The sequence below is a fragment of the Chaetodon trifascialis genome, chromosome 13, assembly GCF_039877785.1.
Source record: "Chaetodon trifascialis isolate fChaTrf1 chromosome 13, fChaTrf1.hap1, whole genome shotgun sequence".
NCBI classification, from domain to species: Eukaryota; Metazoa; Chordata; class Actinopteri; order Chaetodontiformes; family Chaetodontidae; genus Chaetodon; species Chaetodon trifascialis.
Window position 1 is genome coordinate 17,963,078 of NC_092068.1, and position 72,089 is coordinate 18,035,166.

Genomic DNA, 72,089 nt, shown 5'->3' on the forward strand with positions numbered 1-72,089 from the left:
TATTAAAATTTGAAGGATAATGCTTAAACTAGATCACAATGAGTTTGCGACAGCATGAAATTCATAATTTTCAGAGTATCGGTTTTAGTTGCAGGCGAAGTTGAAGAGAATACAGGCAAAGGTTGTGCTTGCAAGTGATGTTCATGTGCCTCATCAATAAAAGACATTAAGTCAAGAATTGATTATGTAAGTCATTTCAGCTGGTATGCTGATGAGTTACAAGTGCCTCAACAAGCCATTAGCCTGCAGTTCACAGTATTGCAGTTGTAACTGTTCTAAATGTTCTTATTCTTGTACATTTGTATTTGAATGTACTCAGAATCTACTCGTCCCCCACGCTCGGAAGAAGCCAAGATAATTTCAAAACACAGGTGGCATCTGAATATGAATGTTTACCTATTCGCTCTGTTGCAATTCCCAGCACGAGCTGTATTTCTGAAACAAATGAAACAGCTCCTAATGTGAGGATTGAGCAGTGCTGTGTTTCATAGCGATAAGGTTGCCTGAAATAAAGGAGAAATGAATGGAATAACTTGTTGAAATTAGACAGCAAATGAGTGTGTTTTGGCTGGACTGGCCAAATGTGGTATAATGCTCAGACAGCACACTAAAAGATAAAGGGTTGTGATATTCAGCAGAGACTTGCCTGGCCTTGGCCTATGAGCTGCTGAGATCTGTAACTCTGTGCATTTCCACTGAGACTGTGCTGTGTATCGACCCCATACACTGGCTCTGAACACACCCATGACTGAGTCTTGCTTGCTTATTTCCCCCACTAAACATTAAACACTCCATGCTTGGCTGCATCTACATTTACAGGATGCAGCAAATTATTTACTGATATTCCAAAATGAAACTGGACCTCTTCATCTCATATGCCTGAAACATTTTTTCAGCTGACCCATGCATTATTTGCTTCATAAACATGATTTTGTTGTCGTAATAATGCCCCTGACGGCAAACCAGAATCGTGTCTGTCCTGTTTTTATATTCAGACAAGAACACAGACAGCAGACCGCAGTTTTTTTTTTTTTTGCTTTTAATTTAGATGAAGGTTCCTCAGATTCTCTGTTGCTAACAGGAAATCCAACATTTCCAACATTATTCTGGTGAAGTCATAAGTGATTTCACTCATTATGCAGAGCAGCGGAAGTATTCAATTTATGCACCCAGGGTTTGCAGTGAGTGGGTTGTGCAGTCTCCCCTGAAATCCCGTTGTTGGCTTTGCTTGCCGGATGTTTATTTCAACCCACTTGTAAATCTATATGGACATTCTGGGGTTTACTTTATCACTCGATAACTGCAGGAGGCTTGCCTCCCCTCAGGGTCCGACTCCTCTCTGTGTTCTTGTTACATAATGTCCAACACATCCTGTCTTTTCTAATGGCAACGTGTCTGTGCTGAGATATGATACATCCTATGGAGCATCATACCTCAATACAAATTTGTCTGAAAATAAGATGAGCACCAGCACCAGCCTGATTCCAAATTGTAATTCTACATTTTTGTGTGTGTGCCACAAGATTTCGAAGAAAACCAGCTTCATTTTGACATGACTAAATAGCCGCTACACTTGGGGTGTCCCATTATAAACTATAAGGAAATGTTTTTCCTCACTCTGACATTTTCCAAGCAAACCTGATCTGTATAACCCTTGTCTGATATCCAAGCAAAAACATGCTTGAAAACAGAGGCAGTTAAATACGTGTCACCTTTGGCTTGCCCAATTATTATTAAAGATGGCAGCCGACTCCTCTCCTGGGCTTCTTTCGAACCATTTTGGAGAATGTTGGTTGCACAAGTAAAGGGCACAAAGGAAGAGTTGATCGCTATTTTTGGTCCACTTGAAACAAAGTTCAACTAGCTAAAAAAAAAAAAAAAAAGAGTTTCTCTCATCCAGCATCCAAACACTGCATAATTATGGGCCACTTGCCCTGTAACAGTGCTAATAGTTTCCTGCCAGACTATTTTTATCATTTAAAAGGTATTTTTAAACTTCAGCACGACTTATACATTGTCATGGCAAAAACATTTAGCAAATGTAAGAAGCCTGCTGAACCTCAGGGCATGTTTAAATATGAACGAACCAGTAAAAGCTGAAAAGTATTTCATCTGTATATTATGACCTGTTCATAGAATGTATGACAGCTAAAGAGGCCAATGGGATAATATCAGTGATGAATAGATAATTATTTAAATGTAGAATATGTTAGCAGCAGCAGGTTTGTCACTATTTACCAGCAAAAACATTGGAGGCAAAAACTGTGAAAAATTTTTATGCTATAATTTCATTGAAATTTCTCTTAAATCTCCAACTGCATCTGGCAGTAGTCGGCTCCCTTAGCAGAAATTTGATAAAAGTGGGCCTTTAATTGTTTTTTTATGACTAGTGCCCATGCTCCTGCCCTTTGACCCCCAGCTGGACGTGTGTGACTCTCTGCAGTATTGATAAAAGGTGTGTTGAGACCTGTACGTTTTAGCACCTGAAGTGTCCACACCCAGAAGTGTAGACAAAAGAAGTGGCAGTGGAAATGGAAAGTAATGGATTTGCAATGGGAAGAAGCACATCATGTAGGATTTTTTTTTTTTTTAAACTGCAAGCTCTGACTTCAGCAACCTGCACTCTCTCTCATCTGAGCCATCGTTGGTCTGCGTGACCTGAGCCCCACTCACCATTCATTATCTCTGCCGCTCACTCTCTGTTTCACTGTCAGTTCTGAACTGGCCTCCCTCTTAATATCCCCTTACCCTCTAAAAGAAAAAGAAGAGGTACGGACCAGAGAAGATGAACAATATGAATGATGGGCAAGTGAAGCTCAAATAAACAGGAAGACTAATCACATAATTCACTAATTATGACATTAATCCTGATGTCTTTGCTCAGAGGAAATATTACATTACAAACTGTAATTAAGTCATTATGACATAAGCATAATATGTGTATAATTTGTTTAAGTTTCATTGATCTTGTCTTTTTAACTTTTAACTTTTTAACTCATAACGTTATCTGTGAGGCCCGAGCAGTAACACAAGGTTTATGTGATTTGTGCAAAAAGTTTGCTGCATTGATGGAGAGTGAAATCACAACATGTTGCCAATATTTAGCCGGATGATCTGGAAACCCTCAGACTGAACTGCACATTTCAGCTATCTTCAGAGTCTGTTAGTATAGCTAAAATGATTCACAGACTAATTTAGATTTAGATTTTATGAGTAAGGTGTTATCTAATGTGTCATTGGTCAAACATGATATTTTAACGCCAACCAGTTTAATCATTGAAAAGCAAAAAGTACTGACCTCCACTCGACTAGATTTCAGAGTGAAATATTGTGTTTTACACTGCATTACATTTACTATATCTTACAAGTTAAGTTACACTTTTCAGATGAAGATAAACCATGAAAAATGCATATCAAAATTTGATATTGGAAGCTGCTTTCAGCATGATCGATCACTTTCTCCTCCTGCACCATCAACAAACCTGGGAACCGCTTTGCATCTTCACTCCTTTCCAATAGAACCGTCTACGCTGTTATAACAAATGCACTGTTCCTCTGTTGCTCATTGTAATTGTGGCATTCCTCAGGGCTCCTACAGTGTGACCATCTCCAATCCAGCCTGCCTCATTGACATTAAATGTTTCTAAAATGATGATGATGATGATGATGATGATGATAAATCTGAATTCTACAACCCTGTTTCGCAGCATGTTTGGTTCCCTGAGTAAAAATATTAAGCCAGTTGCTGGAAGTAATTTTTGATGCAGATCTCTGTTTTTAGTTCCAAGCGAAGAATGTTGCCCAGTCTTCCTTTCAGCTTGAGAAAATCTCCCAAATCTAGTCTGTCTTGTCTCCTGCTGATTTACATAAGGTCATACATGCATTCTTTTCACACCTGGACTTCTGTAATGGGCTTCAAGCTGGTGTCAGTCAGTACTTCCTTTGACTCCAACTGGTGCAGAACACTACTGCACAAATTTTAACAAGCACCAAGATGTATGACTGCATGACTCTGTTGCTGGCCAGCTTGTATTGGCTGCCTGTTATGTTCCATATTGAAATTCAGATTCTACTGATCACTTTTAAAGCATTAAATGATCTTGCTCCAAATCATATCAGGGGCTTGTTGGCTTACTATGTGGGCTGGTTACTCCTGGATGCTGCCTTCTGACCAAAGGTGACCCAGCTTTTCCTCTCGGAGCGCCCAGACTGTGGAACACTTCTGCCTATTAAGATCAGACAGGCCACATCATTAGTCTCTTTCAAATTTCTTCTTAAAACTTTCTTTTACAGGAAAGAATGTATGAATATTTAATATGCTGCTGAATTTTATCATCCTACTCATTTTACATCATTTTAACTTTATTTTATGTCCCAGTATTCTATGATGTCTTTGTTTTTCTTTTTGTCTGGTGGTTTATTTTTATTTTTGTTTTTTTTGTTTTGTGACCTTGTTAAGAAAAATGCTACATAATTAAAGTCATTAGTTATGACAATTATTATGAAATACTATATATAAAGCAGGGGTTCGCAGCCTTTTTGGCTAGTAACAGTAGCAGACATTTCCCCTCAAACCTCACACGGCGTCATTTGAATTAAATTGTTTCATTCAAATGTGTGTTTGAGGATCAAAGAGGTCAAACTATCCTTTCAAAAAAGAAAAAGATTAGAGTGAAATTTTAAAAATTAGAGCAAGTTTGTCTGGCAGCATTTTGTCTTTTCTTCTTTTCCATCCAATTAATCATCCCATGGCTACTCAAATGTATCTTCTGACCCTCTGGAGGGGTCTGACCCCATAGGTTGGGAACCACTGCACTAAACTACTGAATAGAATATAAAGTAGTTAGAATTTGCTCCACCTTGACCTGGTACAACAGTAAAATTCTACTTATGCATTAATGCATCAGTATTAAAGAGGGGTTTTTTTGTCCTTGTTGAGCTGTATGTCCTTTTTCCCTTTGCAAGTACAATGAGTGCAATGTTGAGTCACATTCCTTGTGTGTGCACACACAACAATCTGACTGTTGTAACATTCACAACTGCAAAATCATTACGTTTGCTTTTGATACTTTAAGTATCTGATATACATACAGAAACTCTCATCAGACAACGTTAGATTATGAGGTGAACAGATCCCAGTTTTTCCACTTCATTCATGACAAAAGCATAAAGCTTTGCATTTCAAAGAGAAAGATAAACCAGATTTTTAAATAATTCCGTTGATGAAACACTTGTTTAACATATCCATGGCTACAGATGTTGACAGATTAGTAGCACTTCATAACGGAGCAACATACTTCATCTGTGTCACCCAGTGATTGCAGCCGTACCTGTCCGACTCTTTGAAGCCCCTCATTCATTCACACGAGAACACGCTGTATAATTCATCAGCTGTGTTCTTGATGGGGAAGTTACAATGAGTGATGAATTGTAATACTATCTCTGGGTCTTGTCAAATGCTTTAATGTATTACTTGAGTCGGTTCACTAAACAGCTGTTTGAGAAGTCTTCCTGTCATTCCTTTGGTGTGTCAACAGGAGAGGAATTCATCGGTACAACGTGCAATTTTTCCATTTTTCTACTTGCAATCATTTTTACACGCCCTTTTTCTCATTCAACATACAAACACGTAGTTTCACGCTGCTATCGATGCCGCCTGTAACACCTTAATTTTCAAATTTTCAGAGAATTATGCCACTCGCATCAACCCCCAAGGCCGATCATCCGTGTCACACCTCCTCTCCATCGCCTCCTCCGTCCCATCCCTCCACAATTACGTCACGCTCGACAAAGCATGTAAGATGGAGCAAAAACTGTGGCACCAATTCCTATCGCCTTCTACGACAATCACGTCACCAAGCAAGAAAACATGCAGCTGTTCTTACTCGCTTTCTTCGGCTTCCTACGCTGTTCCGAATTCACTGCCACTACTCTAGATTACCTACCATGCCGGCACGCAGCCATCTCGGATATTTCCATTCTCTTGTCTGACAGTCTTGTCTTCCATCTCAAACACAGTAAGACCAACCAGTCAACCCATTCACTTTTTCCAATGAAATTCATTTCTATGTCCACGCAAACCCACCCGCAACCGCCTAAGCTTTAGAATAACCAATCGAGCTTTGCCCCGAGATCCTTTGTTTATCTCAGAAACGGGTCATCGTCTCTGCTTTTCGCGGATGATGTTGTCTTGTTGGCTCCCATGAGCCAGGACCTTCAGCATGCACTGGGGCGGTTCGCAGCCGAATGTGAAGCAGCTGGGATGAGAGTCAGCACCTCCAAGTCCGAGGCCGTAGTTCTCGACCGGAAAAAGGTGGCTTGCTCCCTTCAGGTTGGGGGAGAGTTCCTGCCTCAAGTGGAGGAGTTTAAGTATCTTGGGATCCTGTTCACGAGTGAGGGAAGGATGGAGCGTGAGATTGACGGCGGATCGGTGCAGCGGCCGCAGTAATGCGGTCGCTGTACCGGTCTATCGTGGTGAAGAAGGAGCTGAGCTGAAAGGCGAAGCTCTCGATTTACTGGTCAATCTACGTTCCTACCCTCACCTATGGTCATGAACTTTGGGTCATGACCGAAAGAACGAGGTCCCAGATACAAGCAGCTGAAATGAGTTTCCTCCGCTGGGTGGCAGGGCGCTCCCTTAGAGATAGGGTGAGGAGCTCTGTCACCCGGGAGGAGCTCAGAGTAGAGTCGCTGCTCCTCCACATCGAGAGGAATCAGCTGGGGTGGCTCGGGCATCTTTATCGGATGCCCCCTGGACGCCTCCCTAGGGAGGTGTTCCAGGCATGTCCCACCGGGAGGAGGCCCCGGGGAAGACCCAGGACACGCTGGAGTGACTATGTCACTCAGCTGGCCTGGGAATGCTTCGGGATCCCCCGGAAGAGCTGGGGGAAGTGTCCGGGGAGAGGGAAGTTTGGGCGACCCTGCTCAGACTGCTCCCCCCACGACCCGGCCCCGGATGAAGCGGGAGAAAATGGATGGATGGATGGATGGATGGATGGATGGATGGATGGATGGATGGATGGATGGATGGATGGATGGATGGATGGAATTCAAACTGAACTGTACTCAAGTCACTCATTTCGCATCAGTGCCACCTTTACCGCATTCCAGCAGGGAATTCCCAACCACATCCCTCTCTACCCCTTCACCCCTCCACCCTTCCATCCCTCAACCTTCACCCTCTCCACCCCTCACTCCTCCACCCCCAACGTTCACCCCCTTGACCTTTCACCCCTCCGCCCCTCCACCTTTCACCCCCACATACTACTGCATCCTTCTTCATCATCCCCGCTCTCCTTCACCCCCAGACATATTAAACAATTGTAAATCTGTATCTTTGTGGCGTGGACTTTGTTAGTGAACAAATATGTCAACAAGGTACCCAGTCCCTGCAGTGATGTAGCTGGCCCTGAATTTTAGTACTTTTGTGTACCTTCTCTTGGACGACAGTGCTCGCCCTTTGTCACATTAGCCCGACAAATGAAGAAACAGTCTTGTTCTGATCACTCGAATGCAGTGTCTGTGTGTGGGTGAGTGTGTGTGCATGTGCTGTATATGACTGCCTGACTGAACAGTGAGGCACCTTGCAGCCAAGAAGAGGAGCCGCAGTGTTGCTTTCTGCTAAGCTCCGCTTTTGTTGGACTCAGAGAGAGCGTGCCTGGCTTAGGAGAGGGATCAGGCTGTTGTGCAATTGATCTCTTTGACTGGATATCTAAAGCTGCAACATCAACAGTAAAAAAGAGTCATAAAAGAATGGAGCAGTGCATTCTTGGACAGAAAACAAAAATCATTCTGCTAAAATGCTTAGAACGGGTAGTATACTACTATAACATAATAGAAAAAGAAAATAAAGACAGCATCACATGAACAAGTCAAACTGAGGTTGTGGAGCATCAACTATGACAGCAGTTAAATGCAATGTATATTTGTTTTGCAACACTTGTTCCAGACTTTTCTTTCAAGAAGCCATCAGTGGATCTCGGATTTGGAAGCAAAGCTGGTGAAGGGGGGACAAATATTCTGTCGGACATTTCAAAACACAGATTATCACAAGCACAGAGTTGTGCAGTGTGAAATTGCCGGGTGGTGTAGTGTGAACGATTCAGCAGCTGAAAAGACCCTCACCATTAAATCACTCGCCTCCTTCTCTTATCCAGCCTGTGGAAATAAAACGTCTGTAGTTGCTTTGGATGATAAAAGTGTTGAAGTTCTAAGAGATACCAAACAGCAGTGAAGTGCAACAGTAAACACAAATTTTAAAACTCAACGCCAACGTCTGTTTCACTCGTCCACAGTTGCTGCCCCCCCCCCCCCCCCCCCCCTCCCCCCCCATGGGAGGTCATGCACAGGACTCACCAGAAAAGATTTTAAAAAACGTCTCCATCTCTCCACCATCTCTTGGGAGTCTAGAATCAAAACAGGATCTCAGCAATTCAAAATCACAGCCATGCAAAACCAAAAACGTAATAGCCCCGAACACAATCAGCACTTACACGCTTCACTGAATGTTTCCCTCTGCAACTGCATCACAATATAAGAATGCGGAGCCCTCTTTGTTAAATGTTTGTTATTCTCTTGCTTGATTATTCACTCAAAAACATCAGAAAAAGATGAGTTTGATGAAATGTAACAACCAACCAAAAGCAATTGTTCCAGTAAGGTCAACTTTCAAATGAAGACACTGAACTGGCACCTGCTCAGCTACCAGAACTCGTTCACTTCATTTTCTCCCTGCATTTTCAGATACACACCTGTCTCAATAAGAGTGATATCAATGCGCTTGGCACAGTGAAAGAGAGTAAACTTTAGCATAATTTCCATACTTCCACATCCCACTGTCTTCTCTCTCCTTTTCTTCCCTCTCTACAATACTTTGAATGTTCAATTTACTGCCTGTCTGCATTTGACAAAAAAGCCAGCCTTGAACTGCAAAGATAAAGGGACAAATCTGATCTCCTATTGTTATGCCAGCAGAGTGTGTAAAACATTGGCACTTCTGAAGTAAAACACTCTCGGGCTGCCACGGTTTTTGAAGTCTTTTGAGTAAAGAGTCAGTTCTTTGGGAGATCGTACATATGCACCTCCTGTTGCTGGGACCTCCATGTCACAGACAAACAGGTAAATGCTCTTCCATCAGGCTATGCATGTGTTTAGTGATAAAGTCACACTTGTATAAACTGACTGATTGATTTCCCTGGTGAGGCCTAAGTTGAACTCCATCAAAGTCCATTGTTTGAAACTTTATTTTCAGCACAACCACAACAGGTTTGGCCATCTGAGCAACCGCTGCATAATCTACCAAAAGCTAAGAATGAAAAAAAGCATGTCCTTTCACGGTCTTAGTTCATACGAACTGCTGGTTCCTCCATGGCATTTGACAGAATCCGACACCCTGGGTTGTCGCAGCCAGCAGCAGAACCTCAAAGACAAAGGTCACAACGTCTAAATGAATTCACATTGCTAAAATCTACCAATCCACAACTGACGTTCAGAAGCCCTCGCTTCAGAGAGATAACCTTTATCTAGTGTTACTGATTCAATGTCACACTTGATACTGTGTGTTTTTCTTGAGATTGTGTCTTTGGCTTCAGGCCAGTTCAGAAGCTATAAACCACCAACCTGCATGGCAGAGGCAGCATCTGTGAGCTGCCAGAGAGGGATGTTTAAAACTAGCCACTGTGGAATCTGTGCTATTATAAATACAGTCTGCAGCAAAAACAGCTTTAAAAAAGACTGATGACACATGCATCTTTTAAATGGTCAAGACTGCCACGTAGATTTTGAAGAGAGGTTGTTTTTCTTCTTTCACTGGTTGTCTATACTCAAGTTTCAATCCAAATGTTGTGGAAATTTTCACAGAATTTCCCAGAAAATCTGCAAAAGAGAATTTATTTCATCCATGACTCCATCCTCTACTGTTATGCTAATATTAGGAGTTGAGGGCATTAAGATAAACAGTTTGGTGCTGCTAATTCTCCACTCAAGTGCCATTAAACTCTTGCAGAAGAAGAGGGCGCAGTGAGTAATTAAAAGAGTGCTGGAATGATGGAAAACACGATAGAAATGTGACATTTCTGTCTGTTTCATGTATTATTTTGAGGAATGTTTCCATAAGTATGTTTCCGTTGCACTTTTCCTATTTTGTTTTCATCAATACACAAAGTTTTCCACCTCGAGAAGTGTAAAAACTTTGCGGCACAACCCTGCAGTCAGGGGTTAGGAGGCATCTGTATGGATAGTAAATACATTTCGTAACTTTTTTATTTTGTTCCTGTCCTGAATTTGTGAGGTTGTAGCAGAAGGACAACTTATATTACAAATTTATGCTTCTTATAAAACATGTTACTGGCCTCACATGAATTGATCTCTGGCCTCAAGACAGTTACACATAAGCACAAATACAAATACACACACTCAGTCACACATTTACCTTCATTTAATTACAAACCAAACATGAAATGCAAGGCTCGGTTTCAGTTTGTCCTTCTTGCCAGTGGTTGTGTGAGCATGTGCCTACACTCCTAGCCAAGAGAAAGCCTATTTATCAGGCAGCTATTTATCAGGCTGCTAATCAACCTGATAACCTGCAGCTGTGCCTGCTGCCTGGATGAGCCACCCTTCACTCTTCACCCACAGCCAGTGTTAAACCACAGCCCTCTGCTTTACTCTCATATATCTCTCTCTCCCAACTACACAGTAAATCCTTGAACAACCTCAAAGACTTTTGATATAATACCCAATTGTGAAAGACAGATTTAAGCCTGACTCTCTGCACAGAAAAGAGCTATGTGTTCATTAAGCATCTCAAACTACAGGATAACCTTCAGATTTGTTTAACATCAGAACAAGTTCCTGCTTGACTGTACAGGCAGAGATTTGAGTTCAGATCCTAATGACCGTGTTAGCTGTCTCTTGTGAACCAACTAGTTTGTACAGAATCCCTGAGATCCAGAAAACTATGCATAAGTAGGGAAAACACTGCATTTAACTCACCAGTGAGACATTTCTGGGGGTATTCACACCTGTCCAGTTGCCAATGGTAAAAGCCACCTGACTTATATCACTTATATAGTTAGTCTGAGCTGTTTTTGTGCAGAATTACATTTTAAGGAGTGGTTTGAACTTATGAAAGTGCACAGACAGAACAGGCTCTATAGTCAGGCTGAACAGGCTCTGCAAACCCACACAGGTGTTTTCAGTTATTCTGGTTGATTAGAGTGTTACTCGGGTTATAGACAGCAGCATGATGAGATGAAGCTTTTTCACAACAGACATTTTGGCCTTGTTTAAACTGCCAGCCCAAATCCATTTTATGGCTCACCCAGATTGTTTCCAGATTGATATTAGAAAGTCTGGATGGCAAAAAAAAAAAAAAAAACACATGATGATGCAAATTAGCTTCAAGCTGTTTGTAATGTGATTCCAATCAGATTTCTACAGATGCCTTTCAGTCAGGATTTCAAAGCATCACTCGCAACACAACACACTGTGTTTCCGTCTATTCTCAAGCAAATTTTAAAAGAAAAAACAAAGAAAATCTGAATTAGGCACATTTCTATAAACTTTCTATACACAAAGCATGGTTTCACCAGAACTTGGTGTGTAAGCTACATTATGCATGGCTATAATAAACATAGTAGAAGTTATGTTCACTATGTCGCAACTTATTTGGCAAAAGTGTTTCCATCTTCACTCAACGCACTAACACTTTCTCAAAAAAGGCAAAACCCACCACAAGTGTATGTAAAAGCTTTTCTGCAAAACTGACAAGGTTTTTATGAATTTTTAAGATTTTTGGATCTCCATGTTTAATGCTTTCTGCACTGGAAAGCCTTGTCGTTGGTTACTGACGCCTACGTCTTACCACAGCAGCCCATGCGGATGCATTAGTGATGAACAAACAAATGTGATGCGATGACTTGCAAAAAACTGTCTTTAAGATCTGATTTGAGAAACAAATCTGATTTGCCTGCAGGCTGAACAGAGCCTTTGACTTATCATAGTGGGAAGTGCACGCATCTTACCAATAACACTAAAGATGGCTCTGTTCTATGTGACCCAGTAAACTGTTGTTAGTGGGATCAGTGAGCCAGCACAATTGCAGGACCTCGAAACAGAAGCAGCTCAATGAAATTCAGCAATCATTCTTTTTGTTATTTGCACCTGTTCTTTTCCTGCAGCGACAAAAAAAGCCCAATTACATGAAGTTACTAAACTCAATGCACCAATAACCAAAAATAAAGGTTTAGTTGTCCCACTTCAACAGGTGCAGCAACAGTGGGGAAGATGTCAGTTAAAGGTGCCCTGTGGAGTTCTCCTGTAAACAAACAAGTTCTGTTTAGAGTCAGTGTTACTCACTAAAACACAGTGTGGGAAAGGAGAATGTAGCAAAGAATAATAGACTTGAATTTCATTAGCGGCTTCAACAATGCACTGAACAATTTAATGGACACAAACACAATTAACCCTGTGCTATCCATACAGTTCACTTCATTACAGAGTTGCTAATTGAGAATCAGACCAAGAGAGCTTTTATCACACACTGTTTAATTAATCTCTATAGTTGTAGACTAGAAGCAAAAGTCATCAGGAGAAGGCAAATTAAGTCAGACAAAATCCTCTTTGAGGGATTTATTAGGGTTTTATTGTTGTATGAGTATAGCATGATGTGTGTAGTTGTGCATGAGTGCACTGTCACAAAACAGTGTGGCGCCATTCAGTATTCATAAGAGCTGTTGCATTGGTGGGTAAATGGCTTTTTTTGAGTGTGTTGCATGTTGCAGGCTGTACGTGTAATCTTACTATTGTGCTTCTTTAATGCATCCAAGAACAGGAGAACACACAGCAATTGTTTCCAATTAATATTCAAGGAGACCTCTTTTGCACACACACATCCATCATTGTCCATATGCGGGCATTTTGCTGAAGTCCCTATAGATTCATCTTCCTTGAAGTACCCTTGGGTGCAGTCAAAAACAATACAGCAATCATCAATTCTGCATTAGCATTCTGATACCACGAAACATATTTGAGTGGTTGCATTCATACCAGTATACACCATCTGGTGCTTTACATAGAAGACGCATCAAACAATCAGTCCATCAACACACTCATAGCACCCATTGGCCAGTATAATGGCACTACACAGAACATGAGGCAAATAAACCAACTGGGACTTGATAAAAGCGAAGTAAGCAGAGCTGCTGTTGTCTAAGTAAAAAGTCAGAATTTTGTCAAACATCCAATCTCCATCTCCGATATCTGAGCCCATTGCTCATCTTAAGAAACATTAAAGAGTTGATTACATGACATTGTACGGTAATAGAATTCACCACACATAAAAGATTAATTTACTCTGTCTTAATGTATATCATAATGGAATAGCAAATGGGATGCGTTAAAAGAAGTGGTTGTGCCATTCTGTAATATCAAAGACTAAGATGCATGATTAATGTCTTTCAGAATAAAGTACTCTCAGAAAAGGACGGTTTAATACAGTCAGCTTGGCGGTCCAACCTTCTCCGTGTTTGTGTGGAGGCCATATTATGAAGGAGATCATAATATGCTTCTTGTGATGAATGGGATTAAAAGCTTTGATACAAAAAAAGACAAATAGATTGATGTTACTTTGAAAGGTCAAAACAATAAACGAATCAGCGTAGCATTATCCAAGGAGCACAATGTGGTACTGTATGTAATAAGTGTAAACATTGATTTTTATTTAATTTTTTTAGCTCTGAATAATGAAAACTCAGGAAAAAAGCCATGATGGCTTACATTATTACAGCTCATGTGTCAGAGTATTAAACAGGTTAATATAATATGGAATATCTGTCAAATCTTATTTATGCACATTCCATTACATTGTTATATACAGTGTAGTCATGGTATGGACTGCACTGCCTTTTTAGAATTTAAGATAAAAGTACGTAATTATCTTTAATAGCTCAATAAGCAGCTTTTGTCCTAAGTGTGTCTTTGCTCAGTCTCCAAGAAAAGTATCTCAGGCCTTTATGACGGTCAGAAATGCTATTAGCGTTAATCCATTAAAAAGAAAATATGTAAATACCTTTCAGGGTGGGTTATGAAAGGAGCCTGATAATACCTCCACTACTCTGGAGAGACCCCAGAGCTCCACTCTTAATGCTACCACTCAACACCTTGTCCTCATTCTTTAATTATCCGGATTTAATCATGTTAAATAATATTTCAGTATTTTTCTTGTATCAAATTTTAAAACAAATTGCATCATTGATGTTTGAGACTAAGTCTTGTGTGGAGTTGTTTTCCTTTAATTTTGCAGTTAGTTTTAGCCGAACCCTGCGCCGACCCACTGCGACATCAGCACAGGCATCCAATGGCTTTCTCCACAATTGGCTCAAATAGACTCGAAATGGAGTCATTTAGCTCCCTTTGGCTGTCCAAGCAGATGCCTGTCTCCAGGAGATGGCTTGAGGGGATGTTTAAGTCTCTCTCCCATTTGGCATGTAACAATAAAAAGTGGGCTCAATTTTGTTGCAACTTAAAAAAAAAAAAACACATTGAAAAGGGAAGCTGTAATGAGGAGAGTGGCAGATAGGGTAATCCATCCTGGTTGTCCAAACAAAAAAAAGGTTAATAGCATCAGTGTTTGGAGCTCTTAACAGGCAAAAAAAACAAAAAAACAACGGACCTGCCACCAACTGTCCGGGGCAACCCACAGTCAAACTTAATTTCCTGGCTGCTGATCAGGAAGGGATTGGATCAACTTTACTTGATGTAGGTCAAGACAATGGCAATCTGGAGCCAGTGATGGGTCACGACATTATTAGACCCCACCTATACTGTTGGTGCATGCCCCTGAAATTCAGCTGTTTGGATCTTCTCATTCCATCCAATTACTGTTTTGAATTAGATAGAAATCACTGATCTGTGATATTCCTGCTTTTCGTTTGCAGCCAGTAAGTCTGCAGAAAGCCCCTGAGTATAGTGGTCAAAATGATCTTATTCACATAGATATTCAGAGCGAGCAAGAGAAGAACTGATGATGTCCTGCTGAACTTTGACCCTTCTTTAAACTTAGACACGGCAGCAAAACTGTAAAAGAGACATCTGGTTCTCAGTGATTACTCGATCTATCATCATCTGCTGTTCTTATTTTATCTTTCTTGGCAAGTTTCATCATAACCAAGGACATGATGAAATTAAAACTTCTTACATATGTTTTGGCTGAAACATCCACAGAAAAGAAATAAGTAATACCACGTCACGGCAAATTGTGCTCCTATGACATCACAGCATACAGCAGGCCAACAAACAAGTGAAGGATCAAATCATATCATCGTACTCTCAAAGGGTTAAAGTTTGTTTTCTACTCACTTGTACTCCGCGTACATAGACGCTGTTTGGATGCTCTATTTGTACGTTAAGGAAGTTTCATGCGAGATACTTCTAAAAACATTCTCTGCAAATCAGTGGAAATGTTTTTGGCATGACTACCACTGAGAGATATTTACAAAAAAAAAGTTCCACCCCCTGTAAGCAATATTACTCCCTTCTATTTGATAGCGTTGCGCCTAATAGGATTATGCAAGAGGAGGCTGCGTGTGATGGAGAGGAGGGGAGACTTCCATGATTTACAAGCCTGACAGGAACAATTAGGAGGGCACGCTCAGTGGGCTATTACTCAGCACAGACTAAATGAAAAGCATGCCTTTCATTTATATCAATGCAGCCATGAGGGGAGCAAGTGGAAGTGTGGCTGAAAGGAGATACTCTTTGTTTCCGATGAGGGAGAACTATGAAAAGCTAAAATGGCCATTGCATTTATAGTTCGCACGACACAGTCAAGTATTTTTGGCTCATGCTCCTCTGGCTCCTCTTTCTTTGAGTGCAACCCTGATGGAGGACTCCTGACACTTACAAAAGACATGCTATCATTATAAAAAGCCGCATGTTCATTATTGTATGAATGTGTGTCTTTGCCATGTGGTACTGTGCACTAAAACTGGTGGAATGATAGATAACGTGACACTGTAGAGGACTGCATTTTCTCTTACTCTCTTCAGAGTCAGTAATTGAGGGAGAGTTTAGGCTTTTTCTATGGAATCTAAATCAATGGGATGAATAGGCTGGACTTTAAAAGACTAAAAAGAAGATGTGAGGATGCTGCAGCTACAGAATGATTATGAGTTTAAGATGATCCTGTATCCGCATCCATTATCATCCTTTCTATACAATTCTGGCAGCATTTACTTTCAAATGAGTGAGTGCAGGTAGATGAAAGTCTACAAACAGGACAGCACAGTGAGAGGCAATTAGAGCAGCTGCAGTATTTCTAGTCTGGCCTAATGGGTCACGTGTGAATGCAGCAGCCAGGGACTTCCAGCAGCTCCCGTCCCCACATCTGCTGTATAAATGAAGAGATCTCTCCAAAAAGCACAATGTTCGTTGACAGCTGATCACAGGAGGGGGGAGGATGTGTGTATATGAGTGTGTGCGTGCTTTTTGAATGGTAAAGAGGAGTAGCATACTGATCACTGATGATCAGGAGTCTGTGCACACAATCATTTGTGTCATACAGTAAGTAGAGGAGACAGAGGTTTAAGCAGGATTGTTTTTATTTAATCCCACTCCCACCTGCTCCTGCAGGCTTTTGGACTATTACCACCTGCTCCTGCAAAAGCACCATCCCATTCGCCCATGTTCCTGCTGAGATTCTGATCACTGCCGCCCTCAACAAAGTTTTATGCTGAAAATCTGTCTCCCACATTAAAGCTACATAAAGCATATGTATCTTTTATGGATTTTTCTAATCTAAAGAAATGATGCAGCAATTCAGCTACGCAGATGTGCAACACCTTTAGACGAGCTTTAGCACAGGAAATGAAAAGTGGATTAAAAGATTGAGATTATGCATCAACCCATAAATTGTAAAACCAGAACAAACCATTTGTTTTTGTACGGATTAAAGAAACAACATATAACCTTAACTAGCAACTGCTGGATAGATTTTGACATTCGTGGTGCCCAGAGGATGCATCCTTAACAGATCTCTTTTCTCTAGCTCCACCAACAGGAGGAGATTTTCAGTTTTCCAGTGAAATATCTCAACATCTACTGGATGGATTGGTACATGTTGTACAGGCGTTCAGAGAGAAGATGTAGAAAGTGACAAAATAACACCAGGAGAGTGTCATTTCAGCCAGAAGTGATAAATATATTAGACAAGAAGAGGAAGAGGAAGGTGATGATGACAGAAACTGGCAGATCAACTGCTGAATTAATTTGTTTGTGTGTTGGTTATTACATTTTATTACATTCACATATGCCGAACATCACTTCACAAAGGACATCAGTATTCATGATAGAAGTACAGATAAAAAAAAAACAATAAAACTTTCAATAAAACATGTTTTTTCCTCCAGGTTCTGGAGCTTCTTCAGATGCTCTTAGCCCACTACAAGTGGGCGGGAGCCACTAATTAAACTATGATCAGTTCTAAGATCTTGGCCTTAAGAGGACCACATTTGGATAAAGGGTATACATTTGAAAGGTGTAAAATGATACTGATACTCAAAGAGAAGGAAGAAATGCAACTTTAACTGATGCCTTTTTTGGAGGCATATTCCAAACAGAGGAAGGCAATTTATTTAGATTCATTGATGACAAATAATGCAGACTGTCTATCCATCCGCTCTAAACACCGACAGGAAATCATTCATTCTCTCGTGCTTCACCTGTATGGAGGATCATCCAAGGCCTGGATGAAACACCACTGTATGAGATATCTACTAAGGGAATATCACTTACTCGCATGCAAACAAGCATTGTTAAAGAGTTAGGAACAACTGACATCTCGCTGCATGGCATATAGTAGTCCAAAGTTTTTAGTGGCGCAAGTGCAGATTATTAATAATATATTAGTGGCTTTTGTTTTTATGTGCCTTGAGTGGTATGTCTAAAATATGTGCCCCATCATCGTCATTGTTTTGAGGCAACCAGGGTTCCCTAAAACCAAAGCAGTGTTTTTCTAAAGGAAAACAAGGCCAATCAGATGGAAACTCTCTGGATCTGCATACACAATGATCATACTCACAGGTTAGAAAAATACTTTTGATAACAACAACAACCAGTTTTTAAAGAGAATGTCCCTGGGCGTCTTGTACACAGTAGTTTCAACAGTTCTTTTTAATTTTGTTTTCATCAGAGAAACATCCATTTTTAATTTGTGATGTTTAAACTCTCACGTTGCAGTCATTACACTTGCAGTATTTTACTGTTGTTCACTTGAACGAACATCCACAAAGTATGCTTCTCAAACTGCAGCACATAATGAACTCTTCCACTAAACTATATGTTTATGTCTAAAAAGTAAAAAGTTTGACAGCAGAGATGCTAAAACACCGATTCCAAAGGTGGGACACTGTAAAAAATAAATAAAACTAAACTTGCTCATCCTTTTTTTGACTTATGCATAACTGAAAACAGTCCGAAGACAATATATTTTACCTCATCAGCTTCATTGATTTTTGTAAATATATGGTTACTATGAATTTGATGCAGCAACACATTTCAAACAAGTTGGGACAGGAGCAACTAAAGACTGGGAAAGATGTGGAATGAGGCTCCGGCCCCCCCGCGACCCCGAAAGGGATAAGCGGCATAGAAAATGGATGGATGGAAGATGTGGAACGCTCCAAAAACACCTGTTTGGATCATTCCACAGGTAAACAGGTTCATTGGTAACAGGTGATAGTATCGTGATTGGATATGAAAGGGGCATCCTGGAAAAGTTCAGTCATTCACAAGCAAGGATGGAGGGAGGTTCACCACTTTGTGAACACGTGACTGTACGAAGGATTTTACTACATGAGCTCAGGAACACTTTATAAAACCACTGTCGTAAACACATTTTGTTGCTGCATCTGCAAATGCAGCTTAAGACTCTGCCATGCAACGTGAAAGAAGCCATGTGTCAACAACATCCAGAAACACTGCCGACTGGACCTGAACTTTTTTTTTTTTTTATATCATGGACATCCTGTCCTCCAGGCTGAAGAGGGAAAGGACATCCAGATTGTTCAAGCGTAAAGTTCAAAAGCCAGCATCTGTGATGGTAAGGAGGTGAGTTAGTGCAAATCAGTGCATTCTGTTTTTATTTACGTTCTACACGGCATCCCAACTTTTTTGAAATCAAGGTTGTATAATTTTACAACCCATAACCTTGCTGCTGTTTGCATATAGAAGTGTCTGTAGAGCTATCATTGCTGAAGCACAACTCTGAAGAACTCACACTGCCTCTCCCTAACACTCAGATAACATTAGTATGCAGGCTGAACCTCACATCTCCCTGGTTTATATCTCTGTTAGACCACCTGAAGCACCTTTTAGCAAGTCTCTGATCCATGATGTTTGTGCTTCTCCAAATTGATTTCTCACTACTCAGGTAAACCATAAACCTGTGAACTGTGTTTACTGTATTCCTTTTCTCTTTTTTGATCTATATTCTTTGACACACAATGTCTAAAGTCCCTTATATAAGGCCTAATTGTAATTACATTGTACCCTGTATGTAGGGGCAGAAGAAAGAGGCAAAGGCTGGGAAAAACACTACTTTTATAGATACATAATTGGAAACCTCCTGCCTCTCTTGCCGGAATAACCAATTTGCCTGCAACCTGTGTCACACAGCTGTAATTACCTCCATCCAATTAGAGACATATCTTTAGCTCAGCCTACAGCCGGTACCTTGAATTTCCTTTGCCAGGAATATTCCCTTTTGATTTCAGATTTCTTTTCATCAGGATTGTGCCTTCCATCCAAATCATGGTCCCTGCCCTCAAAAAATAAATTGGTGAGCATTCTGCTGAGTCACAGCAGCTCGAAGAAAAATGTGAACGTGTACGTACGTCTGTCTGGATTGCAAGAGAGAGAGAAGCTAAAGAACGACTGATTTTATTCTGTTTGTTACTGTCAGATGCACGTTTACAGTATGCTGCATTTTCTCTGTGCAAACATACCACATACAGTAAGACAACCAAAGCTACCATGTAATACATATTTTGGAAAGAGGTCAATGGGCTTTGGATGCTGCACAGAAATATTCAATAAGCAGTAAACGTCCGGTCTGTAGAGAGATCAGCAATGGGTGTTCAAAAGTGCCCTGTGTAAACCCAGTGATGAGTAAGCACTTCCACTATTGCTCTTGACAGATCTGACAGCTTCTCTCCAGTAATACCGAGCTGCAGCTCCATCTCTTGGGTGTATGAATTGAGACAGATTATTTGGGGAGTGATTCAGAACTGTCATTATTAAGTCCTCAATGCAATCTGCTGCTATTTGATGGCGCCGCCTCGAACAGTGGTTCCGCGAGACAAAGTCTGAAAACCATTCCGGCTAATGTTGCCGCGCAAGCAGCATTTCCGATGATAACCAATGTTCCACTACACGTGGTACGGCACGACAGCGTGTTGTGACTGTGTACAAGGAAAGTGAAGAATGCAGAAAAATGGAAGATAAAAAAAATAAAAAGAGTTAAGAAATGGCTGAGTTAGAAAGGTGGTGGGGAAGTGGTTTCAACCCCTGAGCAGCTGATATATTCATGCATCACCGTGATTAGAATTTCTATTCTGCTGCTGCAGTCCTAACAGAAAAGTCTTCTGTTCCAGGTAATGTGTGTTTGCAGCGTTTCAGTCATTGACTGCAAATCATATGATATTAAATACAGTATGTGATGTGAATGTGGATCTGTTCCTGTGATATGTGTGCGTGCCTAATGCTCGCTGTGTCTTACTGGCTGGCTGGCTACAGGTCATCACACATTATATTAAGTTTCTAGTTGAAACAGACTGCCATGTGATGAGCTCAATATTATGATGATTACTATGGAGATGTCATATAATTAGTTTTGCTTCTATGCAGATTAGAATATATATATATATGTGTGTGTGTGTGTGTGTGTGTGTGTGTGTGTGTGTATATATATATATATATATATATATATATATATATATATATATATATATATATATATATATATATATATATATATATATATATATATATATATATATATATATATATATATATATATATATATACATATATGTAGCATGTTTTCATTAATTTGTGCAGTATTTTTGAGCACCAGCTGCTTCAGAGAATGTTTCACCAGCCCACACACACTCCATTGACTTTAGCTGTTTCCTATTTCACAAGAGACAATAGAGAAGCTAAGAAAACTTCCCTACCAGTGTAATTTGGCTCCAAAACAATTGGCACTCTACGTCGGTGAGTAGCAGAGCAGTAATGGCGATTTGGAACAAGATTTTGAGGGGCTTACCACATATCACATTTTATGGGCAGGCAACTGTATGGTGATATCGATGATACGGTATGGTTCAGTCGCCAATTGTAATAACATTAAATGTAAAAAAAGCCATCACGAAAGGTATCACTTTGCTGTTTCACCAAAAGCAAGTGAAGAGCAGTTGGCCACATTGTAAGATTATAGTTGAAACAATTGGCACTATCTTAAAAATAATAAAAATAATAATAAAGTTTAAAGAAAAACATCAAATTAATCTTTTAAATTGGCAGATTTCATTGTTTTAAAGCTGTTAGAAAGAAAACTGCATGAACTTTGAGGTTTCAAAGTTCACTTTCTGAAACCTATTTATTACATATGCAATACAGAGCTCAGAGCATGAATGGAAAATGCCTACATGCTTGCATGGTCTTGAGTGACATACCAAATCTAATTTCAACACTCACCCATGTTGATGCGGCCCACAAGGTTAAAGACACTGAGAGTTATGTGGGAATCATGAAATATTGCATTCCTTGGTAATAAAGTATCATAAATCTTGGCTGAAAGATGCTGTGTCAAGGGTTAATCCCCTGATACTCCAGCAGCACAGTCTGAATGTCTGCTTCACTAAATGGCCAGTGGAGTTAGTTACCGCTGAGATAGCATATGAGCTCAAATGGAAAATCTGATGAGTAACAGTGATTTAATTTGGATGAGCAGAGATGACATCTTCACGCATGAGTAAACTTCAAAGCCATATCTGGTGAGTCACAAATGATGGTCCCCTGAGAGCGGTGTTCTGGACTTTTTTTATTAGCCAAGAAGATATATCAAAGCCATATTGAATAGTGTTCGAACTGCGTCTCTTTTACATAGCAGCTCACAGTCCATAACTTTTTACTAATTCCACGTAATATCTTCTTTTCTTCTGAGCTATTCTGAGAGGCTTGCTTTTTCTTTTTCTTTTTTTTTTTTGGACAAGATAAAACGACTGCAAAATTAATATCTGAAATATCTGAGTAGTCACAACAATATGGGCTGCCATGGAAACAAACATCTTCCAGTGTGGAGTAGTGTGTGTGAAGAGAAATGGGAACAGAGCACATCCAGCATCACTGGGGCTCAGAGATCATTTCTCACTTTGAAGTGTGTTGTCGACCAGAGACTGCAGTTGGTGTTGACACAGACTGGGAGCAAACAAAATCTGGGCCATTATGTATTTAATGATGGAAGAGGAGGTACAGCCACCCCCTCTCCACCCACCCAGCCCCCTCCCCAAACTGTTACTCTTGAGATTCTGCGGGCAGCATGTCAGCACTACTGCAGACACTTAAAAATAATTTGACAATTTCAAAACCATTATTTGCATAATGTGCAAATATTGAAGTGGCTGCCATGCAGTCTGATTGAAAACCATCAACCAAGGATGAAGACTGGGTGCTTGGGCTGCAACACAAAGCGTTTCTTTGTTTTTGTTCTTCCAATGCTGTGATTGGAACTAAGTGTTTTTAAATTGTTTGGCTCACTGAGATTATTTTTGAGCATGTTCTGAAAGGGTATCGTGCTCACAAAAACACAAATCATATGGACAAAGGAAATAAACGGTGATGTTCCTCATCAAATCAAAATGCTGGTTTACAAGAGAAGTAAAAATTACAAAATGAAATCTTAAAGGTGAATCAAAGGAGAAGTAAACACTGTGAATCTGTGCTAATCTTTAGCCACACTCCTGGCAATGTCAGTCTGTTTGTCAGTCAACACTTGGCTCAGACTGAAATATCTCAACAGCTCTCATGTGGATTTATATCAAGTTTTGTGCAGATATTCATGGTCCTCAGAGACTCTACCTCTAGCACCACCATGAGGTTGACATCTGTGGTTCAGAGTGAAATATCACAGCATCTACAAGATGGACTGCCAAAGAGTTCAGGGTCCCTAGTTGATGATTTCTAAAGACTTCATAAATTCTCTTAGGTTGTTTGTTTATCTTTAGCAAGTCAAAGTTTTCACTGAATGTTTTCACGCAGTGAATCCGACTTTGGACTTTGGTGTTCTCGACTTTTCCTCTAGTGCCTCCTTAAGGTTGACATTTTTTAATTATCTCAACAAAAACTGGAAGGATGTGCTATTTGGTGCAGAGAGTCATGGTCATTAGTCATTAGTTTGACTAATATTTTAGTTAGCATTAGTTAGCAGTTTACGTTAGCATTTAGCTCAAAGCACAGCCTCATAGAACCTCTTGCATGGCTACAGACTCTTACTCTCATTTATGCTTATCATCAATGAGTCAAATGACAATCGTAATTTGTGGTTTGTCAAGCCCCAAGTGTTACTATTCCTGTCAATATTTCTCCTGAAAACACCTGAGAGTCTTAAAGTAAAGAACAGTCTTGTAATCTATTATTCAAATCCACTTAGCTGGTGTGTAAACATTAAAACTGTCTGAGGTTCAATGTTCCAATAAAGTCAATTGTCCCAACTGAGAGAAGAACATTGAAAAAAAAAAAACACATGATGCCTCATTCCCTGTCTGTCGTTTGTTGATCTAGTGAAAGCATGCTGCTCTGAGTCCCCAACGCCAGATTAGTTGTGTTTGACTGTGGTCTCAGGAGGACTGGGCACACAGTGCATATGCAAATAGATTTACAGACAACCAATTACACTGAAAACTCTTCAAACAAAAGGAGACCACAGAGGAGAAACCTGCCATCTCTGGATGGAGAGGGCAAAGAGAGCAAAAAGTCAAACGCTGACGGAGAGTTTGAGACACTGAGAGAAGAAGTTTTGTTAATAATGTGTTGAGTTAGTTGCATAAATTAGATTATATTCTGACTGAGTGATGACTCTGAGATAGCACTTCAAAACACAACTATATTATGACTGATTTGTCATTGTGTTTATACACCATAATAAATAGTTACCCAGTAATTTCCTGCAGCCAACAGGGAAATTATGTGTTATGTAAGAATTCTATATTACATTGATTATTTGTTTCGTGTTTACGTGCCTGTGTTGTATAATGGAAATGAGTTAGACGGCATTAGTGTTGGCTTCTCTGTGGGAGTTTTTACAGATAGTTAAGCCAATTTTCCAGAGACATTAATAGTGATTAATGGTGCTGTGTTTTTAATGCTGTTTGTTGGGATAAAACTCGAGTGGCGGTTTGGTGAAAAGACTCCTAAAATGAAGCAGGAGTCAATGCATTAAGACCTGTTATCTCCTTAACAAGGACAATATCCTTTAACACCATGGCAGTTTGGAGAATGACCACCATCTGTGTTCAACAAGGCATGCAGTTTGTGTGTGTGTGCGTGTGTGTGTGCATGTCTGTGTGTGTGGACATGTAGTACTCACACTGTGGGGACATAAATTTGTTAACACAGTCACATTGTGGGGACTTGTCTTCCCTATGAGGACAAAAGGCAAGTTTGCATAACATAAATCATTAAATTTAGGATGAAAATGATGTCCCCAAAAGTGATGGAAACACAAAAGTGTGTGTGCGAGTGCTGTTTTAGGAGTGGGAGGAGGATGATGATGTGTGTGTGTTTGTGAGTCCATAACTGCCTCTGTTGTAAATTCCCAAATAATACTTTTGCTCAGGATTGTATTGAGTGCTCAGGAGATATGGATCACCTGGAAGGAAGACTAATGGTGTCTTCACACAAGAGAAGTGAGTTTGATTACAAATTCAATGCAAAGACGATTATTTAGCCACCATGCTTTGAGCTAATAGCTAACATCGGCAGGCTAACATTCAATGACAGCGTCAACACTTTTGATGTTCTTCATTTAATATGTATCATGGTCACCACTTTAGCGTAACAGTTGCTGATTAGCTTTAAAGACAACGTACAGCTGAGGTTGATGGGAATGGCATTAGTTTTGCAGGTATTAGTCAGAAACAAAGATTTTGACAAATTCAGATTTTGACTTGATGCTGGGTCTACGTGAAAAGTTATGGTATCGCAAATGTTATTGTGATTTATTATGAGAGGAAACATCCTGGGATCGCCAAGCTCATTACGATGCATCATCTGGCAACCATGCATATCCAGTAAACGCTGGGACATTTCACAAGATAACTTTCAATCTGCTCAGGGTGGCCCAAGATGCAGCAGTACAAGCATCCTCCACTGTACCAATGTCCAGGAAATAGCCTTGTTTTTAACAGAGCATGAGTAAGCAAAGGTGATAGCCTCCATTATCCAGTTTGACAAACACTCTTCAGACAGGGCTTTGCCTGCTATCTGGGATCCATAACAAACAAACAATTGATTAGAGCATCGTACAGTAATAGCCTGTTCCACCCCACATAGATGGAGAGGGCACAAACTTGACACAAGCTTTGTAACCTCTCATATTCCCCTCAATGAAAAAGAGGAGAGCAAAATACCAATAAGTCAATAATAGTGCACTATTATCATGGAAGAACTTAAGGCAAAACTGATGCACAGACAAAGCAGCCAAATTTCCCACCGATTTTGCGAAACTATCGACACTTTTTATTGCTGAAAGTTTTACTCCCGCGTCTTGGAGAGGCCAAAATCGTGCCCTTGCCTTAGCACCCTTCTCCGACTGAGATAGGATCACCTGCCTGAGAGTTAGCACTGCATGGTCTGAATCTATCAGTTGTAATGCCAACAAACCCTAGTGTTGGTCGACTGAACTGCGAGGCATAACCCTTCTTCTGGGTACACATGCGCTCTTCCACTGGTTGACTCATGCAGGCAAACATGGAGCATGTTTATATAAATCAAGCCCGCTGTTGGTAAAGTCCACTGCGTAAGAGACACAGTTTGGGATATTGTCAGGAAAAGCCCTGGCCTGATTCAAGGCTCCCAGCTCATATTTTTCTTTTTGACTCTGATGGTCACTTGTGGGACTGGGCAGGGTGCCTCAGCTACAACACATTTTGACTTGTTAGTCAGTGTTTTGGGCTCATTATGCCTGATGCCATGGTGCTTGTATCGATGAAGCAAAGATGTATGATGATAAACTGTGTGGAATAAATTTTTTCATTTTTTTGCCATGCAGTGGTGTCCCTCACCATCTCAACCACTTGTAGGCTTCTAAGCAGTCTACAAAGGTCCAGGAAGCAGGCCGAATAAGCCCACCTGATGTCAAATTATGCGAGAGGGAGTATCATATAGTGTATTCAGAGGATGGGGTGTGACAGGGCTGCTTCTGCATGTCTCTGCCCCAGGCAACAAACACAGTGGGTGTGGGTATCCCTTCTCGTCATGTGTGAATCGCAGTCGAAACATCACTTATCGCGTCACATTTATGGCTAGCAAACTGTCAATGAAGCCAATGTTAGCTACTTAGTTCGATGTTGGTAAGAGCCTGCTCGCTAGCAGTGAGCTGAATAAGCTAGAGGAAGTTATACAGTCTGTGATAGCTTATATATAATGCTGGGCAGGCTCAGTGACGCACTCCCTAGGGCCCCAGTCAAAGCCTGTCACGGCCAAGTGCAGACTTGGTTGAGTGGAATGGGTTATCGCTTTATTCAGTGAATGCTGCCTGGAGACAGCGTGATGAATTAGTACAAACTTGAGTTCAGAAGTAAGTAAAACTGCATCATCACTTGATCAGATGATCAATATCTTTGAAACATAAGAGCACAAGTGTTCAGTGCTGTTCAACCTGTCCCATAGCCTCCAAATATCTTCCACCAAAAACTTTTCTCAGCAGGTGGAGTCAGGATGTGTGAAGCAAAGTCTTATAGTGAGAAAGTCCTTGTTTATTCGTGGCTATATCCAGTGATCGTACTTGTTCCGATCCCCGAGTGTTTGCTGCATACAGTGGGAAAATACTCATGAATAATTTAGATAAAAGATAAAAATGTATGTTTACTGCTTTGGCTTTTTCATATGCTAATGAAAACATTTCTGTTTCACCTAGGGATGCTCTGTGGATCTGAGAGAGGCATTTGACAGTGCACAGTTCTCCCACTTTTGAGACTTAGGAGAACTCAGTAGAGATTCGGAAATCAACCAGAAGAAATAGAATAGTGGTTGTGTCTAAACATCGTCCTCCTTCACTCTTTTATGCAACGTCTGCTGTTTTCCCATTCACATACTTTCATGTTCCCAAGCTTTCATACACATTACCTCAATTTCATTGGAGTATGACCACTTAAAAGTCTCTGCATGTACAGTGGCCCAGAGGCTCAAGCTTTCCTCAGGGATCCAACCATAACGAATGGTTAAGCTGACAGTCATCGGCAAACTGTGAGGGCTTTTTTTGCATAAATCTGGACACTCCCATCACAGCCTTCGGCAGGTCAATACACGGCGTAGTAGAGAAGGGATTGAGGAAGGAGGTGGGGGTGGGAGGGGGGATTTTCCCTACTTGTCAACTCTGTGTTGTTCCACTCATTAAGCACAGTGAGATTAAGCTGGTGTTGAGACTGAGGGGGAGCCGTGGTTTGTGGCGGTTTGGATCGGCATGCATGCAGCGGGAACAGTCAGAAGCTCGTCATAGACCTATGAACAGGCAGGGCTGGGAGGGAAAGAGACAATTAAATCAATAAGACAGCAGTCAGCAGATCATTGTGCCGGCTACTGCCTCGCTGTGTTGGGAGAAAAAATACATTCTTAGAGCTTTTCTCCTCCGCAGCTTCAGGTTGCTTACATACGTGAAGAATGTTAAAACTTTGGTCGTGTGGTGGAGTTGTCTTACAACGCGTCGTTCGCCACTTCAACCTATAACTCCAAAGTAATCAGAGTTAATTAAAGTTAAATAGACAGACGTAACAAGCTGTGCTTTACAACATGAATTCGACCTCTCAAGGTTTCAGAGCTCCATATTCTTCCTTCTGCAGTAAATGACTAAACTAGGATTTGCTCTTGAATCAACTATTACTGTGAAAGGTACATTGGCAAGATTATAGTCTATAACAGTCTCTCAATCTCTGGGGCAATCTTATGAAGCAGAGTGCCAAGCATTGAAACTCAGATATGATTCCCCAGGAAATTGAAAGTATTAGTTCCCTGAATTTACTGCCAGCTTCTTTTTTCAGCTTTTAAGGTTTAAGTACTAAATATATACATACATAAACAGACACATACATATAAACATGCAGAATATGCATATAAAGGACACATCCTGTTGACAAAATGTTTATGGTTGAGGTTTGGCAACTCAAGGGCAACTTGTTTACATACTTTAAGAGTTCTGGTTCTTTATTTAGTCCGCCAGCTCCATGGAATATTTTGGTCTCGCTGGTTTGCTAGATGCTTGACTTTCTTTATCATTTAAATACTGATACAGCTTTTCAGCACTAAGTTTTATCAAAACTTTTAGTTGCAGTAATCTCCATAATTTCAGGAGAACCACTTTAGGAAAACATATTATTTTTATCTTTGGGGGTTTGTCTGTATCTTAGAGCTCAAACCCCCCTTGAATTTTGTGCAATTTAAGAATTTCAAATTATTCAGATGGAAAAAAAAAGTGCCGTTGGCTTATCCATTGTCATTGTTGTCAGGGTGGGATCTGTGTGGTGGTGCAGTCATGCATTGCTGTGTCTTTCTGAGTACGACCACTAGGAGGTGCAAAGACAGAAAATTATAAATTCTACACACAGGAGCTTTAAATAAAGCAAACTGCAGGACTGAAAAGTAGTGCAAAAATAAATTAATGACTGGAAAAAACTATTCTTAGAGGAACAAAGACCAAATTAAAGAATGGTGATCATATTGCCAAAAGATGGGAATTTGTTTGTATGTTTATTTGTAACAGAGTGTGACTCCTCGTGTTACAGGCTGTCCTCCCCTCCTATAGTATTTATTTCAGACTTTGGCTTGCATTACACAGAACACATGTTCACATTATTGTGTCCATTCCCTCTAATAACAGGACTCTATAAATCATTAAACCATGAACCTCTAAGAAATTCACAGAAATCTAAGAAATTTAAGACATCTGCAAAATCGATATTGCCCATCTCTTGGTGAAATACATTCCTCTCTGCGCCTCTCTCTCTCTGTCTCGCTGTCTCTATTACTCCCTCTCGTCATTTCATTTTCTCTCTCGTCTCAGATTCTCATTAACACTGCTGCCCTGTTGGCTCTTCGTCTCCTCTGTCCCCCCCTTTGTGCAGCTACGGAGCCACTTCTCCTTTCGTTTGCTTGATTCAGCCCTTTTCACCACCTCTCATAAACAATGTGTAAGATGTATGAAAGTAACGGGGGGGCAGGAGACATCCAATTAAAAGCACAATGCATTATTATTTCACAGCTCCCCCTCTCTATCTCCCACAGCCCCTCAGATTATATAACAGCTCAGTGTCAACAGAGCCAGCCTGTGGAGGACAAGTTAAGGGGGTCTTCGCGGATGATGCAGCTCAGCCACTCTGGACTTTCCTCAGCAGCTTGCGTACTACCCCTCACTCCTCCTCCTTCTCCTCCTCCTTCCTCCCTTTGCCATATCCACCCACCCATCCACCCACCAGCCCACCCTCTCCCTGCCTTTCTTACACACACATACACACATACACTCAATCACGAATGTACAGGGATTGCAGCAACAGCAGCAGCACCGCGAGATGGAGATCTCCGCTGTGTGTGTGAGTGCCTATTCCCGGTGAGTGCAGGGACAAGAGCAAGTGAGTGTCTGTCAGTGATGCTTGAATGAGGTGTATAAGGGAGAAGAGGGGGAGAGAGCAGGGTAAAAGGCAGAAGGGGGATATCAGTGAGGACCTGATGAGGTTTTGAGGCAATGTCTCTCTGCTTTTTCCCCTCTCCCATCCCGCTAACCTGAATCTTTACCGGATGTGTCACAACTACTCCAGCTGTCACTGCACCGGCTGCCTCTCTCTCTGTCCTCCCGCAGCCTGCGAGAGCTGCTCCAGTGGCTGGACGGTGCCCTGGCACCCACTGAATACATGGATGAACACTGGCTCTACAAGGAATCTGTGCTTTCTCATCCTTTGCACCTCTGATCTGTTTCTCAAGGTAAGAGTTCCTTTTTTGGAGTTGCCCACATATTTACAGGTATTGCAAAAAAAGAGTGCGGGATTCATGCTGTGTGCATTTTAAAGCCTCACTCGAATCAAAGTGAGTATGAGAAGCTTGCATGATTTGTGTTAAAAGTCTTTGGTCAGTGATGCGTGCATGTGTATGATCCCTGCATGCATTAGCTATGGATAAATTAGGGAGGGGGCATTTCTGCATCCAGGCACTGAAAGGTTTAATGACTAATAAGGAGAACACGTCAAAGGTTTTCCTTCACTTCAACTGAAAATGAAGATGAATGCTGATGTAACTCGACTTTATATCATAATGCGTGTCTTTGCAGCCTTTGACAGATATGCAGTATTTATCTGATGAGGCAGAGGCTGATTATCGAGATTGCTGTACTTGTGAATTGTCTGGGCTTAATAGTAAAGAATATTGATGAACCCTCACTAATAGACTATTTTATAATGTACTGCAATAGACTGTCGGAATGATCATCGTTTATTGGAAAAAACATCTTATTAAGTGGCGTAGACTATATAACAAATTCACATGCGATGAGTGATGTGCTCCTCAAGGCAGAATTTGATGAAAGGTGGATTCAGACTTATCATGACTAATGACATGTGTGATCTGGGAAGCTCCAGGGGACTGCATCACATACACAGCTGCACTTGTATTTGCTCTCAGCCATTGCCTCTCCCCCCACCTCTGTCTCTGTCCCTCTATTTTCTACACGTCATTCTTTGACTACCTGAATTTACAGGAAACACAGACAGGGTACAGCTGTGAGGTGCCAAACACACTGTAGCTTGTCTATCTCAGCATCTTTTTCACTTATAAATTATCTCTATTACACCCGAGTTAATCATCAGTTCAACCTGAGTACACATGTACCGTAGCCCAGCCCCTTATTAATCAATGAACTCATCAGGATTATCCAGGATGGATGCAAGCTCTTACGTGTTAAAGCCTGATACTGTCTTCTCCATTATTTTATGCAAAAAGAGACCCTAGCTAGAAGGAGACTGTGTGATCACAAAAAAAGCAAAATGCCCTTCTGCATATCAGCCTCTCCAAACGTGCTCTTCCCAAGGATCCATTTCACAGCCAGCGCTCTCATCCAGGAGATACAGGGATGGGAGCTTTTTAAAACCCCCAACTATTCCACATAGCAGAAAGTGCTGCTCAGTGATAAATCTTTTAAGCCAATGTCATAAAGCAAACTTTCACAGGTGTAGCCAGTAGCCCGGGTAGATACAGATAGCTCTGGACGACAGCTGGAGCAGGATGGTGTGTGTATGAGTGTGTGCATGATTGTGAAGCTCTCAAAACTGTCTGGCATTGTTTTCAAGAACTGAACAAAAGAGAATATAAAAATCTTGGACCAAAGGCACTTTCAGTGTTGTGGGAAGAAGAGCTTGATTGTGTGCTGAGAGAAAGATTACTGCAATGTAGAATGTGTAGGGGCCGAACCTATACTTTACAATTGTACTGTACTGTTGGAATGCATAAGGCCACACACACACACACACACACACACACACACACACACACACACACACACACACACACACACATACACACACACACACACACACACACACACTTCACCTTATGGATTAGACAAAGGCAGTGATACCTCCTTTACATTGTGCTTATGAAAGCATAGCTGGTGCAATGTCGCTTGCTAATAATGAGGGGGGAAAAAATCATCATATATAATGAATGCAAAGCACAAGGACAATGCATACAGTAGAATGCAAGTGGGTGATGAGCGCAGCATCAGCTTATGTTAGAAAGAATGAAGCGTTTACTTTGCAAAACACCTTTGTTTCAGCACTTATTACAGAAACAATTAACTCCCATGTTTATGATGCTGCCAGTTTGTATTGGTGGTGCAGTGTAGATTGCTATGTTCGAGGAGTGGGAGGTCACTATAACATCACTGAACCATTAATGAGAGTGGCTAGACAGTGTTATCCTATGTAAATATACAGATGCACTTCAGTAATTATTGAGTTGACACGGGCTGGCAAGGATGTAAGGCGATCTAAGCAAAGCCATCTCCTTCTCTCTGCTTCGCAATGGGGCATAAATCATGAGTCAGCAGTGTTGTAGACCTGATATAGTATGGAAAATGGATCCAACACCCCCATTAACATTCTTTACAAACAACCACATTTCTATAACATTGTGGTCGTAATAAATCAATCATGATACTGTAGCTGAAGGTGTTTCTTTTCTTTTTTTTTTTCTCATACATGGAGCATTTTAGCATGAAGAACTGAAGGGCAATTGGAACAGACAACGTGGTCTGCCAGGGTGCATAAGGAGATTTCAGAGGATTACTTTTGCAATTTTAGAGTCAATGCATTATTCATAATCCTTTGGATAGCTGAGGCCAAATCAGGGAAGGACCTCAGGTCATTAGCAGAGATATAGCTTGCTTTGAGAAGAGGAGGAGGAGAAAGAAGACACAGAGGCAAAGGAGATTCACGCTCAACCATCTGAATACATCCATGTGTCACATCGCCTCTCTGTCGACCCGTCTTTCGTCTCGCTCTCGCTCTCTGTGTAGCTGACTTCCAACAATAATAAGTCAGTGAAGAGCTTTCCTTGATTCCCTTTGTGTGAATTACCATTTAGCTGCTTTACATGCCTTACATGACTGCATAAGAAATTGTATGCGCTTAGAGGAGACTTCCTGCAGATGTGATTACCTTTTCAGTGGTGTAAGATTGGTATGTCTGACTGTGAAATAGTACGATCCCGTGTGAATAAGCCTTGAACAAATTCTTTTTATCTGTGGAACCGCTTCTGACAAACAACTTACGCTAAAATCAAAGTGCATACTAAGCTCTGTTTCAGAACAAATATCAGCGCCCAATAAAATTCAGCTGTTCCAAATTCCAAAACAACTGCGTGTGAATTCATGACACAGCACACCATATTGTTTCTGTATAATGAGATTGAGTTGCTTGTTTTTTGTGCGTTTTTTTGGGGGGGGGGGTTTCTTTTGTTTTTTTCTCATCTGGCACTGAATGCATCACGGTGACTGAAGTGACACTGGAAGCTGTTGGCATGAAGTTTTATTTTTCCAGCTTTAATAGGAAGCAAGATGAAACACAGCCTCTAAATATGTGCCATTTCATCAACAGTTTGAGCTGAGGTTACAGTAGACAGTCTGCAAGGTGAAATACATGGCAGGACTCCCAAGATATATAACATTATGCTTTTTATTATCAGGCGTCTGCAGGGCCCTCACACATTAATACACACACAAATGCACACACAGAGACACGCACTTAAACATATATACATACAAGTCGTGACCACATGACTGTTTTGGCATCATTAAAAAGAGTTTATTCGTTACATATTACACTGAGTTACTCATTACGTCACCGGAGCTCTACATGCGCTGCAGATGAAGATCAACTGCAGATCAGAAGTTAACATTAATCTAATCTACTCTGCATTTCCTTTTACAGATTTCATGGGAGTAGTGAACCTGACAGTAAGGAAATGTCTGTTCAGTACAAATTTCCCCAGCAGAACAATCACATTGATGGATTTGCAATGTCTCCAAATGATAAAACATGATTACTTTCAGAGAGGCTGCGGCACCGTGAATAGCTTGCTTTTGTGTGGTAATAAATGATTCATTGGAGTTTATTTATCGCGTGGTGTCTTGTCATATGAAAATGATTAACCAGCTCTTTCTGATGTTTCCTTTCAACCATATCAGACATCATTTCATTTCCTTGTGTGGCTTGATATATTTCATGCTCTAGTCATGAAATGTGTTTCATCACTGATGAGACAGAAAATGCAATATTTCTCATTTGATCGTATAGACCTTAATTTGAAAATCTGCATGGTGAGTGTCAATACACAAACAGTACTTTGTTGAACCACGAAAGTAATTCCCAGCTCTTTTGTGTAATCAAAGCAGGTTGTGATTTATTATATAACCAATATAAATCAAGCTAGGACCGTGGAAAAAGACTTCCTAATAATGACATTAAAAGTGCTTTAAACTATTTGATAATGATGGATTAGACATAGAAAAGTTGTTATTAATCACATCAGAAATATATGTTATTGATTGGTGCATCATTAGTCTGACAATATTTAAATTAGATACATCTTGTAAATGAAGCATATCGTTAATTGCTCATCATAGAGCTGTATTTGCAAGAACAAAAATTATTGAGGATCTATGAATGATGTACTTAATGATAAACAACTATGGTTTGAATGCCTCAAAGCAATTCTTTAATTTCTATCATTAAACTGTGGTACAAGACGATTTATTACAAACATTATGCGAAAACAGTTGTTAGAAAATAAGACTTAACACTTTTTGGAGACTTTAACACTCCTACTCTAAAGTGAAAACTGTTTCATTTCCAAATATGTTCAAGTGATTTCAAGTCAGGCAAAGACGTATTCGATTACTTATGGTTGACTTGCAAAGTCGTCATGAGCTGTTTGTTTTTCAAACTATTTGCAGCACTTAATATAAAGTTGTAAAGTAAAGTAATCTGTAAATATTGAAACTTTTAGGTCAGTTCAGTCAGCCAACTCACGTGGAACAGATTTATGGTTCGGGTACGTACAAAGTTTATATTTGGTGTTCAGGCTCTGACCTCGTCACTCCACTCGGCACAGCAGAGATTGGAGAGTGATGATAATAAATTTCCCTCAAGGGACTCAGAGCCTACAGGTGGATACGGGTGGAGGAACTCAACACCAGCTATTATGCAGAGTCTGGTATGTGTGAGCCACAGCTGCTGTGTGGTCATTTCCTTCACTAGGGACGTCAGACAACCAGGGGAATACATTATGTTGTAAACACTTTCCACTAGTGGGCAAAGCACTGCCCCACAGCTATTCCTTAAGAAAACAACTCCAACCATTGTGGGGAAAATACTGTCAAGAAATGTAAATGCGGGGGCGCCCTGGTAGCTCCAACCATGCATCGAGGATGGGTCGTTGTTGCAGCGGCCTGGGTTCGATTTCAGCCCGAGGACATTTGCTGCATGTCATTCTCTCTCCTTCTCCTTGTCTTTCCTGACTGTCTCCTGCTGTCACAATTGCAAATAAAACAGAAATACCAAAAAAAAGAAAAAAAACACAGAAACTTACAAAAATATATCCAAGGAAATCTTATGTAGCATTGATAATGAAATGACTGTAAGTGGGTGGACATACAGCAAGCTTAAGGCTGGCAATGAGTGGCTCAGTGCAGAGCAGAGAACAGGTGCTCAGCAGTTCAGATGTAATTATGATATGAAGAGCAGTAAACCGAGCTGTCACATAAACCCATTTGTTTGAGTTGAAATGCTTCCCTAATGTATAGCTGGATATGATCTGTGTGGACAAAATGTAAATGTGACCCGCCTATGAGCGTCAAAAGAGACTTTCCCATTAAGCCAAGTGAATGGGCTGTGTGCAAGGCAGCAGTTGTGTTTAAATTACTGAAGCTAATGCCCACTATTACCCTCTGAGAGAGACCCAAGTTTGCAGCGATTCAATAGGAAACCCCAAAAATGACATCAGCTAAGGGGAAATAAGCTACAAAACTAATTTAGCCCAAAAGGCTGAAACATGATTACAGTTCTTTCACCACTACATAAATCAATAACTGCAATAAATGCATCATAATGTATTTGTAAAACAAAAGCCAAAAGATGAATTAAATCCTCTACTCAAAGTCATCGTTCACAAGCACATCTCAGGGACAGCGATAAGAGCTTTGGCAATACTATAGTTTAATGATACTGTCAAGCATACAAACATCTCTTGAACAGAGGAATGACATTAAATCACCTTAGCATCAGTAGCAATTACTTAGCCTGATGAGGTAAAGCAGTGATCTGGCATTTAAGTTACAAACAAGACTGTGCGTCTAGCTTGAGGTGTGTATTTGAGGCTGACAAATGATATAAGGAACAGTCAATGAACAGTTTCTGAATGGTGAAAGCAGCAGCAAGTAGTGCAGCGCAAACACAATTACTATTGCAAGTTTTGGCAGATTGTTGGCAATGAGCTGCACAGCAGAAGTGCTAGTAGCACATAAAAGCGGCCAGGATGTAGAGTTGCAACGTGGGAGGAGCTGTTTCAGGCTCACCTGGCTCTGGAAGTAAGGATGTTCCATTTATTTTCTCCAAAGATAATGTTGGGTGAGTCACGGTTGGAGCACCTTTCAAGCTTGAACTGACATGAAACACTCCAGGTAGAATCATCACTGCGAAAAATAAAAACTGTGCTGACATCTGGTTCTGTAGAAAAAAAACCCCTCAAAGGTACAAGTTTGTGTTGAGAAAAATGTAAGGTGAGAAATTACCTAGTTATATTTTCATGGGAGGCATCCAATCACAGTGCTTAAAACTCGGGTAAAGATTGTTTAAATGAATTCAGGTTCTGATTCTAGGTCAGTTTTAGCTAAATTCGGCGACTATGGTGTGTCGTACGCAACTGCAATGATGAACAGTTTTAAATTCGCTGCTCTTACTCTGACTGCGAGAGGATGATGGTCATGGGTTTCGTCGTATTTAGAGCAACCTGCCATGCCAAACTGAAGGGAAATGGGAATAGAGAAAGGGGAAAAACACCCAAATCAATAATTTGTTTGACTAGATACAAGTGTTGACACACATGTTCACATGCATTATTGGAGAGTTTGACTTGTAGATGAGCCATGAGTATTTTTCCTTATTTATCCTTGTCATGCTTTCAATGTTTTACTTTTGGCACATTTCTCCATGTGTATTGATAAATACTGTGCTTTCAATTTTGGATTTTGGATGACAGATTGTGCCTTTGATAGAGGCACATGATGTGTTATCAAAATGTAAAGTTATGGTCTCAGACGGAGAAAAGAACCAGGTTATCTGCTGCTGTGTTGCACTGGAGTGATTCCTTCCCACTAGATAACATATTAACACAGAGATTTTTTTTTTCTCTCTTACCTTTTTCAGGAAATATGGTGAGCAAAGAGGACACCAAATGCGTTGTTCTCTCAAATTCAGATGAATCAGATTCAGAGACAGGCCCATCACACAGCCTTGATGCACAGTCTGGAACAGAATCAGGCAAGCAGCAGGTGAAGAAGAGAAACAAGGCCTTACAGGTGCGTTTTAAGGATATCTGTGAAGCTCAGAATGAGCATCGAGGAAGACGCTCCAGATCCATTTCTTGCAAAGTGACACACAGAAAATACATGACCATGCCTGCCAGACGCTCAATTCCAAATGTGACTAAGAGCACTGGTGTCCAGACCTCGCCCGACCTCACTAAGCGATACAAGACTTTCCCTTTCGAGAGGAAAAAAGGACATACGTTTAAACACACTGCTTTGGTGGAAGATTACAGAGGACAAAACAATGGTTTTTTGAGTGATATAAAGGCAGGAGAGGATGGACAATCTATCGGGGAGTCCTCTAAGTACAAGGGTAAGATTGTGGGCCAGACAAAAGCATTGCTTCACCACACTGATGACAGCAGTGATACAGAGGATTTGCTTTCCAGTGCCAATTGCGTGGATGGACCCTCTTGTCCAGACTCTTCACATTTCTCAGAGGAGTGCCATCAGCGCAGCTCTCCTTCCAAAAGAGAACAAGAATACCAGGTTTGTGCAACAAGGACCAAACACAAAGGATTACCCAAAGAAGACATGGATGCCGGCGCTTCCTCAAAGCGCCAGCTGGCTAACTCAGAGTTTTCACAGGACAAGTCAAAGGGCAGTGGCCCTGTTGCGTGGAACTCTTTGACACAGGTGGAGTCTTTAGGAAGCCCGTCTGTGAGCTGTAAACGGAAAAAGGGTACGCAGCTAAACGAACAGCAGTCACAAACACTTCCCCATAGTGCCAAATGTTCTGTACAGTCACAAGGGCAGTGTCGGACAAGGCATGTGTCAGCCTCCTCTAAACTCCAGCAAACAGTTGGGGGGGATGAGGGCTTTCCTCCACGAGACACAAGAGCCCCAGGCATGGGGAGCAGCCAGCAGATAATGCCCTTATCTGGAGACAAGGATATCAAAGCACAGCTGCAGGCCATGGAGAGCCTCATCAGCTCGAGCCAGGAGACCATCAAGGTCCTACTTGGAGTTATTCAGGAGCTGGAGAAAGGTGAAGCACAGAGAGAGGGGTGAGTAGAGTAAGCTTTACTGTGCATGAAACCAAACATACATTATACACTGAGCATGCATGCACATTTCACACTGTGCTGTCAGGAAAAGGCTATGATAAAGGGTAATTCCAGTTTATTAAACTTGGTTCTTATTTTCATAGCTCTGGCTATCATTTCTATCGGTTTTGATAATATTGTCACCAAGGTAATTGCTAAGATCTGGCAGCACAGTAACATCAGTACAGCAGAACTCGATGCCAAGAAATACAAGCAGAAAGCAGCTGAAGTGGTTGTAAACAAGATAACTGTTTAGCCAAAATTTTTTAACTGCTTTATTTGGAATTACAACAAAGAGACAGACACAGAAATGTTGGCAATCCTTCGTCTCACAGGAAAACACTGCATAAATACAGTATAGTAGGTAAAATCTGAACCAGGAAGTTGTTCTGTGAACTGGATGTTTAAGATGTTTGAGCAGTTTTTAGTAATAATTTTAGTCTTATTTTCTCTTCCAGACAAGTTTGGCTATAACCTGAAGGTTTGTTTAAAACCTGTTTGATTGCCTGAATGCTTGTGTTTCTTGCCTTTATCAAATTTGTTTTAAGCCATATCACTGTATTCCTGTATCACTGTATTAGCTTGCTGAAGTTCAAAGTACAAAAATAAGACCCTAGTTACAAAAGACAGGAATTATCCCCTAACAAGGCTAAGTCCAGGCCAGTGAGTATGAAGTTAACTAAATGCTCACATCAGCATGCAAGCATTTCATTCATCCTCTGTTTACCATGAATGTTTGTACCAGCAATCCATCCAATGGTTGTGTAGATATTTCAATAAAACCCCCAAAAAAGAACCTCACGGTGGAGCTACATGACACATCAGGGGATCACAAAAGTTAGTAGGCTTCATCCTCTGGGAACCATGAAATCTGTACAAACAAGTGAAAGATGCTAACCTAATTGTGGTCATATGTCATATGATATTCAACTATAAAGGTCTAATGGGCCATTTCAGAAACACAGCACAATACATGTAAGTACTCTTCTTCTGTGTGATTTTAATGCAAGAGCAAATGTGCCTCCAGTGATTCTTTATGCGTCATATTCCATTAGAGACGTACCTGTAAAGGAGAAAACGTATTAACAAGCTCCATGAAGTCCTGCAGCCATGTCCACAGCCTGACTCTTACAGCAGTGTAATTGCAAGAATCAACGTACTCCATCTCTAAAACCCATAGCAACACAAAGCAAATTGTATTTAAGCCTTATCCATATTCACTGGAGAACAAGGCACCCTAGTGTGGCTCTGTGGAACTTGGTTTTAAAGGCCCAATTAGTGCAGCCTCATAACACTTTGCCTTTCATCTCCACAAAACTCCACTGTGTTGTGTTCCATCAGCATTATTAGAGAGGTGCAGTTACAGGATGAAAAGCCTTCCATAGTATGTTCAAAAATACTGCCTTTTTTTGCATTGCTGGACAGTCAGATAGCCTTTTTAAAGCTACACCTTGAGACAAACTGCAAAGCAACTAAAAGCCCGTTCTCAGTGAGAATAAACGCATGATGTCCGGAGACTTTTAGGCAACTGCTATGAGCGTACATGCAGTGGCAAAAGGATAACGTAATCTCTTTGTCCACAAGGCTGCAGGCACAGTGTTTGCAGGGAGGCAGTTTATTCATAGGAGTTGTCTCCATGTCACTGTTTACATTAGAATAACATCGTGGCAAAATACCACACGTCTGCATTTTCTGTTTTTTGTTTTTTTGCTGTCCCCCATGTGTTGTATGAGTCAGTGACACACATGACAAATATTTTCTGCAAAAGTCCAGCAGGAACTCAAAACAATGCATGTGCTTGTCATCTGTTTCACATCCTCTTCTGAGGTTACTTCATTTTGGATCAATGACGTCCTGCAGAAGGAACTAAAAACAATGCGTGGCATGTTAGGCACTGATGAATCTCATTCCTTGTAGTGAGTTAAGATATTATAATTGTTGAAGTTTCTTACTCAATTATGGCATAACTGAATATATCTTAAAACCCTGACCTGCTTTTATGCATCATACTGGAAATTAGTCTTTTGCATGACCTCATATATGACAACAGTCCATAGTGCTGGTAAAATTGCCATAATACTGTTATACATACACAGTTATATACAAGTATGTGTTTATAGACTATATACACAACATGTGCATTACAAAGGATGATATCCAGTATTTACCACACATACAGTCAGATAATGTGGCCTGAACTGATTGTAGCTTTTGTTCACAGGTTATCAATAAAACACAAAATACTACGCAGTGTTCAGGCAGAGCAGCAGGCACGTAGGCAGGGGGTGTGTACAGTGAAACGGGAATGACGAGGGCAGGACATATCCCAGGACAGCTGACGTGGGCAAACAACACAGCAGTGAATCTGTTCCAACAAACAGTTAGCTTAGAGAACGGCTTGCAGAGGTGCAGTTTTTCCCCCGACATGAAGCATCTATGACATCATTCTCTGTGACAATCTGTGTTTTAATACGGTGCCACTATATCTATATCCATATAGATAGATATAGATATATATATATTAGGTCATGAACATTTTACCCTGAATGGGAGAAGAAAGAAGCTTTTTTTTTGAGCTGAGTACATGCAGTGATTATGAATTTAGGTTAATACGCTTTGATTATTAGAGCGAAGCTCTTTAAATGACAAGGATGTACATGAAAATCCAGGCAGCAGCACAGCACTTGTGTAGTGAGTTACCGTCCTTGCGCACAGCTGTTCAAAGAGACTTCATTTGAGAACAGGGCAGGATGGATGAACTTGCTGACCTTGAGCTCCCATCAGCATTTTCGATCCGCACAGAGGCTGTTCTGTCTCCCCCAATGAGGTCACCTCTCATGTCATGGTGAACAGTTGAGGTCCAACCCCTCCACATGTCATCCAACAGGGCGAACGGCTACCATGACAGCAAGCAATTACATGTACAGCTCTAACACAGCCCCTCCCATCATCCCCATACCCCTGCAGCCTGCCACTGAATGCAGCAACATATAGCACGAGTAACAACAAGCATACCTGTGTGCTTATGTAAACAAAATGAGGAAACATACAAAACATACGAGACAGGGAATGTTACAACCCATAAAAGCTATTATATATTTTGACATTTGTCCTCTTTGACAAAGGTACATGTAAGCCTCTGTCAACCCAGAAAAGATGATTTAAATTGGTCCTTTGTGAAGGTCTTTCGAGTTAAAAAATGACAGCTCTTATACAATAAAGACAACAGACCCTTGAGGCTGTGTACCTATGCCATAAACAGAGCAGATACAATTTGTCTTCTTGATTGCTTTTTTGAATCCGTGATGCTCATTGTGTCTGCAGAAAACTCTGCTGGATGAGAAATAAAAAAAGATGTACAGTAAAGCGCAGCATGTAAAGGCATTGATTTTTCATTGTGCGTGATTCATGCGGCATTAGTTGCTACTTACTTCTTATTGCCTATAGAGTAGAGACACAGAACATATCTTAAAACTATGTCATGGCAAAGCAAGGTAATCCTGTTATGTAAAATCTGCAAGTCTACACACTTTATTAACCGAATCTGAGCGAACTCCGGCTGCATTTTCAACTGTTCGGAATAAACAACACGGGGTGAAAACCAAGCTGAACAAATCTGGCCGATAGCTGGTGCCCACAGGTGTTGAAATATGAAGCAAAAGCCAGCCACTGGAGATCATATATATCTTTTCATCTCTCCATTCACAGGCTCTCCTACCGAACAGGACAAGACACAGCAAATTGTGATACTTGTCGAAACAGCGCGTGCATCATTTACAGGTGGGTCCTTTTTACTGCCAGCTTGTCATTAATGCTGCATTAAATGCTGCTTTCTGTGTGATAATTCGGTTAGGTGTGAAAGGGATGCTTACAAGAGGTGTTTGGTGCAGTGATGCTTTGCTGCACGGGAAATGTAAAAGTATATGGAGGGTATTACATTTACAGGGATCTGACTAAGGCAGGAAAGCTAAATAACAATAATAATAATAATAGAAATGTTGAATAAATTGAACATGAATGCTTTTGTGTGTAACGGTAAATGGAATCCAAGGGAGAAGAATCATTATTAACTACCAGGGATGTGGAAAGAATAAGTCAAAGAAATAAAAATGCAGCAACTGGCAGCACTGAATACATTACATTGTGCCATAGCATGTTTTTCTACAATGCATGATGAAATAAATAACACCTCCAGTATCCTTTGCAAGGTTTTCCTGGGAATGTATGGTCTCACTGTAATGAATAAGTAATCATACATAGCAGTGGGAAGTGAATTAAATAGGATTGGATAGGAAATACAGTTTAGCCTTTCACAGAATATATGAGGACCTAGAATTTTCCCATAAAACATCACAAATGTTTTACAAACAAGGACTGGATTAACTCTACGCAGCGGTTTTATGCGGTTTTGGTGTTCTGATAGACTATGAGCTAAAAACTGGCTCAGAAGCAGGTGGGAAATCCACTCAAGCTGTAACCTTGTGCCATTTGTCATTTCAATCCAAAAGCCTCTGCTGCTCAATCCACTTGTTACCTTGTTGTCTAAAACAGGGAGCAGACAGCTGTTGTACAGTGGGACTTCTCAGTGGTTTTCACATGGGCCTGAAGGAAAGAACTTTAAAAACAGCAAAATCCCACAAATTATAGATGGAAACTTTCTATCCTTTCTGAATGTGAGAGTCTGCTGTAGTACTTCTGCTTTATGCTTCTCTTTTCACACAACAGCTGCACTACATTAGAGAATGTTTTTGCCAGGAAGACAATAACGGCCTGCCACTCTTCCTCTGCTGTCCTTTTGGATGACTTTCAGTTTTAATATTCCTAAATTCATTAAGAGACATACCTGTGGGTATATTTTTACTGCAGAGAAAAGCCATGTTTTTCAGGATTTTCACTTTATGTAACAGTTTCAAGATGCCTCCTCTCTCCTCTCCCTCGACAAGTGCATTATGTCAAGCTGACCCACATTGTGGTGTAAGACCACTGTGGAAGCTGAAAGCAGGATCTACATTAAATCATTGGGCCTCACGCAAGGATCTGGAGTTGCACACATAAGTGTCGCGTTTCACCGATTTTCACATATTTAGACCTTTCTCTGGGGCTCGAACAAAATTCAAACAAAAGCGGTCTGGGCCTGTCGTACGTATGAGTCATGCACAGACAGTCTGCCTTTCTCCAAGGGGGAAAAAAATGTTTGACTTTAATGAATTTTGAGTTTAAACATATCAAACAAACAATATAATAAAACCTAATGTGATATGGAAAAAAGGAAATTTCTCACACTCCCAACAGCCGCCTCAGGGTCTTATGAAAGTTGCTGCCTCCACTGCACTCGACAGTATAACATCACCTATAATGAAATGTCTTCTCCCGTCCATCTGTCAAGTCCCCTTGACCGCCTCCCATCTAAATCATGACATGCTTTGCTCTAGCAAGACTTTTTCTTGGCATCTAAATTCATGACAAACGACTCTTCATTTCTGTCAGTGCCACTCTGCTCAGATGACACAGCGATGGCAATTGTGGTAATATTTTCTCATTTTTTAGGTCCCCTAATACCATTACTGACATGGCAAAATTTGTTATTTTTTCACCTTTTGATGTCTGACAGCAGGACTCAAAGCTCCTTGACTGTGCTAATTATCAAATGATGATCAAGCAGCTACTCAGGTGGTATGCATCGCTTAAACTTGGAACACTTGGAGCAAGCCTTAGGAAAAAAACAAGAGATTTAACAAAACATGTTCTTGCATGAGGCCCATTGACTTTGTGTTCACTGCATCATGTGCTGTGGTTGGAAATGGAAAGTGGAAGTGGACAAACTTAGCATCACAATGTGTCTCTCATTGGAGAATTTGATGACACATTCCTCAATCTGGGCAGCACACTAATCAAGACCTGCTGAAGATCACAGCTGACCCAGACATGAGCCACTTGCCTGAGGAGTGAGACTAAAGACCGTTTCAAGTTCTGTTGCCGGTGCATCACAAACAGGAGCTTTGGTCTGATGTCGGTCTAGGTAGAAGCAAAAAATAGAAACAAAAGGCTTTCCTCCATCGATATCTCTCCAAAACAAGCTAACACAGACAGAGTGCTGCAGAGCGGCAGCCACTCTCACTCCTCCACACCATTGCAAAACAGAAGAGTAGCTGTGGACTGTAGTCAATAAAACTGGAAAACAGATTTAAGCCTCTACAGAATGAGCCTCACTTGCCATCAAAGAATAAGGTTCAACAGCTATCAACAGTAAGACAAAACCAGTCCTCTGCAAGAAGTGAAAGACTGACTCGACACCCCTTGATAAGGCAAAACAAACAGGTCTCAGCAACACCGAATTATTGGGCCTGATTCTGCTATCAGAGAGTCTGGCAGGTGTCAGCAGTAAGAATTTCAAGGCTGTTGCTTTCCTGATGACCTGGTGTCTGACCTAACGAAAGAGATTCTTCAAATCTTGCCTGCCTAACAATCTGTGAAGGCTCTGCTTGTGCATGTGGGACTCCATGACGTTGTTAAAGCAGATGGACTTCACTTAAATAGAATGAAGTTGTTCACCTTTAACCTGCAATATCCCTGCAACCAGCTGTTCATACCACTCCTTAAGGTGTTGAAGTAAACAAGGCGAGGGCTGATGATGAGAGAAGAATGGCACCGTTCTCCCGGACAAATTATCGGCCTCTTCCTTTTTCTTTGCTACAACTTGGTCAAATCTCATCATGCTTTCCAGATCAAAAACAATTATTATCTCCGCCGTCGTGGTCCCCCCTGCATCAGTTTTCCAAATGCTGTATTTCCCACTTATTTTCCATCTTAGCCTCCAAGGACTTCACTGAGCCAGAAAATTAGAGACGAGGACATAACAGAGACAGCTCTTTTTTCAAGTAGAAAAGTCAAAGTAGTAAACGACGTCCTGAAAAACATCCATTATGGTCTCATTGCTGCATTCAGTACAGTGAGGGCGTGATCTCCTTGGTGCAGTTCTTAAGTCATTACGTCTAGAAGATACTACTTTTCTCTCAATGAGGGTGAATGTTTCTTGTGGTGTTCCTCAAGGTTCAGACCTGGGCACCATTCTTTTCTGTCAGTACATGCTGCCATTATACACATCATTGTTACAAATGTTATGTAATTAGTGGTTGAATGGTGCAAAATTGTATTATTATATATTATATTATTTTATATAAGAACAAAACATTGATTTTGAGGTACAAATTCAGAATCCCTGTGGTGACCATTTACCGCCTCATGAACATCGCCATGGTCACCATTTCTCTCATGGTACAACAGTGAAAAACATTCACTTTTGTTTACACTTGTATCGATAACTGTAGCTTCACAGGCCTTTTTAAGTTTCATGGTTTAATTAATCTGATTTAAATGTCATGTCTTGCCCTTAAAGGAAACAGCCATGTAGAAAGTGGCACAGCAAAAATTAGGTTGCATTGTGGACAACGTAATGAGCATGTCCTCCTCCTCCAGTTAGAGAAGCAATTTCCATAGTAACCAAAGTCTTCAACAGGGTAATGAACTTAATAAAGCCGACCTGGTGCAGTGTATCACAGGCAACAATATTGAATGGTAAATAATTCAGGATCCCCTGGCTTTGTGGAGCTTAAAATTAGAACATTTGACCCACAATAGACCTACGATAATTTATAACAATGTAGTGAGGCAAATTTCAGCAGTTCCCACTGTCAGGAAATAGTTGATATTTCTTAAGGTACATAATTATGAGTCTGCATGATTGTAATTTCCATGAATCATGCAGGGATCACAAATAATGAATGCAGCAGAGGATCCAGGGTGAAACTTTATCAAGATGTGGATTTTTTTTTTTTTTTAAATTCCATTTTATCCTGTGTAAAGTCTTTCATTTGTGCACAGCTCTGTAGGTGCTCCCTTGTGTAACACCAAGTGTACTGCACTGTATCGGTGTGTGTGTGTGTGTGTGTGTGTGTGTGTGTGTGTGTGTGTGTGTGTGTGTGTGTGTGTGTGTGTGTGTGTGTGTGTGTGTGTGTGAATTTGTGTCCCTATTGATCAAACAGGCCTTTTCATTGATTTGTTTTCATGGGTTTAGTCATTACTGTAAGTAAGTGTGGCTTTCAATCTGGAGGTTTAAGCAGAGTGGGTATGTAAGAATATTTAGAACTGTATGAGCAGTGAAGGGTACTATCTGCGTCATGTGATTTGATGGGATCTATTGTTTAATTATGCTTTACTGCAGATAATTGGGACAACGGAGTACATTTGACTTTCATCTAACATTATAGATGTAAAAGTAATATAGGCCTACATTAATTTGTGAGACTTAAGTAAGAAGCCCACAGCATAGAGGAGCCAAGAGAAGTCCTAAAGCATACAGTATATCTGAGTTTCTCTTTTTTCGACTCACTGATCTTATCCTAAGAAGACAAAGTGTGCCAACTCTGTACGTCGCTGAAGTAAGTTGGCTTAATTAACAAACTCAGAACAACTTCTGATGGCAAAAAAAAGTGCCTTCAGTCTTTTGTCGCTAAAGCAAAAAGCATGTGGTATGATAATAAAATCAGAGTGAGGATGCACTCTGCAGAGCACTAATAAAGTGGAATATTATCATTTCATCTGTGATCTGTATCATTAGTTGTTTATTTCAGTTCACCCAACTGGTTTCTAACACTCTTTGAATAGAGCAGAGCTGCATTTGGCAAGCAGGATAGTAATCTATCACGGTCCTATCTATCTCTGCCAAAGCAATTGTCATAAATATCTTAAATCCTGCGAATAGCACTGTTTAATATTCTTCAGCAAAAGCCAGATGCACAAACCTTCTAAGACTGAATGATGTTTATTTGAAAAAAAAAAAAAAAAAAACTACCTCACTAATCAAACGGCTGTGTGATCCCATCACCAGTTTCCCTTTTATTATGATACTCTATCCGGTGAGTTAAACTGCCAATAGGCTAGCTGTAGTCCCTTTGCTGCACAAACCACTCCATGTGTCATGAGGAGGAGGCTTGAGCACAGTGAGGCAAATCAAATTGAGCCCAGAGAAGCAAGTTGGGACCATAAGAGCAATTACCCCTCAAAGTTAGACGGCAACCGCATGTTGCAACTGTAGCCAAGATTAGCAGCCCCAGAGATGTAGCCTTTAATTTCAGCGCAGTCCAGCATCTCCAGTATGTCCGATAAATTCAGGACTCTAGCAGCTGCTGAGCTCAGGTACTCAATCTATGGGTCTTATCCAGACTTCAGCTCTCCCCTGACAGTCTCCACCCACCCTCGATATACTGCAGCATCTCATACATCACTGCAACAAATAGGGCACACATGTGGCAAGTAAGAGAGAGGGAGGCTGAGAGAGGCTGAATGTATGGACAATAAATTCAGAGAATATATATGATGATACTGTCCATCGTATCAAGAGATGACAGGATCCCTTAGAGGGTTGCTTCACCCATATCATGAAAAAGTTTCTAAACTCAAATAGTTTTATCTACCAACATTATGAGAGATGCATCTCTGAGAATTCTTCCACTATTAGAACACAATGGAGGTCAGAGCAGTTGGAGCGAGATGCTGGTTTTTCCCCTATGCTGTGTTGCCATTTCACATTTTTCTTTGAACAAAGGCTTCAACATTACTTAAAACGGCAGTGGACAAGCTTTTTGCTTTAACCTATCATTATGAAGTAAATGTAAATTGGACTTTGCAATGACCACAGAATAATGACACCATCTGTGTTTAGATTAGTTCCCTATAAGCCTCGCTTTCACTATGCAATTTTGTGTGCCACCGGGTACGATCTTCTGGGAAAATGACGGCTGACTGCTGATCCAGTCTGGCTGGCACCGTTTCTATCTGCTTTCCTGTCTCCATTAAGGACTAAATAAATGAATGAGCTCACTTTTTCTTCTTTTGCTTTCTTCTACTCCCAACTCCACCCTGACGCTGACCTCTTCAAGGAAATTAGGAAACAAATACACGTGAGGAAAGCAGAAAGCTACCCGGTCATCTTTGCAACAGCGGCACCAACAGTGATACCTCCTGGAAACACTGGGAGAGAAAAGATGAAAACTTTTCTGTTTCCACTTTAACACAGAAACACTGGTCTCTCGAGGAAGATCTAACAATCCAATAGGTTTATGTTAAAGCCACCAGTTCTTGTTATGTCTTGTCTTGTCAATACTACAATACCCATGAGCCTCAGTCACCATTGGCATGAAGATGTGGCTATCCACAATCAGAGCGGCAGAGGATTAAAAACACTTTATCTTTTACTGATAAGAACAAAATAAGACAGTATAGTTGCTGAATTAAGCTGTAACTGACCCAGGAGTTAAAAGTGAATCGATCTAAGCTGCATGTGTTTTTAGCTTTCTCAACGTACGTGTACTTCATGTGCACAGGCTTGTAACTTCAACTTCTTAGCAACGAGCAAGCAGCTCTTAGTCTTTTGTACAGTTTACTGATGAGCGTTTCCTGCCCATACAAGCAGTAGAAGTGCTCCAACTGCGAGTCACAAAACATACTCTATGCATTTTCTATGCTATTTTCTGGTGGGAATGGGCCTCAACTGAGACACAGTTTCAGGAAAGGCACATTACTTTTTATTTTTCAGTGCTGTGAACAAATTCAATCCCCCTCCCTTGTACTGGGATAAATAAACTGTATGGCTAGATACCACAAGAGGAAGGTCTGTTTTTCCCAAGTTGACTCCGTATCCACTTTCTGCTCTTCATATTTCCTTGCTGTACTTACCTACATGTGTACTTCAAGCACGATTTACAATAGCATCAGTTGCAAATTATATGTGGCCTACCACTGAGTCAGCCTAGAGTACAGCAGGTTTAAGAAACAAGCTCAGATCAAAGCATTAAAGGATTTTATTCCTGTCATGCTGCGTTGAATAAGAACCAGCATTTGAATCAAAGTATACAATGCAGTGTTTCCAATCTGGAACTAACAATGACTTTGAAAAACAGTTAAGTTCAGGGAAAGGCGACTGCGATGCAATATGATGAGACGCAAGGAGCTAATTAGCACTTGTGTCCCACGCTGAGATGGCGGAGCTGTGGTTGTTTTGGTGAACAATTGTCAAGATTGCCTTTTCTGTTTTGTTCTCATTAATGAGATTGGGTCTTTCTCTGTGTGTCTGTGAAGCAGAAAGCCATGTAATAGACAACGGCAATGGCTTTTATACCTGATATACATGGCAGGGGAAGGATTTCTGCATCTGATTTGCATAACCTGTGGAGACTTTGTGCTTCAAGTGTTGCCTGTCAGTGGAGGAAATGCCTGTCACTCTCTGGCGATTTAATCTACTATGCCCCGTCATGTAGTTCAGAAGATGTTACACTATACTGGGCCTCAACCACTCATCTTGTCAGGTGGAGAGTTTGAACTGTGAATGGCCAAAGGGGAAATCACAGGAGGAGAAATGACTTGGTGGCAGTAGCAGAAAGAACATAGAATAGTAGCGAGCAGGTATACACTGTGGAATGAATAGAGCTTGCCGTGCTAAAAAGACATCTCACAGCAGCAAAATCCCTCCCAGGAGCAACAATCATTGAACGGTGCTCAGCACACCACGACCGCAGACAAACAAACGGCTCGCCACTGATCACAGCTACAGCTACTCACACTGCATAGCTAAAGAGATGATTAATCTGCTTTGCTGAATGCCCCAGAAAAGCCTCTGTGTCTCCAGCCGCTTCAATCTGTTTGTGTACAGAGATGATCTTAGATATAGGGCTTTTGTTTGCTGAAGCACCTGCTCCCCAGTGCCACCCGCATCGTACAGTGCTGCCTCTGGCTTCCCACTGAGGCATTTGTCCACAGCATACAGTAATTGCAGTGATCTGCCAAGTGATTAATTGCTTAATAATTGCTGAGGCTATTTTGTGTTGCACTGTGCTGCTGTGATGCTGCTCTACTTTCTGTCCAGTCAACATTATGTAAACAGCAGTTAAAAAAGACACGTTTTTCACATAAAACAAAAGATAATAGAGATAAAAGCAGGCGGAAATGAAACAATGATGAGGATGAGATGAACAAGAGATGTTGTAAAGCAAGTTCATCACGGCAAGAAATAAAAGACTTCGGTCTGTCATTAAATCTGAGTTTCTCATTGTCACAGATTGAGTGTGTGAATTGAAGTGCAGTGGAGGAAAGTAACTATGTACGATTACTTAAGTACAGTACTCAAGTACAATTTTGCAGTACCTATACTATACTATACTATACTATACTCCACTAAATGTATAGACCACCGTAGTTAGTAGTTACTTATAATACAAAATGTAATCAACAAATAAATTATGATGTAATATTATAGTTTCAGATAAAACTTTATTGATCCCCAGTTTCACAAGGTACCAAGCAGATAAACTATATAAGGTAGTTCAACCATCTTTACCAGCTCCCACATTAAAGTGATGATTTTTACTTTTTACTTTGGTAAAACTTTAAATGCATAACTTTTACTTGCAACAGAGTATTTCTACCCTTTAGTATTGATACTTTTACTCCAGTGCAGTATGTGCCACATCAAATGTTAGCTTTCATCTGAAGTAGAAATGCACATAAGAAAATGAAGAAAGAGCAAAGCGTTGTGCAAAAAGAGGTTTTGTTTGCTTAAAAACATGCTTAAAAAATCTCGTGTTATATCAGTACTGATGGTGAGTTTCAGACAGCCGCAAACCCAGAGCCATCTACATTTTTGACTTGCTTTTCTTTTAATCTAACATATTGATTCATTGTAAGTCCCAGCCTGACAAACTGCTTTGCAGCCCTCTGTCGGTTTCCCCGCTGAAGGCTTTAATAGAGCTCTGTTCTTAACTGACACTTATCTTAAGGGTGAGGACAGTTCCCAGGATTCATTATGTCACTTTGAGTATAGCATATCCTTCAGCGGACTAATTACACTGCCCATCAAAGCGGTTACCCCATCAGACCAAGCTTTGTACCTTAAGTCTGTGTGTGTGCCTGCAGACAAGGAGAGGGCTACATGTTTGACCTTGACATGTCAGATGTCGTCTCTTTTGGCAGCGTCAGTTCTCCCTTACAGCTTTAATCCTCTAGACTTTGAATGACAGGAAAGACCTTTGTAAGTCATAGTATTCACTGCGCTTTTTAAATGCGTTCAGTAATGTTGGTGATTTAAAAAAAAAAGAAAAGAGGATGAATGAAAAAAATGCCTCAAACCAAAAAGCAAAAAACATTTAATTATCAGGTACGGTTTGTTGAGGAGTGTCATTTTGGCAGGCAAATAGCAGATGATTCATTGTCTTATATTTCCACTGTGATGCTTTCAAAATTTATTGCACACCCCTGGAATAAATACATTAACAGAGCACTACAAATCAATAGCAATAAAGTGAAAGGAGATGGTGTATAATAATGCATTTATCCCTTGCTTGAATACAGGCAGTTAATCAGGGTCTGCTTGGCCTCTCGATGGTTTCATTTGGATGGGATTAAGCCCCACATTTCTCCCAGGCCTGAGAGATTTAATCGGAGAGAGGGTTCAACTACGGTGCCGGAACAAAATCAGACGATGACCAGCCTGGGATTATACTGGCGGATGTGGAAGTCTGATGTCAGGAGCAACCCACATTCTGGCTCGTTTTTGATACAAATATAATCTATGCAGGAAAAGCCCTTTGACTGCATGCATAAAAAAAATACAGAGATGATGCAAAGGAACTCTATTACTCGGAGGAGTCTCTGAAATGTGGATATGTGCCGGAAGAGATATGTGCTGCCAGGGTGCCTGTCAGTGCATTTGAACTGCTTGCCTCCCTCCCAGCCTCCATCTGGACATTGGTGGATTACTAACATTACAAAAAACATTAAAACTGAGTCATAAATGCACCCAAAAGACAACGTTTAAAACCTTCAGATTCATGCACCTCAATCTACAATCAAATCATTGTAAGTATGATACTGAACAATTCTAAATTTCTACCTCTTCTACTTGTGTTACAGTGTCGAGCTGGACTTCAAGCTGCAGGAGGACAAGCTGCAGCCGCTGATGAAGAGACTTTGCCCCCTGGACAGCCAACAATGCCCTGCTCTGCCTTACTCCAATGAAGTGTTCACATCCACCCCGAAACGCAAGTCCAAGACTGAGTCCAAAAAGCATGCTCGTTGGAAACTCTGGTTCCTTTGAATAAAACATGAAGGCTGTGGAAACAGCCTCTTCATTGGGCACATTAATACCCCTGTTACTCGCAGAATGGATGAAGGAGTATTCAGAGGGAGCGATCAACATATGAGGATGGATAACGACAGAATCCAGTTCATTTGGGGCTCTGAGTTGAGACTGCACATTAAGTCAGCCGGGGGGGACAGCAGAAACACAAAACATTTAAAATTCTGTCAAACCTTTTTCTGGCATGTTTGCTGAAGAGGATCCACACACACCTGCAAAAACTAGGTGAGCTTTGGGATACATTTTTGTACATGTATTTTTTAAGATGTATAAAGATGGATGTTATTTATATATCGAGTAACTGCACCTCTCACTTTATATTTATGTCTTTTTATTGCATCCTCCAATGGAATGCACTTTTGGTCTTTTTCCCCTTAGAGCATATTGCTTGGCAACAAGAGGAGGCACCATGTGGAGGGCCTTTTATGAGTGAAGCTATAATCTTTGAATGGACAGCAGCCCCACCTCCGGCAAAGCACAAACATTTGACTATTGAGAGGAACATGCGTAAAAGACTGAATCACAGTCGAGTACATGGCCGCGTGTCAGCACTGTTCTAATAAACCCTGTCTATTCTCTCCTCTTCCTCCTTATCTGTTAACGTCCTGCTCAGTTTGTCTGTCTGACTGAACGTCTGCTTGCCTCGGTTAATAATCCCTGTCTCCTCCCTCTCTCTGTAACTCTGTCCCTTTATCTCCCTCTGTCTTTCTGTCTGTCTCTCCATTTAGCTCACTGTGCACCACCCGACTAGCCAGCCAACTTTGCCTCAGCCATCCTGTCCTTTTCTGTTGGCTACGCTGACACATAATGCTCAGAATCTATATTTTAAAATATCTGCATCTTTTTAGCAAAGTACTGTGAAATGACATTTTAAAACATATATGTTTGGGCCCCTCCCCTTGAAGGAGGTATAATTGTTGAAAATATAGTCTTCTGGTTGGGTCAGATTTTTTTTTTTTTAACATATATAATGTTTGGACTACTTCTAATGCAGAATATTTTCTATGGTAACTTAAACAGTGTTTTTTTTTTTTTTTTTCCAACAAAAAGTAAAGGCTATTTTGACCTTTCTCTTTGAGTCCATTAAGAGTTTGCCTTGCCTCTCAGTCACTCATTGTGTCACAGCAAAGCTCTGATGTGAAGTCTTGAACCTGATCTGTTCTTAAGCCATTTGTTCCATGTCCGGTTAGGTAACACTTGCAGTGTTGAAACATTGATTCATCTTGCCACTGCATCTTGTAAAATGAAGCTTTTGTCACAGACAATTACAGAACACCAAACATCTGTCTACCAACCCACACAAACAACTGTGCACTGAACTTGCAAGAGTAGAAGGGCTATATACAGTGCTAAAGGAGGATGGTAGCAATTTTACAGGTGAGAAGACTTGTAGCCACCAGCTTTGGTTAAGTATATAAAAACATAAGAAAAAAAAAACAAAAAACGATGATGTAGCAATGATCCTGACGTTGTGACAGCAGGTATTTACTGAGTTCTTCAAGTCATTTTATAACAGCAGCTCTTATGTAGATTCTGGTACTGTTAAATGTCCAAGAAACGTCAGGAAGACACATACTGGCCTCCCCCTCGTTAGACTACATACTAGATTACATAATTCAGGTCACCAATGTCCATGCAAAGATCTGTACCTTGAGAAAGTGCAATTTAGTGATTATGTGCAATATTATGCATTTTTCTACTGTTTCTACATCACAATTAAAACATTTTCAACTGAAGGTGATTCAGTGTGCTGCTATGTGTACTGAATGCTCGAGGCAATAGAGCTGCTAAGAGCGAGGAGCTGCAACAATTCCAAACCAGTTGAGATACCGTGTAAAACAAAACAGAATGTGATAGTTTGCCATTTGTTTTTGACATGAACTCGAATGTTTGACCTCATCAGCTTTATTGATTTTTGCAAATATATCCCAAATTTGATGCAGCAACACGTTTCAAACAAGTTGGGAGCAACTAAAGACTGGGAAAGATGTGGAATGCTCCAAGAAGACCTGTTTGGAACATTCTGCAGGCTCAGTCATTCACAAGCAAGGATGGAGAGAAGTTCAGCTCTTTGTGAACACATGATTTTATGAAGGATATTACACACTACATGGACTCAGGAATACTTTGTAAAACAGTGTGCAAGTGATTGCATTCTGTTTTTATTTATGTTTTACAGGGTGTCCAAACTTTTTTGGAATCGGTGCTGTATTTGAGGCCCTTCTGGTTACAAAAGTAAAAGTCCCATTCATTTTTCCCATCAACAATGTTACTGGACTCACAGTTGGAAAACTTTCACTGCTTCAATTGGCAAAAAGCTCTCCAGATTCAATCATCTATACAAAAGACAAAACAACCACGTCAGAAAATGTCTGCTTTCTTGGGAAAACAATTGTAGGTACATGCGTGTGTGCATAAAACGTTCAGGAGAGAAGTTAGTTAGACTCCCAAGAAGAACCATCAAACTGTCATGTGTGCCGCTAACAGCTGGCAAAAGATTACGCTGATGAGATTTTTATAATCTACAATCGTAATCAGTTCACTTCTAATTCTTGTGTCACTTTTGGTTGAATAGAGCAACTACAGCTGCAACAATAAATCCTCCACCATTCTGGTTCACACGCCTGGCATATCATATAGCTGAGGCTCATGGATGTTGTAGTATTCAGAGCTGTCCCAGCAAATGATGGACAAAACATTAACTCTCAGAAACTGATAGCTATAACATAAACATCCCTGATTGTTCCATTATCCAGGAGAGTACAGAATGGGTCAGAACACTTCCAGAGCCAGCGGTCCCGTCCACATCCCAGCTCTATGTGACAGCAGGCAACTACAAAACTACTGGGTGTAGTTACAGCTAGAGCTGCATTCACCCGGTGTCAAACAGTCCACATCTGACATCTTTTGTGCTTCAGTGAAGCAGAGTTGGACCATGACCAGAGATCAGCAGCAGTGCAGATGAGCCCCTTCTTCTTCTCTTTTCTAATGTGATCAGTCCTCAATCGCAAGGAGAGAGGCAACTTTCAAGTCAAGACCAGGAGGCGAGTGGGGGTTCAAGTCCCTCAAACTGAGCGACCTGATCCCACATATCCATCGCTCTGCCCCGATAACCCCCACTGTGTCTGTCTCTTTCATTCTACTCAGCTGATTCTCTTTTTCTTTTATTCCACCAGCGTCCTTTATCGTTTGATTCCTACCACATTTCCTTCCTCTATTTTTTCCACAGCTCGTGGTTCCCTCTGCAGTTATCTCCCTCCTCAGCCATCTGCCTCATGCTCTCGGGCATGTAAGAGTTCTCAGTTTCAGTTTCTGTTTACAAAATCAGTTTATTGATCAAATGCAGTTTACAAAAATGTTTCTCATCCAATTTTGGCACCATTTGTATCATTAATCTAAATGCACATTTTTCCAGAAAATGAACGTTTAGTAAAACGACACAATCAGGCATCATGGCAACTAAATATATTTTTATATATATATTACATCTAATATTTTCAAAATGGAAGTCATTTTTCTCAAAAATAATACCAAGATTCAAGGGTGTGCAGATAAATTTGCGTTTACAAATTACACATTATTGCATGGGTGCAAATAAAATGCCACACTGTCACATACGAGTCCCTTGACTTAATGTTTTTGTTTTTTTTGTTTTTTTTTTTTACAATCAAATCACATGAATGTAGATGGTCAAAGTGAAGTTTAATTAGTTTTATCAAGAACTGTGTGGTATGGAAGCCCATTTCTGAGAAGAAGAATAAAATACATAAACTAAGGCATTCCACCACCCACTCCACCTCCTTCATTATCGCCCCCTGCTGGTGCTACACCTTCATATACGGGTCCCTTTTTTATGCTAGGTGAGGCAAACCATCACACTGACATGCTATCCTATCGTGGATCAGCGGGTCTATCACACAATTTGACTTGAGACTGGGCTGCATCCTTGAATGCGCTCCACATCACTGCAGCATATTCAAAAGTTAAACCACCGGCAAAAACAATATTTTTAGCTGTGTTGAGTTCTTTCTGGATTTATCTAAGATCTAAAGAGTACCGTAAACACTTATCAAGTGCTACAATATGGTTAACTGCACAGCTGAACCAGTGAATTGACACTTGAAATCTAATATAATTGTCTGGAATAATGGTAGTCATTTTTAAATACTTATTTTTCTATAAATCTTTCATAAATACAACATCGCGAGTGTAGTGTAGTGAAAGGATAAAAAACTATTATTTTTCAGTTTCTCTTGACGCCCTCTCTGAAATAATTTTTTCTTGGGTGTTTTTACGAGCACTCTTGAGGAAGACCATTATGCTGGATCCACCTGTCCCTGAGGTGTTCAGCGCAGTGCCCACACCTCTGAGTGGGCAGCACACAGTGCGGGCAAGATTACCAGGCACGATGATGTACTTGGTCACAGTACTGAGGTGATAGCTCCGTAAATCTACCAGTGCTGAGACACAGGAGTTGTAGGCCTGGCAGAGATCAGAGCTGGGGTGGGACAGGATGAAGTCTCGCAGAGATGGACAGACAGACAGTGTTTCTATCAGCTGACGGTGAGAGGGAGGCATATAATCCCTCATGCGTGTCAAGAAGGCTCCTAGATAGGGTGAATCAATGACGAGAACAGAAAAGAAACTTCGAATGAAAGAAAATAACAACCTTTCCGAGAGACATTTTCTGCTTGAGCAATCAACTGACTGCACAAACAGTGGGATTCATTCATGAGAAGCATCTGAGGGGGTCAAAGGTTGAAGGAAATGCAACTTTACCTGTCTCGTCCTCATGCTGGATGCACAGCAAAGCATCAAAGCACTGAATGGCTGAACTCTGGGCTGCACTACTGCCCGATAACGAAATTGGCTCATTGCTCACACCTTCATACAACAGCCCCCCTGGAAGCATGGGGTTGTCTCGCCACCTGGAACAGTTCAGACCACATACATGTACTATTAACCTCCTTTTTACAGATGCACATACAATGGCAAGCACATGGAACCATTTGAGATGTTGTTCAGTTGAACATACAGTAGAGAAATACAGAAAAGTGCAATATATAATTGCAGAAGCAGGAGGGAACTTTAACGTGAGATAAATCTGCATCATCAGATAAATATCATAAAATAAAACTCACCCTGAGAGAAAAATTCTCAATGTTCCATGAAACGCAGTTGGATCCACATGACCTGGAAAGAGCGCACATTCAGTTAATCTAATTACCTTGAATTTCCCTGCCTTCATAAAAGGCTCAGCATGTAAATTGATTAAATTCAGATTGGATTGGGTTTAATTCAAACTTACTATGCATGAGTTTGAAAGTTTCCCTCATCTTCTTCAAAGACTGAGTTACTTTGACGAGACCGTTCTGTATGCCGGTGAGGTCCGAGATTTTCATAGCATGCATCACCTCCAGAGCCCCCTGGTAAGAGTTGAAAATTTAAAGTCACTAAGGGACACGAGACTAAGACAATACACACTTTGTGGATGGGATGTCAAACAGGAAGTGGGACAGATGGACAGGCAGAATCTGGCTGATGTTCAGAAAGAGTTAACATGAAAAAGAGAAAGAGCACAGCAGCCAATACTCACCACTAGGCCTGAACTGGCAGCCCTCTCCACCAACAATGACACTAGGAAAAATCCCCTGCAACTCTCGCCACCAGGAAAGGAAAATATCACGTCCAAGTTCCTGTTTTTGAAAGTGTTGTTTTGAAAAGTCATTTGCTCAACATCACATCTGTGTCAGATTGTAAAAATCATGTGAACATGCCAATGAGGAGTTCAAAACAGAGTGCATGACTTTTCCTCTACTCACCCTATTTCCATATCCCTAGAGTGACAATGAAAGAAAAGAAGAGCACGTGTTTTCAGCAGAGGCAGAAATATCAAGTTATTTTTCTACTGTATGTGAGTGATTGAAGTTCAGACATGCAGTTTTATTGTAATGTTACTCTTAGATAATAGAATAATGATGGACAACAGTATTACTCACTTTGTGCGATCCTTTAATTTCCAGTTGGCTAAAACTGAATCTGCATAAGCCACGATGGGTGGAAGGCCGAGCTTGCGAGACACCAGCCAGAAAGGCCAGGCCAGGGCTTTTGGAAGAATCTGTCAAACAACCATAACAGTACAGTTTCAGTCCAGTAGTGCAGCCTTATTGAGATGTTGGAAGTTTTTAGGGAAGCTAGCATGTTCTCCTCCTGATCGATCCTCCACATTGATCCAGAAATATCTCCTCAACTACAGTATTAGATGGATTGTCATGAAATTCTGGTGACTTTACAACTAGCACCACCATGAGACACCCTCAACATCAGCATAATAACAGGGCGCTCAAGTTATGAACTGAGTTCAGAGTGAGATTTTGGTGGCGGTGGGGGTGGGGTGGGGACGGGGTCTTCGTACAAATAAAATATATATATTTGTATATATATTTATTTCATTCAGCTTTTTTTAGTGCAGTTGTTGTTGAGCCACTAGGATACATACATACATAAATCCATCCTACATCTTTACAATCCCTCTTTCCATTGTACTGCTGTGTTTTACCTGAGCAGGTGCATGTTGTCCTTCTTGCCATACATATGCCATGCTGATGAATCCCAGCGCCACATGAGCCAGCCTGAGCTCCCGATGGTTGCTCAAGAGATGGGGACTCAAGACCGGCATCTGGATTGTGATCAGATTTTACGCTTTTACATCTCCATTTTCAGGAACAGTGGCTTCCACAACTGAAACTGTATGTCCACATTTACATGCATGGGTTCTCAACCCTGATTGCACTTTGGATTTGCATTAGGATTCACGTTAGGATTGCTCATTCTCACCTTGTGAACCAGATCCCGTAGTTTACATGATTCTGTCAGATGTGTGAGATTATTTGCCAGGTCCAACCACACCCGATAATAGTCTGGAAGGTCAGTCTAAATGATAATAAGAATAAAATTACTTTTTTGTTTTTAATTTGCAGTTTTTTGTTTGTTTGTTTGTTTTTGGAGTACTTCAGCGTAGAGTGTAATCAGTCACATCATCAGCTCATGTTTGCCATGGTGCTTGACCTGCATGTCGGGGAATGAGTGAAGAGATCAATCAGAGAAAGAAAGCAAGTCGAATGACATGAATGGCATTTGAAATTGACATGTAGGCTGTGCTTAAAAGCATAAGATTAGCTGATATGTAAGTTTTGCAACATTTGCACATCTATCATTCTCACGGGTTGTTGACAGATTTTTTTGTATAAACTGTCACATCTCGTCCATGTGCTGTTTCATTTGTACCAAATGTGTCCGTAGACCTAAAAGACTTCGCGTGACAAGAAAATCCATTTGGCATTTGAAGTGTGATGAACTGTGTGATGCAGTGTGCTGGACAGTGAGCAGGCCCAGTCATGTGAATGGCTCAATAAAAACCTGAAGAGACAGACTTTCACCGGATCAATAAATCTCCAGAATCATACTCAAAAACAAGCATAATTGCCCGTTTCTGCCCGGAGGTGACTTTGTGTGCAGCTGAGCTACTTAAGCAAAGGCAAGATTAAGAGTCCTCAATAATGAACTTAAAAGTCTCCACCTGTACAGTACGTACAGTATTGTAATGACATCTTAAAAGCTTGTTTCAGACCTGTTTCGATAAAATGTACTACACAGATATGTATGATAAAAATGATGACAATGAAACCTACCAGTGGGTCCTCAAGGAGAAATCCCAACTCCTCAGAAATATCAAATGCATCAAAGTCTGCCTGCAGTGCTTCTCTGCCATTGGTCTCCATTTGCTCTGCCCAGTACGCTGCTTCAGCAGGGTGACTTCAGAAGTAGAACTGCTCTGTCTGTTTGACACAAACATATCAGTTGTTAATCTTGCTCTGAGCTTGTTTAAATACTTCGGCCACATCCCTTTTTTTGCACTCTCTCAATGAAGAGCCAATCAAGTTCCTTGCACTGTAATGTCAGGAGTTCACAGAGCAAAGCTGAAATTCCCTATTCTGTACAGCAAGCAATACAAAGAATCAGATCCCATTTTGGGCAGCTGATGAAAGAAACTGATAACAAAAGCTACTGCCAAATAACAAAATATTAAGATCGTACTTGCACAACATTCTGCTGAATGAACCAGTGAAATATCGAGTTTATCTCACTCAACCTTTGGAATATGTTTATTTTTGAGTCAGTTATTGAGACAAACACCAAAAGTTTTAATAATATAAACAACTGCTGTCTGTTCAAAACTCGTTGTGCGGTGGGGAAAATCACTGGAGAAAAACTGCTTATGCTGATTCCACTGAAAAACATTTTGACCCTCAAATGTGTAGCATCAGAAGAAAAGTCTTGGTCTCCTTTCACCCCACCATCAACACATGCACGGGTTATTCATGTGTATATTGTTGCTCTGCAGAAAAAAATATTTCAGCCCAGTTGCCAGAATAAATGTTGGTAACATACATTTCTGTAAACCAGAACCAGAAGCAGTTCTTTATGTTGAAACGTTTCAGTTTCCAGTTGTGGCAGCATTGTGGTTAATGTCTGGTTGGGTTTAGGCACAAAAACATTTGGTCGGGCTTGGAAAAAGATCAAATTTTGGCTTAAAATACCTGGTTTTGTAGCCACAAAAAGGTTTCTTACAGCAGCCCGTCCTTCCTCTGGTGAGAAAAACTCATGCTGCCCATGCAGCACAGTACCAATAATCTGATCATCTGAAGTCATTTTCCTACCTCTTTTAGAGATGTTCATATATCATTTTGAAGGCACAAATTGAACATATCTATGGTTTGCAGAAACACACAATATCAGCATCTTATTCTGAAGACTGGGTTGCATATTTGACACAAAATGTTTGCACCCACAAAGTAAAGTGGGGAGCTGCTACTAAACCAGACTAAATTGTGCAAACTTAACACTCAAATAGCTCAGAGTCAAACTGCCTTTCCAGACCATTACGTGAGGATCAACTGCAGGCAAAACAAATAAAACTCTTACGTATTATGTTTTTTCTGCCTGTTGCTCTGGTGGTGCACAGCTGACGCGACAGAGGGTGTTCGTTTAAGATCAGCGCAAAGTCCAATTTCTATTTTCCTGTGTGACACCAGCCGGCATGACCGCACAGATTAGCACGTCTCACTGTTTATTCAAATTCTGCCAAGTTATCTTTGATGTTTGTCCAGCCATACAAGGCACAAACCTAATCTTTCAATATTGATTGTATTGACAGAGACAAACACTGTATGTCTGTTTTACTTCCCACATTTAAAGTACAGCTGATGTTTAAAAAAAAACACATTTTGCTAGCATTCCTCTGAAACAAATTTGTCCATCTTTATTTAGTATCGCCCTAGATAAATTACTGCATTGCCTTTTGAACATCTCAGATAAGTTACTTAACCTCTGTGAATTACTGTCCAGATTATAAGATACTGGATTTCTCAGTCTGTAGAGATTTGCTTGTTTCAGCTTCAGGCATGATTCTGTTGTTTAGATTACAGAGCTTAGATTACAGAGTTTAGAAGGTACCGAAACAACTTCAATTGTTGTGTATTTGGAGGACTTTTCCACAATGTAGTACAGTTTTTAGGGCGCTTACTCAAAGTGTGTCTGACTGTATTTTAACATTTTAGTGAATTCTAAAGTGTGTTTTTTGGATCTGTAATGTATATTATTAATGTATTTTGAAAAAAACAGAAACACACATTTTAACCTTACTGTACCTCTCAAGGTCAAGGTAAAACTAAAACGTATTTTTGCATTTATGTTTGCGTGTGGATTAAACAAAGATACTGTACAACGTGGTAATTAACGAGCTTGAGAGGTGCTGGGAGACAGTTTTGCAAACTTTGATTGAACAAGGCTAACTAATCATCTGCTGGCTCTACCCTTGTATTCAGAGAGAGTGCTATTGATCTTCTCATCCGCAGTCAGCTAGCTAGCAAATAAGTGCCTCTTGAAAATAAAACTGTATAAGAAGCATTTAATTACTTTTGATCAGCAGAGGTTTGATCCCAAGTTTACATGAAGAGAGGCACTTAATAAACTTGTTCTGATATGTTGGAAGCAACGCTGGAAACACCATTAGCACTATAAAAGAATATGCAGAATCGCTTCCAAGTAGTTTGGCTTCCCACTGCAATATCTTATTCCTTTGCACTGCTGCTCATATGAAAAACTAAACTAACTTTTTGTGTACTGTCACAAATTTACTACAGCATGAAATTAAACAAATGAGCATTTTGATCACCAGTAGCATTTGTTTGGGATTTTCTAATCAACACAATGGCCCCATTCCACCTGCTCCCTGGCACATTTCATGCTTGTTCTGTTTGAAGTGCACGTATTATATGGACTCAAATGCATCTGCAATAGCTCCACAATCAAGGCCCAGTGGGGTTCATTGAGATGCCAAAAGAAATTTGCAATGTTGACCAAGGCCGTGTACTAAATGTGAGCCTATGAGAAGGGTTGTGCCAGTTTCCTTGCATTACATATTAGTGCAAGCCCAGTCCAAACAATGTGAAATGTGCCATCAAGAAAAGAATTCCCGCTTCATCAATTCATCATTCGCTTTCCTTTTGACAGAAAAAGAGCAGATAACTATGCTAAAATATGCTGTTCTGGCCCACTGTAGTGTTCTATGTATGTGTGTGTATAGTGTTTGTGTGTGTGTTTGATCATACAGATGATGATGTTTCTAAATCAGAACATACTGGATCAAGACGCTACAGGGAATATCTGGGGTGTTGGGTTATTTCACTGGGATTTGATCAGGTTGGGAGTTTAGACCCATATCTGAGCTGCGTTGTCAAACGGCTGCACCACAGCAACATCAGCGGAGCATTCGCCTGCCCCCACCTATGTATCATGCGAGCCCTCACGCCTCCCGTTGTCAGCGTGCTTTACTGCCGCTGCCAGCAATCTCTCAAACCATTTAACCCTCCAAAGCGGCAGGAGAAACAGACAGGAGAGGAGAGAGGAGCAGGAGGGATGAAAGCTGTGGAGCTCAAATTAATTTCAAGACCACTTACCAAGTTATCAGACTCAGGGGGCGCAAAGGGACAGTAGATTTACTCAGCAAGGGAGGAAGTGGATAAATTGGTGATAGGGACTTGAAATTGGGACAGCATCTGTGCGGTGTTATACTTAAAGGTTGGAAAGGAGGAGTGGCTGAAGCACAGGTTCATCTTGTACATTTGCACACTGTTTTAGTCACAAATCTGTCAATTCTTTCTATTTTATCGCTCACTGTCTGCTACCCCCTGACTTGTTTTCTCTCCTCTCCCACATCCTTGTTGTCTGCAGGCAATAGAATGATGTTCAGAGAAATGCTTTCCTTCTTTGTGCTCCTCTGAGCATTAGTCGTGTGACAATATGTACAAGAATAAGATTAACAGGTAGTGGAAAGTGTGGTGGAAATTCCTGTGAGCTGAAGGAAGAGTTCACCAGGAGACTTTAGATGTCTTATGCAGAAGTATTTACTGCAGGCTTGATGCATCAAGGAGAAGTTGATGAGCAACACATTGTCCACAAGTGAACCAAGGTAGTGCCACACCAAATTCTGAAGATGTCCTTTCTAATGGGGTGTTTTAATACCCTCAGTGTCACATGTTTTTCCTTTCTAATCCTTGAACTATTCCCTATTACCGATATTCTATACCCACCTTCTACATTTGTGGTACTCTATGGGTAGTCAAAACCAAATAATAGCTCCTACTGTACTTACGCATGCCCTGACCTCCAACCTGCTAACTGAGGACACTTTGACCTAAGTCTTTATTAAATGTGAACTCAAGCAATTTTCCTAGAAATGATCCGGTCTATGTCTGTACAGTTTATCTATAAGACCTTGGCTACTTCTGCAGTAAAACAGACTTCCTATCTGCTGTTGCTCTAATTATGTTAACGTGTCTCTGTCTCAGGTCTCTGTGTTGTCCATCCTTGAGACCTTTGGGCTCCTTACAGTACAAAAGCCCTGTGATAGATAATTCCCTCACAGAAAGTATTTAGTATCTTCTATAGGGAACATGTTTTAGAAGAAATGCAGGTAATGCGTATTATTACTGGTCTAAGGCTACATGTACAATATGTGGGTATCTAATCCATCCTGCCATGCTATGTATGCAATATGTTCACAATGTATTTTTGGAAAATCAGGTTTCTAATAGACACTTTTGTATTTAGTAAAATTCATCAAGCATTGTGCCAAAAGTCTAAAAATGTCCTCAACAAGATAATCCAAATGTTCCTCGGACTAAAACGTATTTCCATTTGAAACAGTGTCATGTTTTTAAACTCAGGCCACCGTTTTTAATTAACAAGCAAGTCTAAAAGGTCTTCAGCTTTGTCAACTCATGTGGTGAGTTTTTCATATTATTATATTTGTAATTCATTGAAAATAATTCCCCATGCACAGTCATCCTGGCTGCTGGCAAGCTGCGCAATGAAACTAAGGTTAAGGACGCGTCTAAATGTTCCCCGTGAAATGTGTCAAATGATGCACCATCCAAGTGTCAAGCATAAGCCTGTTTAAGTCTGACAGTCCTATCCTCGGGGAAACATTCTCAAATGTTGCCTAATTCCAGTTTTTATTTACCCACAGTTGGACTAATAACAAAGTCAATTTCACAGAAACTCACTCCTACACACTGCTTCACTTGGCTTTAACCGTGTTATGTGAAAGTGGGTTGTGCTGAAGAAAGTGCCACACCATACGTACTGCACTGGGGCTCATTAACAAAAACCTGGCGGATGCTTTTTGGACATTAACAAGTTTTCTTATAACCCATCAAACTCCAAAGCTGTTGTAATAATTGGCTAAGTTTTCAAGATCTTTGCATTTCGAGAAAGCCTGTGAGAACTATCACAAGCAGAGATTTAGAGCTCAACCTATTCATCAAGCAGAAGAACTCTTAATTGAGGCTAAACTGGGTCAAATTAGGGTTTTGTTCAGACAAAGTCTCATAGTTAAGATGCCAAAACGCTCACTGCACATGGAGTATATTGTAATAACTATAATCAACCAAGCCAATCATGTGACTTTGTACAAGATGGTAGTTTATATAATTGCATGCATTTTTTTTTTTCTGATTGAGTTTCCACATAAATATCAATAATGTGAGTTTTTTACGACTGTGTGAAATAATGTGAAACGTCACAGTTCAAAAGAGTCATTTGATTATAAACACCACCTCAAATGAGCATAAAAATACATTGAACAACTCATCTACCGGGTCCTTGATTTCAGATGAGTAAGTCAGACAAAAGCAGGCTCTTCATTTCCAGTCAGCCACCAACAATTTCACCAGCTGAGATGAGGACTGAGATTCCATCAGCTGTAGCTCGCTGGCTAATGTAGCCAACATTAGGTCCATACATTGGTTAACAACACTGTCTCTGCGTTACTTGTTTTGAATTGTTTTCAAAGAACTGCACAAGATATGCACTTCATAGCAACTTGCTGCATGTCCCAGGCAAAAAGCTGGTCAGCCAAAGTATTTCAAATATGAAAGGACAAATGTGAGATCAGACTTTTGTTATAACATAACGCTGTTTGGTTGCTTAGCTTAAATAATAGTGACTTATCCATGTTTTAACTTTACAGAGAAAAGACTTTTAGGGGGAGGACTAATGAATGTAAAGCTGCAACCATCTTCAAATTTGATAAAGAATAGGACAGAGCTGCTAACATCAGCCTAAACGCTTTTTTTACATAAGCTGTAGCCCCACCAATGTAAAAGAGGTAATTAATACTGTGCTTAACTAATGCTCAGATATTTTCAGGTAGAATTTTCCTCTTAAATTAAAGCGAGCACTCTTTTGTGTGTGTACTTCTTAAATATGCAGCGCTCAGCCAAGAATTAAACATTAAGAATGTTATTGCATCAGCCCATGTAGCTAAGCATGTATTATTTTGTTGTAGGACCTTTAAAATGGCATATTATGCAGCTGGGAAACTTTGACTCCTTTGAAAGATGAGAGGTATGACAAATTATGACAGCCAATTTATCAGTCTGTCTTGTAATCCACTATGCCTAGTATATCTCCTGAAGATGTCACCTAAGACAAGTGCAAAATCCATTCTGCTCCTGGTCATGCCTCTAACATATGGGGCGTGTCAACGGACAAAGAAAGCAAGGACTAAACATTTTGGATAAAGAACACGACCGTTTGAAGTTCTTGTCATCTGTCTTTGTAATTTCAGCTCCCACATTTCACCACACAAAAATGTACACACACACACACACACACAGGCATGCGTACACACACACAGGCCTCACTAAACTATCCACTCCATTATTTCCAACACCTACTCTCTGCAGCCGTCCAAATGGACACAGCCAAGGGTGGGTCATTAGTCAAAGCTAGAGGATGAGCTGGTAGCGGTGTGTGGTATCTATTCTGCACTAGAGGAGGATGCCCTTCTGTGTTAGTACAGAACTGATGCTGGGACAGACAGAGAGGGCTTCCCCTTTCTGTCCCTCTGGAACTATATCCATATTTCAACTAAGCTGTCAGAGAGCCCAGAACTGAGGGCACTACTGCAAGCAGCCGGTCCATCGCAGTATAAAGTGTGAGACTTCTGCTGCTTCTATGAAAGAAAGGGTGGAGTAACCACAGAGTAGGTTCAGTTAAGATGGTGCAGTTTCAATATTTGGAGAGGAAGAGTAGACAGTTTGGATATCACTTGAATATCAGTACTGATGTTTGATCAGATAAATACTTAATTATTTGAGACAAGGTTACAGCCAGCCAGATAAGCTCCAGGGAGGTTAAGGTTCACAGTTCTGTAGGTTACTGTATCTCTCACAGGGCCTTTTTTATCAGTATGTTCAAAATGTATGTTTGCTCTAACTATTCTATAACTTAGCTAAAAGTTTTAGCCCACAGGAATATTCAATGTATTGGAAAACATCTCTAACTTTACTCATAAGGAACATCAAATAAAATGTATAAAGTGTTTTACAAGGGCGGGCCTTTCTGTGTGAAGTTTGCATGTTCTTCCCATGCATGCGTGGATTCTCTCCGGGCACTCCGGCTTCCTCCCACAGACCAAAAACATGCTCATTAGGTTAATTGGTTACTCTAAAGTGTCCTTAGGTGTGAGTGTGAGCGTGAATGGTTGTCTATGTATGTTGCCCTGCGATCAACTGGCGACCGGTTCAGGGTGTACCCCACCTTTCGCCCAATGACAGCTGGGATAGGCTCCAGCCCCCCTGCAACCCCGAAAGGGATAGTCGGGTATTCACAATGGATGGATGGATGGAAGTGTTTTACAAGTAGATACACAAATGAAAAATTGTAAACCAGAGTGAAAAGTGAAATTAAATCAAAAAAAATTCAGAATGTAATGAAGAAAGACATTTAAAACCAGATAAAAAACTGGATTGCGCTCTGCTCACTACAGTAGGTTGGTCTGTGGACCCACTGGATGATCTCAGGCTGCATTCAGGCTCATTTTAGGTTAAGAGGTCAGTAATACAGTACAATCAGCAATTACTTCCATAAATGCCTCAAAATGATTAAATAAAGCACATAGGTAACCAATGCACAGAGGTTGAATTCAGTGTTATGCACTCTCCTGTTAGGTCTCAGATGGGTCACACCACTGTGTTTAATCCCAGATGTCCCGAACCGCCACACATGCCTAAACGGATAATCAGCATAACATTGCTCAGGGGGCCACTGAGGCAACTGCTGGTGAAAAGGTTAAGTGTGCTTGTTTATATACTCCTCTTGACACTGCCATTAGCAGTGTCTGTGCATTTTTTTCCCCAGAACACTTATGCTGCATAAAGCTATTTGTTGACCTTTGCATTATCACTGTAAAACATTTCTCTTAGTACCACTTGAGTCTGATATCATGGATGGGTGGGATGCTCCACACTGGGTCATTGTTCCCTCAGGGCTGGTTTTTGATAAGAATAATAAGGAGAAACGTTATTTGTAGGGCACCTTTCATACAAGAAATTACAAGCAGTACAGCAGTGTATAAGTGCGAGGCAAAGCGTAAAACTGTCAGACCTGCTAGCTAGTTAAAGGCTAAAGTGAAAAGATAAGTTTTTAGCTTTCTTTTAAAAACGTTTAGCAAGGTGGCTTCCCTGATATCTATAGGTTGTGTGTTCCAGAGCTTCAGGGCATCCCAGCTCTTCTTTGGACTGTTGCTGGAAAATAAGCCAGCAGCAAAAGATCGCAGTGTTCTTGAAGGCAAAATGAAGAAGGAGTTAGCACTGTAGCTTGGTCCTAGCCCAATGAGGGCTTTGTATACAAGGAGGGGGACTTTAAAATCAGCGTTCCAGCTTAAGATTTATGAACTAACTGCTGTGTTAGGCTGAAAGTAAGCCTGCATCCTTAATTGCCATGCAGAGATGTAAGGTTTCATGTTGATCAATGGGTCTGAATTTATGTAATAGTAAGTTATGGTCATGGTAGCTGCTGAGTGATAAAATATCTGTGTATTTTTCTGCGGCGTTCACACCATGCAAAGCATCACACATCATATGCGTATACTGAAATAGAGCATCTTAAAGATGATTAAAACAATACACATCACACATTCAAATCATCTACTGCTGTGCATCGCATGAACATCTTGCGTCGCATCATCCTTAATCTCCATAACATTAATATTTATAGTCATTTACATGTCCCACATTCCAGCCTAACTGCAAATTGGACAAATCCAAATAAATCCAGCCGAGCTTTTATACTCTAGCAGGAAAAGCTACTCTGCCTTAATAAAAGAAAATATAATCCCATACCATATGTTGTGGACTTGCGTTTCTGTCAATTTAATACACATGAATATGTTTGTGATAAAGATGGCATGTTGCTGTTAGCATAAAGAAAGCACCCAACCAACATATTGTAAATCCAGACGTCCTCATACCCAAACAACTGAATAAGTCAATTGTCGATGACATATATGGAGAGTACCAGCGACAGCCGTAAAAGGCCTTTCTCGTCACGTGGTTAACATTATGAAACAGTCGTAGTGTGCGTAGGTTTAGGCAACAAAACCCCCTTTTCCATTCTTAAGATCACACTTTGGGTTAAAACATTAGTGTTACGAACACTACGTGACTTAAGTGTGTAACGCAAGTTGAAATAAGTAAACTTTTGGTTTCACACGGCACACAAACAGCCCACCTTACTCCAGATGTGTACTTTCATGTTTTTTCATACTACCTCATCTGACTTCCTGCTTTGCTTCCATCATAATTGCCACCAGAGGTCACAGCCTAACAATAAACATAAACGTGGGTCATAATAACCTCCTTGCACATATGACCTATTCGGCCATTCAGGTTGTGTAAATCATGTGTAAATGATTCTCAGAATAGCTGCAGAATGTTTCTTTAAAGGCTGTATGTGTAAAAGTCATGAGCTTGTATGTATAATAAATGAATCTGAACAGTAAGAGATGCTGTAACAGCTGATAAATGCAGACTTAATAGTTGCCCTTGAACAAACTCCCTGATGTCTTAACAATATTTGATTAATGCATCCAGAAGTGCATCCGCAGTGTCGCCCTGATTGTAATCCACTATGTGAGAAATACGTTTCTTTCTCTGTGTGCTTCAGATGCATTCTATCTAATGGCTGCTGGCTGTGATAAAGCAAACATCACACAAGATTTTTGGCTGACCTTCAAAAATGCGCATAGCTGCTGCAGCATAAACAGAAGTTAATGCAAAAGCACAGCAAAAGTTTCTATACAGAGAGCCATTAGAGTGAAATATCTCTGAATGACCTTGAAGGGAAATGTAACATAAAAAGACATTTATGGTTATCATTAGTCTCACCTTGAGCATTATCTGTGCACCTAGATCATTTTAATTTTATTTTCTTAAATTTAGAGATACAAATCTCCTCATTACAATGCACTCAGTGTCATCTGGTCTGCAGTGTTCAACATGAAAGATTACATCTGACGACAGCGGTGCATCTTTCCAAATTTAGTGACACCGTCACACATGATAATCCCCGGATTTGTTAACAGGTTTTGTTTTTTTAAATAGTGCTGTTTGTCTATCTCCAGAAAAGAAAAAGACTGCAATTAAGGTTAAGCATTAAAGTGAGCTTTTAGATGAACTTGCCCTTTTAGTTTTATGCTCTGTGGGAGAGAAGCAAGAGAAAACAATGACTCACTACCACAAAGAAAAGGAGAAGGATAATTGAGATTAAAGACAGAGGACAAATTGAATATGCATTTCTCTGTGACTCAGTCAGTGCCATATTTACTGACCTGTAGGTATCATTTAACGGGCAGGATGATCTTTAGTTTGTCTTTGGAGAAAACAACAGCCCTGAGCTATTGAATGACGAGGGCTTCTGAGTTCACTGTTAACCTATCATTGGTCGCTGGAAGCCAGATTTGACAACTCTGACATAAAGCCTCCCAGAGACACACCAGACCAGACAGTGCAGTCTGTCGTTTCAACATCAGGCTTGCAGTGCTGCCACACAGGTAACATTAATCAGCACTAATGCATAATGTAGCTGATCAAGGGAGGTGTAATAAAAGATTTGTAAATGATAAAAGCTGTACAATAATAAACAGATAATAAGATAGAAACAGACAAAAAGAATCAATAGACTAAAATGAAAAACAAAGACAAGGCAAAATGCTAAACAGCACAAGTTGTATGTTTTCACTTGTAATTGGGTCAGTGGCAGATGAGAACACAGAACTTGATTCTCATCTGTGAATCAATAACTCAAATTCATGCATGGAAAGCGTGCAAGCTGATTCTTGCGCCTCACGCAATCCAAAGCACTCACATGAATTTATTCATACGTTCTGTGCTGACAGCAGGCTGTAAATAATCATTTGGCTCATACAACTGGTGGAAGCATATTGTCTGAGGAATAGATTGCTGTCTGAGATTCCTGAGCTGTCCTCCTGTTTTAATTCCCAGACAAATGAGACGTACGCAAGTTTTGACAGATTGGCTGTCATTCAGTTTGTGATATGTGTATGTGCCTATGCCCGTTCGTCTGGCTGTGTTTGTTTCTGGATATTTTGGAAGCATGTTGTCATTTCGCAATGTGTCGTCGGAGAATATTCCCTCAAAAACAAACGAGCAGTGTTTGAAAAATGTCAACCAGCAAATTGACCACTTGCATCCAGAAAAATCACCTTGAACAAGACGCAAGTTCATTTCAACATGCCGTGGCTAATCAGTCATTTATCTTTATGGGCTGTTATTCTAACTCACACAGTAAACATGCAAAACCATTGTACGCGGCACTTGTGTTGACTCAACAGTCCTGCTTCAGTAGTGCCCCCTCGTTTCTTTTACATATTGACTTTTGTCATTACCTCACATGAGTGATGTTAAATGGAAGCAAATGGTGCAGTGAAATGTATAAGAATGATGGCCCCCCTCAGGCCATGAATAACTCTGAGACCTTCACAGTCAGTGAATCTATCTCAAGGCTGCTCCTGTATACTGAAGAATAC

At 40.6% G+C, this 72,089-nt stretch overlaps 2 protein-coding genes across 3 annotated transcripts; one reads left to right on the forward strand and one right to left on the reverse strand.

Moving 5' to 3' along the window:
- Positions 1–29,747: 29,747 nt before the first annotated feature.
- insyn2ab (inhibitory synaptic factor 2Ab) lies at positions 29,748–54,367 on the forward strand. Of its 2 annotated transcripts, none has more exons than XM_070976836.1 (6): positions 29,748–29,875; positions 30,084–30,246; positions 37,239–38,406; positions 42,154–42,225; positions 52,408–52,858; positions 53,012–54,367. In XM_070976836.1, exons 3-5 carry the CDS (start codon positions 37,244–37,246, stop codon positions 52,589–52,591), a joined length of 1,419 nt encoding a protein of 472 aa, XP_070832937.1. In that variant the 5' UTR covers positions 29,748–29,875; positions 30,084–30,246; positions 37,239–37,243; the 3' UTR covers positions 52,592–52,858; positions 53,012–54,367. The 2 variants fall into 2 exon arrangements, with proteins under 2 accessions (XP_070832937.1, XP_070832938.1); XM_070976837.1 differs by having other exon boundaries at positions 29,771–29,897; positions 30,125–30,246; positions 53,012–54,333.
- Positions 54,368–56,869: 2,502 nt separating this feature from the next.
- LOC139341532 (indoleamine 2,3-dioxygenase 2-like) lies at positions 56,870–60,442 on the reverse strand. The gene is made up of 10 exons (XM_070978086.1): positions 60,325–60,442; positions 59,471–59,566; positions 59,193–59,312; positions 58,633–58,751; positions 58,456–58,470; positions 58,230–58,329; positions 57,942–58,059; positions 57,775–57,826; positions 57,413–57,561; positions 56,870–57,240 (listed from the first exon to the last, which is right to left on the reverse strand). The coding sequence occupies exons 1-10, from the start codon at positions 60,412–60,414 to the stop codon at positions 56,870–56,872; spliced, it is 1,230 nt and encodes a 409-aa protein (XP_070834187.1). The 5' UTR covers positions 60,415–60,442.
- Between the last annotated feature and the right edge of the window lie 11,647 nt (positions 60,443–72,089).

Coding starts and splice junctions, on each gene's coding strand:
- insyn2ab (XM_070976836.1), top strand. CDS start 37,244: ATGGTGAGCAAAGAGGACACCAAATGCGTTGTTCTCTCAAATTCAGAT. Junction 38,407..42,153: donor GGTGAAGCACAGAGAGAGGG/GTGAGTAGAGTA, acceptor CTCCATTCACAG/GCTCTCCTACCGAACAGGAC. Junction 42,226..52,407: donor AGCGCGTGCATCATTTACAG/GTGGGTCCTTTT, acceptor CTTGTGTTACAG/TGTCGAGCTGGACTTCAAGC.
- LOC139341532 (XM_070978086.1), bottom strand. CDS start 60,414: ATGGAGACCAATGGCAGAGAAGCACTGCAGGCAGACTTTGATGCATTT. Junction 58,752..59,192: donor GACAACATGCACCTGCTCAG/GTAAAACACAGC, acceptor GTTGTTTGACAG/ATTCTTCCAAAAGCCCTGGC. Junction 58,060..58,229: donor CTGCCAGTTCAGGCCTAGTG/GTGAGTATTGGC, acceptor AACTCTTACCAG/GGGGCTCTGGAGGTGATGCA.